Source organism: Chrysoperla carnea, chromosome 4 (assembly GCF_905475395.1).
Source record: "Chrysoperla carnea chromosome 4, inChrCarn1.1, whole genome shotgun sequence".
Lineage (NCBI taxonomy): Eukaryota > Metazoa > Arthropoda > Insecta > Neuroptera > Chrysopidae > Chrysoperla > Chrysoperla carnea.
This window is the reverse complement of record NC_058340.1, coordinates 26,661,987-26,731,863: the sequence shown is the minus strand read 5'-3', so window position 1 is coordinate 26,731,863 and position 69,877 is coordinate 26,661,987. Positions and strand designations below refer to the sequence as shown.

The following is a 69,877-nucleotide window of genomic DNA, read 5'->3' as shown; positions in this document are numbered from 1 at the left end:
ATTTCTTGGCAATTAAATTTCAGGGATGGTATTAAAATTACTAACATTACTTGATTATCTGTATCAAGACTGCTTCCATCAACACAATGCAATCCTCCACATGCTCCATAACCACATCGCGATATTGATCCACAGTTTGCTGTTCGGCATTGCCGGTATGTCTCATCGGACCCATCGTCACAATCTCTAATTCCATCACATAATTTTTGTTTTTTGATACATAAACCACTGTTACATTTGAAAGTGTTTTTACTAAAAAAAATGCAGATAAATATCGATGTAAATGTTACAATAGTGGTTAAAAAAGTTAAGAAACAGATACAAAGATACAGCTTTTAGTTGGTACATAATTTCAAACAATAAGGGTCAAAATTTGATGATATTTCGACTATTAGTTAGACCAAGAGCCAAGCTACAGCAAATAGACATCATAATTGTAACATTATTCGACCGTTGATGGTCAGACTACTGTTAAATTTTTATACGTGTTGTTCGAAATTTGGTGCTAAATAAAAACCTCATAAATCTGAATTTAGGGTAGGCATTTATGTATCATATCGGAATTTTACGAGCTGCCTAAGGTATTAATTATCAAGGTATTAACGAACCCACAAATCATTTCGTCTGTGACATTTATTTTTGTTTTACATTCTGGTAATAGCTCATCAGAGGAATCAACACAATCTGATACACCATTACATACAGCTTCTGCATTAATGCACGCTCCATAATTGCATTGAAAAGAAAAAGCAGGACATCTGTTTAAAAAAGTAATTAAAAAAGATTATTAATGAGGTGAAAATCATTTTAAAAAATTTGTTTACCTCGAATTTGAACATTTTGTGTAAGTTTCATCAGAGTTATCCACACAGTCTTTTAATCCATCGCATATTTGATCTTTCCTGATACATTCTCCAGATAAACAAAGAACTTGCCACTCATTTCTAGAATAAATTTATAAAATTGTAGAAAATATTTTATGAGAATTATGCCAACGAAAATGTAAATATTATGTAGAAGTGTCGAGTTTTCACAATTTCTTTCTTAAATTCACTTACGGGCACTTTTTTGTGTTTTTTATTTCACAATCTGCTTCGTCGGAGCCATCCAAACAATCTTTCCTTGAATTGCAATTCAAAAATATTGGTATGCAATCCCCATTAGCGCAGTGAAATTCGGTTGTATTACATCTGAACAAAAGAAAACACCAGTGAGCAATAGCTTAAATATTCTCCTCAGGCTTATTTCTTCAAACATACTTTCTTTCTTCGCATATTTCGGGTAATTCATCATATCCATTTTCACAATCTTTTATCCCGTCGCATTCGGCTGATTTAAGATAACAATCACGACTTAAAGGACCACAGGGAACTTCGTCATTCCTATACATACAAAATTTGGCTTAATTGAGCTTTCTGGATAAACGAAATTTTTTACCGTATATACTTACTTGCATATTTGACTTTGGCATTCTTTTGGGATGAGTAAAGTTATCAATAAAACTGAAATAAATTATCATTTATAAATATATGCAATTGGTTAATTATTGGAGGATCTTAAACTGATTACATATTCTTTGAAAATGTGTTCATATGACGTTATTCGACACGAAAATTAAGACTTTACTGCTTGATTTTAAGAAAATTTTGTTTCTGGGATAGATGGAGGTTTATTGGATGTAGGTACATTTTATAATGTACAGAATAATTTGAACAACCCCGTATGATACATAAATTATTTATTTAAGAAACTCCCGACATAAAATCAGCTCTGATTATGTTTTTTTTTTTTACTTGTTTACATGGTAATTTGATCGCGTGCGTTCTTTGCTATGTTTCAAGAAAATCTGCTGAGCCGTTTCAAAATTGGTTCATTCGTTCGGGAGCTATGAGCCACAGAATCAGATCTGAACAAGTCGTTTGAGGCATTGTAGATTCTAAACAGATAAACCGATTTTCCTTTTGTTTATTTGAATTTTAATTCGAATAATCGAAGGTGTGTTCTTATGTTTTATGAAAATCAGCTCAGTCGTTTGATGTCCATAACTTTAAACTCGAACTTGAAACATAGCTAAAAACACTCTGGATCAAATTACCTTTCGAATAAAATAAAATCAAAACCAGTTCATTCGTTTAGGAGCTACAAAGCCGCAGACAGACACGCAGATACGCAGATAAACATATAAGCACGCTAATTTTATAACACCCCTCTTTGTTAGTCGGGAGTAAAAACAAATGAATTATTTATCTTACAGAAATCAAACCGTTTTAGCTTTACCTAACTCAATATAGATTGCGACTCAGGTTCGATTTTTTTTTTAGCTGTTTTGGAAGAGAAATTGTAACAAGGTAAGCTAGATTATAATCTGACTGTAATAACTATGTGATTTTTTGTTTTTGTTTGAAACGATCAGTGGATTTACTAATATGACCGCGTAACATAATAAAAATGAAATTACCTACGGTACGAACACATTTCTTTTCCACCATGTATGTACACTTGTTGTTGAGTTATCACTTAATTCGTTAATGATCGTCACTTTTGATTGAAAATTAATGTTGTGGGTTTATAAATACTTAACAATTATGTTTAGATACTCCGAATGAACTTAAAATGTTTTAATTTTTTTATTACAATGAAACATTTAAATAGACAATCAAATTAAGATAGATTCCTATTTGTAATATAAAAATATGCGAAAACTTACCCCCTGTTGAAATAATATACACACTAAAAAAACAACTATTAACCATTATTAAACAGTCTAAGATACTTCATAACTAACTAGTGACAATTATTAATTTTAAATAAATTTTAATTTTACTATGATATTACTTCCGTGTACAAGCCGAAAAATTGAAGGGAGTTTTGTCTAACAGTGAAAAATTTTATATCGAAAATATCATACAAAACAATTTGTCTATTGACAAAACATCTATCAATATATCTCAATGTCACAAAAAATGCACGGATTACAATGTAATCCGTAGCATTTATCCGTAACTCGTGAAAAAGAACGTGTGGCTTTAGATTTTTTTTTTTAAAGACGCTTGTCACAAGAACCTGTTGAACACCTAATTCTCAAGGGTGAGGTAATCAGTAATTTTTTGGGCGTATTGTTTTAAAACATATTTTGTTCGGATATGTTTATAATAGGCTTTTGTCCATGACCCAAAATTTGCTATATGATTAATGAAAGAGAATACTGCTAGTAAGTTCCTTTTGTATCCTTGTCTAATATATATTTCATTGGCTAGATATTGTTTACATTACACAAAATCTCTATGCATCATATGATTATGACATATTCCTTGCGTTATCTATGTATAATATTCTATGCTAGATACTTGGTCACAACTGCATATACCTTGAATGATTGTATGACAAGTCGTGATGTCATTCAAGACGTTTGTTACTCCACACTGTTTTCGAAGTAAATTTGAATTGGTTTTTGAAACTGCAAAATACATAATGTTAATAGTATTTTCTTTAAAATAATATTTTTTGGTGTAAATCAGATACTAATGTTACGTACAAACCAATTTCTCAATTTTAGGACAAAAGCCTATTTAGAGACACAAGTATTTGTTTCACTTTTGCCCTCATACAAAACAATTTATTTGATCAACGTGATTCAATTGACTTCTTTGTAAAATAATTGTCTTAAACACCTTTTATTTAAAATAATAAAAACTCAGACGCACATAGAGATAGCAAAATACTGAAACTTTCCGCCTTTATAGTTTGTGCATGGACGGTTTGTGATCCTATGTCTACAAATTTTGAAAGGATAGTGTTTTATTAGCAATAATCTTCATGATCAAAAATCGAAGGCTAACCGGTTCATTTATAATTTCTTTCCTATTTTTTTTTTTCATTATGGTGTTTTTTATTACCCATTTACAGAGGCGGATTGAAAATTTTCGGGAATTATTTTTTAGAATTTTTTAAGCCTTTTTTGTTTCTTTAAGACTTGATCTCGGGCGATCTACTTTCTCTCACGCACGTCTCTAATTTCTCCAATTCTAAAAATTTAAAATATAAATTATCTTTTTTCTGATACCAATTTCGATTGGTTATCAGATCGGTGTGATTACATATATTGACGTACATCTTCATACCTGCTTGTCAGGTAGCCATGAACAGAAACAAGTAGGCAAGCCTACCTAAGCATATTCTCCATTTTCTTTGGATAAATAGCTTTTTCATTCAACAATTTTTTGGCTCAGCCTGAGGAATATGGATGGTTAATGGAATGAATAAAACAAAGTATTAAATTAAAATTATTTTTAATAATGTTCCTTTTTTTTGTTATTTTCATGTAATTTTAAAACATATAACAACTTAAAAATGAAAAATAAAAAGAATGATATAAATGTACTTAAATTTTATTATTGTTTCGTACATTAATAATTAACAGGACAACAAATGGTTATTCCTTAATTTTTATTTATTTTTTTTGTTTACTATTTTTTTTTTATACAAAAATTGTTTATTTTGTGGTTTGTTTTGTTGTGTGACATTAATTACTAATAATTACTTTTTAAATATGTACAATTATTTATTTATTTTGGTTTAATGAATCATGTTTTGTTTGCTTTGAAAATTACAATAATAATTGTATACAATAAATAATAAATAAAGAGTTAAGATTATGTGTAAATATGAGTATAAAATAATAATATTACAAGGTGCTACGTAAAAAACGAGTGTAACGTCGATTCACTGCTTCAATTCGATAGCTAATTATCACTCTATTTAAATTACTTTTAAAGAGAATTGTAAAAAATTATCATGTACCAGGAATCGAATCCGGGTCCATTCATGCTTTATACTTAATTGGTTTGTGTAACTCGTGCAAATTGTCTATTATTATGTTTGCGAAACAGGTGTCTCAGATACATTTTCCAAGAACATTCTAATCTTAATCCATCTTTTTTTTTTTATCATAAAGAAAGTTTTCATTCTTATTATAATTCCAATATTTTTAAAATTTATAAAACAGTGACATTTCGCGGAAACGTAGCTATGTGTTTTTTTTAATTGATCTGTAATCGCAAAACTTTCTACAAGTACGGGAGAAAGCCATTTTGTATTGTTTCGGATTTAACGTAACACTTTGTAGAGGCGAATGAAAAAAATTCAAATAGCATACAGTATAAAAGAATCTAGAATTTTTCGCTAACGTTAAGAGACATTGATTATTATTGAAGCAGTCTTTATTTTCTAATTTTCGTCTTCTAATTACAATCATCGATAATTCGTTTTCTAATTAAAATCTCTCTTCATTCGCCAATCGCTGTTTGTGTTCAGTACTTTTAAAACAATTAATATTTCTTAAATTTTTTATTTTTTATATCGCAAAAAGCTGGCTTGTATGGCAAAATCCTTTGTGAAAAAAACATTGTGTTTCAAAAGTATCGGACACCAAAAATGAACTAATTACTGTAATTCAAATTTTTGAGTGAATTTCAAGGTTGCCATTTCTTTTATTTGAAAATATATTTTGCTCTATTACGATTCTCGTTATTTTGGAAAGAATTCTTAAATAATGATCTCCGTTTTTTTCTTCCGGGCTAAAACTAATAATGGGAAGCTATTTTGGAAACCAAAAGTTTGTTAGCTTGAAGAGAAGAAAAGGTAAACCCTGGCCCAACTTCTATAATGTTTTATTTCTGAGTTCTACAAAAAGACGCATTTCCTTTTCTTCTAAATGAATTGTAGCTTAGCAGTTAACAAATAGCAGTCAAACCTTATTCCAGATGGAACTCAGTCACTTGTAACTCCGTACAAATTATCATCCTGATAGCATTATAAATTCAAAGCCTATTTTATCATCGATTGAGTCAAACAACGATATAAGATTTTAAAATCGCTGATTATCGAATAATAGAGCTGCACTAAGTTTCCAATTAGAAATATATGATTCAATCGATCGGAATGAATAGATATTTAAATTTACTATTTATTCTGATTGATTTCTATTAATTGAATCGAAAAAATATTTCTGAATCGACCATGTTTATTAGGGAGGATCAAATTGTGATCGATCTTGAAATACACTCAATATTTGGGAATATAATATTATTTATTTTAAACAAAGTTTATTAAATTAAACATAAATCAAATATAACAAAAATGTAAAATACTAGTATTATAAAAATTTATTTTTTTCGATATTTTTTTATTTTTTTAAACAAACCATTTGTGCACAAATTACAAAAAAAAAAATTTTTTCCTTTAAAGCAAAGTTATTTCAGCTTTGGACAGATTTATTCATCATTTTTAGTAATATTTTACTGTAAAATATAACTATACTGTAACTATTGAAAATAATAATTGACTAAACTGCTTTTTTTACACAATTAAGGTTAATTGATTGATTGGATTATTATCTCAGTCGATTTTGGAATCAATGATCCGGGAGATGCACGAGAAATTTGAATCCTTTAGCCCTAATAAGGAAACACAGATATTTAAAAAAAATTTGGAATATTTTTTTGACATGACCACATTGTGAAACATGGACGTATATATAGAGAAAAACCTCTCTACCATTTTGCATCAAGTTTCCTCCACCCACCTTCAGTCAGAGAGGCGATCTATACCCCCAAAGTTTTCCAAAAATTATGTTGGTAGGTGGAAAAAATTTCTGATTGGTTCATCGATTCCTATCTGTATATATTTCGTGATATTCACTCTCCATCTTGTACGGATTTTCAAGTGCCAGTCCCGAGTCATAACTAGAAACATAAAAAGTTTTACATTTATCCAAAATCAGTCCAAACAGCCTGATTTGTTAAGTTTGGTAGATATTCAGTATATTTAAAAAGGCGTATCCTGAGTTATAAAAATAATCAAAAATCTTTGTATGATGAAAAAAATCTTTGATTTATATAGCTAAAGATAAAAATGACATGGCAGTTCATTAAAATTCCAGTGTGAAAATGAATATAATAAGTAGTAAGATAATCAACAGATTCAATAAATTAAGAAATATGACTTTAATAAATTAAATTCGAATAGCCGTCACGAAAATTTCTTTTTATAAACCCGGAATCTACCAATTTCAAGATAATCAAGAAGTGGTACAATATTTTAGTTCCTTACGTACAAAATTGAGTTAATTCTTTGGCAACCATAGATCAATCTAGTCGCAATTAAATAGTTATTTACGATACTAGTGGGATAGAAGGAATCAGTATTGAATTCTAAAAAACAAAAAACAAGTTGAGTTAACGGGTAAGTTTTTATTAAGAAATACCATCACAGGAAGATGTTCTTCGATTAAATTAACCATGAATTTGAAACTGAAGCTATGACTCTGTGGGTGTCAATGAAAATGTTGTATGGAAAATAGGTATGTATATTCCGTAATCTATAAGACGAAATAACGGCAATTTTTAGTTAATTCATGATCACAAAAGCCCTGTTTTCTTAAAATATTTCACCTGATGAATAATGAAACATACATTTGAAGGAAAGAAAAGCACAATTATGATGGATTCGTTATTCAACATTTACTTATTAATTAATAACTCATAAATTATGAGTTGTACAAATTTTCCCATTTAGTACACTTATTTTGAAACAATATAAAATGTTTATTTTTTTTTTCTTGAAATGAAACTTCTACAGATAAATTCCCTACAGTTTATTTTAATTAAATATTTAAGTTTCTAAATCGAATTAATTCTAAATATTCGAAATTTTTAACCTCATTAATAGTATTTTTATTTGATTTTCCGATGTCGTGGATGATCTAAAGAAGTTTCCTTTCATTACAACAATTTTAACAAAGTGTGATTCTTACATTTGACAACTGGGTTTTGATATTTTCGAAAACTATTTCTTAAAACTTTTCTGTTTCGAATTATCAAAATTTCGTTACCAAGAAATGAAAAAATGATAATAAAAATAAAGTCAAATTAAAGAAATAAACGCTCGCATGGGTTATAGCTTACTGGAGGTATAAAAAATTATTTTAAAATGCAAACTATTTGCGTTTCTCTGATTCCTTGGAGAATCATTGATTGAAAATACATTGCATGTATATTATTAGTAGTTCAAGAAGAAGAGCAGGGAAGGATAGAGAAATTATTTTATTAAAAACATTAGTACACACTTAAGTAAAATAATTAATATATCTAATTATTAATTTTAATGATTATTAATTTTATTGTTTTTTTGTATTCACACAGTTTTTCAGAAGAATAACATTCTAAAAACAAAAAAAAACTAAGTAAAAACAAACCCATTTTGAGAAGAATTCATTATATTAATGAATTTAGAATTACATCTACGTTTTAGAATTTAGAAATTAAAAACTTTTTTAAGATATGTTGCGAAGTATAACCTTGCCATCTGTGAGTGAATTAAACAAGTTATCAGAATTCATAGTAAGTAAAAAGAAATGTTTATGGATGGATAGAAACATTTATATGAAAGTGTAGGTAAAACTATATGTATATAAAAATTTTTTAAGTGTTTTCTGAGTCTAAACGAGAGTTTTTTCTGAGTAGTATAAAAAATTCTTTAATTTCTTATTAAAAATATGATAGTTTTTTAAGAAAAGCCCCTACTCTTTTCTCTATGAAAAAAGCAAAACAATTTTGAGTGGCAAATTTATTTCAAATGGCAGGCATTGTATTTTCACATTCATTTACAGGAAATCAAAACACGGGATTTTTTCGGCCGAAACTGAGACAGATACCGAAGATTCAGTTTCGGTTTCGGTAGAAATTCCAGTTTCGGTCGGACACTATTTATAACGTTAAATAACGTTTAAATAGCCTGCGCACAATATGTGTAACACTTCACTATATCAAATTAAAAATTTATTCTCATTGATTTTTTTTCGAACAAGTTTGGTAGAAAATGTGTTAACCAATGATTTATTCAAATGATTTTTTACAAGAGAAGAACAATTATGATATTTACATGTGTAATTCTAAATTCATAAATTTTTAAGTGATTTCATTTATAAAATGATAAGAAACTTTCTGTACAATTTTAGAATATTATTCGTTCTTATTGTAAATAGATATTTTAAAGTCTCTATTTAATTTGTAAAATGAAAAAATATTTTCGAAATGTAATTGTTAATTTTTTTTTTTTTAATTTGCATCTTTTACATTTTGTTTAAAATATTTTTAATATTCCAGTTCATAATTTTTTTTAACGAAATATTTTAAAATGATTTTTCATTTAAATTTTATTTATTCGTTTGGTTTTTAATTTTTTTTTTCTCGACGATGCTTGTGAAAATCCCAAAAGTCCCGTATTTATTATCAAGTCAGTATTTTTATTTAATTTTTTAAATTTCATTTTTTTTGCACTCTATAATTTGCAATACAGCCACACATTTGTTTGTTTTTTTATTTTTTAAGAAAATACATCATTTTACTTCTACCAATTAAAATAGCCTTTAGAACATGCTCGTGCTGAGCCACACCATTTTGTTTCGAGTAATGGAGGACAATTTTGTCCACCTCGTCGTGCATGTTTTAAAACTTCTCGACGTCTTTGCATTTCACCAATACCACATGATTTACTGCATGCACTCCACGGTGACCATTCACTCACGCGGCAATCTCGTGGTGGGCCTATAAAGTAAATTGTCAATTAAATTATGTAAGAGGACCAGTAAACGTAAAGTAACTGGTTGGCAAGTCGGATAAATGCTTAAGACTTGGAGCTGGAACGGGCCAAAATGAATATAAAATCCAAAGCATTATCCATTTTTTCGAATTCATTTGACGCTTTGGTAAGCGAAAATAAAGATAAAGAAATTGTTATATCCTGAACTGAGTGAATTGTATGCTTGGACTAAATAATAAAATACTCTTATTTCGGGGTTTATGGAACTGTATAACTTGAAAATCGCTAAAAATAGGGAATAATAAACCACTACTTATCGATTTTTTTCGATACTAGGTATATATTATAGCTCAGTAGACGTTCAGGCTAAAAACTTTGAGCTTCAAATCTTTATTAATCTTTAGAAAGTTATTTATCGTTTATACTTACGAATCTTTCGTGTTCGTGATTTACCAGGGCGATACTTTTTACGATGATGTTCCTTAACAATACGATATTTATCAACGATGCTATTTAAAATTGCATCTTTATCACCTCTCGGGACAACTGATATACTTGATGTCACGTTATTTGATTCTATTGGTTGTGGAGAGCTAAAAACAGAAAAAACAAAACTAACTTATCCCTCTTTTAAATTTTTTTTGATATATTAACCGAGTTGACAAATCGCATGCTTTTTTTACTTATCATAGTGCTCTACCGTTTTTTTCTTAGTCTACCGTTTTTTAATAAGATTTCGAGCCATGCTATAGAAAATATTCGACTACTAGTCAAGTGAACCAGATTTTGCATTTTTTAAGTCAAAATATTTCAAACTTCGAAAGAAAATATAAATAAAAAAAAAAGAAAAAGAAAAAGACAATTACCTTCCGCCGTGAATTCTATTATAATAGTTCAAAACCGATGATGAAGTGACAACACGAGATCCAGGCATTGTTGGTGAAATTGGTGATGATGGAAGTCGATGTTTTGGATGATTTTCTTGTTCTTCACGCTCCTCTTCGATAGCTAATTCAATATCTGTGTTTCCATTGTTACCATTCAATACGTTTATATTATTCCCGGTAGCTAGTCGTTCCATTTTTAATACTTCATATCGCCTGTCATCTTCGCTATGATGAAACACTTCACTTAATTCGTATTCTTTCACCTGGAATAAACAAAAATTTCAGTAAACGTCAGTATGCTCAAAATTTCAAATTCCCCCATATTTGGAGTTGGTGAAACAGTTATAAAGTTGTGGCCCGCAACAAGGGCGTGGCAAGGGAGGTACCCGCCACCGGTGCATAAGAAATAGAGGCGCAAAACAAAACGTATTTTTTTAACGTAAAACAAAAAGTTAGTAAAGAAAATAAAGTCATAATTTCAAGTTATTCTTTTCAGCTGTGATGTCAATTTTTCGCTAGATATCACACATGTGCTTAATACTGGGATCAGGATTCCACATTCTTGATACCTATTAGAGTTAGGTTAATTTTGATCACAAATTTGAAAAGGATGACCCAAATTTAGTAGAATTACATACTTTTTTTCATCAAAATTGGATAAAATTTGAATGAGATAGAGTAAAATTAAATTTTTTGGATTCTGATATAAATACTAAGAAATATATTACTCTTATTTACATGAGCCACGCGTGGTCGGTTCAGCTAGTTTTCATATAAAAAAAGATATACTTATTTAAAACTATTTATCGCTTAACATACATAATTTGTAATACGTCTCTCTAAGTATATGGCCGACTTTATGCTTAGTTAATATATAAAATTTTTACAAAATGTGGTTTAGCATGTATAAAATGTATCTATGGGTTTATGTTATATACATTCTCAAGTGTAGGTGGATACAAAATTATGTATATACAGCTATTGGGAAGATCTCTAGGGTGTCGTTGTTCAAGGGTCAACATGACCTCTGGGCATGATCATGGCCCCAAAACAATGTACACTAATACAAATAGTACTATTTCTGTTACTAGTATATTACTGATTGTGTATGCATGTTATGTTATAAACCCAACAAAACTCTTTTCACAATAGTTACTCTCTCTTAACTACTATTCTCTTCATGTTTGAATAAATTATTATCGAATGCGGCTTATTAGTAGTAAACCAGAGATAAAAATTGAATAGTAGAGTAGAATATTCATTGACCTAGTAAAATTTAATTACAAAATCTAAATAGTTTAAAATTTGGTACAGAACTGTTTTTAGCGTCGATAACGGAAATTCTTAAAACTTCTATATCGTTCATCATATTATTGAATTGAGTTTTCACACAATGATTTCATCATACATGTAATAATATTGCCTTTATCTCATATTGTGTAAAATCTGTAATTAATAACATAAACGCATTGACATATAACTCAAACGTAAATGCATAAAAGATATAAATATTTCTGCTAGCGGCGCTGAATTTGGTTCTGTACACAACAAATTTTCAACAAAGTTTCAGTTTGGGTTTTTGTAACATCAAACTTTATGCAAAAAATATGTACCAATCTTTATAGTCCCATTGCCAAAAACCAAAAATTAATGTTCTTTCTACGATATCAATATTATCAGCATGGAAATAATGGATGAAGAAATATGCTGACATTGTTGGTGAAAGGTTTTCACAAGACGAGGTACAAATCCTTTCCAAGACAAGACGACGCGACGTACAATCCTTATCATTTATATTCATTTGTGTACAGGTTATGAAAAATCGTGACTATTTTTCTATCAAATTCAAACAATGACGATTGGGTGCGTCAACTACATATTCCTTTAAGAGATATTAGGCTTTTACAAAACTTGATGATGTTAAAACCCGAAAAACCAACTTTTACTTCGATTCCAATAAATGATTCGAAATACATGAATTATAGACCATGAAGATGTTTTATTTTCCACTGAAAATTGTGAATAAAAAACAATCAATCCATTAGTTCATTCGTCAATACATTTCACCAGTTTTATCCTTAAGTCTCTGTAACTAGAGAAAAAAAGGAAGTATTTTGATTACAACTACTATATTTTTTTTATGAGACTCAGAAACAGGATAACAGCGAAAATTGCTTTCCTAAAATCCTGTCAAAAGAATTTATTCTTAGTTTTTATCGGAACATTCTTGAAAAATGAATAAATTGCATTTAAAAAAGAAAAAAAAATTGTTGGCGTACTGTTTATGAAACTTTTGAAAAAACAATTTTCATCGATTAGGTCGTAAAATATAAGGTTAGTGTTTTGAACACGATTTTTCGAAATGGTCTGTTATATATTATGACTATACAATGTAGGTTTACAAAATACAGTAGAACCTCGATAAGTCAAAAACCAAACGAAATGTTAAAAAAATTTGAGTAATCGAGTTTTTAACTTACTAAGGGTTTAAGTGAAGGAGTTTTTTTTTGAAGGTTCGTTTTTTTTACTTTGTGAGGTTTATTTATGTGCTTTGTTTATTGATTATATATATTGTGTTATGTATATGTATTATTATTATACACACATGGACTAGGTTAAATTTGAAATACAACAAGTAAAAACTAACAATTGTCTGGGTTAATTGTTGAAATTCCATGTATAGACAGTCTTGATTACTCTGTCACATTACACATACATACATGTCACACATTTATAACTAATATTCCCATATAAAACATGCTATACAATTTGCGCATAATTTGCGCTCTCACGGGTAAAAAGTGATGTTTACGAAAAAATGTACGGATCCAAGACCTAATTGACCTATTTTGCTCATTAACGAACTCGATTTCGCTTTTTACGTCCTAAGCACGCTTTAAAGCTTGATATCTCTTTTCGTTTTTGAGTTATAGTGATGAAAGACGGACATACAGACAGACAACCGCAAATAGACTACTTAGGAGATTTTATGAACATCTATACCAAAATTTTGTTCATAGCATCAATATTTTTAAGCGTTAAAAACTTGGGACTAAACTTAGTATACCTTTATATATTTCATATACATGGTATAAATATAGATGCATTAAAAGTTATTGAGGTTGTCAAAACATTACTTGAAGTTACTGGGATACAATGTCGAAAATATTCGTTGTTAAAGGTTTGTACTTTAAGTAATTGAGGTTTAAGACTTTGAGGGGAAGGGAACAAAAAAAAACTTATTAATTTACAGAGGTTCTTACTTTATCGTGGTTCATGTTATCGAGATTCTACTGTATATATATCTTCAGTACGATATTGGTAGCCAATTATTGGATTGTTTATATTATTTGTTGAATATGTCGTTTATTCTTGTTTAGATTACTATAGTTTACCAACGACCATGTTGGAAGTGGAAACAATGAAAATTTTTTATTATTAAAAAAATATACAGGATGGTCTTGCTATCAAAAACATACAGGTTTCAGGCTTCGTCAAATGGCACTTGGACAAGCAAAGCCCTTTAGCACTTTCGGTTACTTGGCTTATGTTCGTAAAAACCTAAATATCTCAGCCCCAAGTTTAGTCAATAATTTTTACTCGTCATTCATCATATTCTAAATGTGTTTTAAGTTCGAGAAAAAAAAGTAATAACTAATAGGGTATTATCGTTAGTCAAAAATAAATCATGAAATTTGAAAAAAGTTAAAATTTATGTAAAAATATACTTAAATATTCTGATTCCGATTCATAAAAGCACATTTTTCTTTTAAAATATTAAAATTAAAGATCGTAATTTTTAAACTGTATATTACGTGACCTAAAACGCAGGTAGGCCCTGCTGTTGTGTCACAGCGGTATGAGTCATAGACCATCAGTTAGTTCAGTGTAGGCAGCTGGGTATAATATATGCATAGATAAAAAGTATTTATATTTATTATAATCAGATGTCTATGAATATATCTGTCAAACTTATTTGTGTTATTTCGTATAGTGTTACCCATATTACGTCATCAAATTGGATGCCCGCGTTTTTGACAGTTTAAAAAAGGTTTAAAATTTAATTTATGTTTTTGGCAAGAAAGCGTGTGTATTTTTCCGAAATAAATTTTGGTGGCTTTTTATTAGCAAAATCAACATTTTGAAGTACTTTTTCAAAAATAGTGGAATACCCTGTTAAGTTATTCTTGTAACTAAATAATATTTTCTTAAAAACAAATTCAACATCGATTTCCATCAACATTGAAAAAAAACACATAAATATAATACAAAGTCTGTATACATAGACATAAATAAAAAAAAACTATATTAACATTTTGTTTTTAACTTCAATAATAAATATAAACAACAATGTAACTAAAAAACAAGGAAAAACTATTAAAACTGTTTTTCATTTTTATTATTTTAAGGTTACGTAGTTGTTTTTATTTTGTTTATTGGAACAGACACAATAATAAAAGGTTGGGGAAAAAACTTTTATGTTTTTTTATATTTCACAAAAGTTGTTAATGTCAATAAATACTAATTCTTTCAAACAAAATGGATGGAATAAACATTAACTTTTATAATATAATTGTATTCAATATCTATTTTTATTACATAACAATCATTAGTAAGTTATAAATAAATAAATACTGAAATCAATTAGATAATGATTTTGTTTTTTTTTCTAGATTTTGTTTTTAGTCGAAGTTTTTCTAAAAACATTATTTTCTGCTATTTTACATAAAGTTTGTTTTCAAAATACCTTACTTACACAGAAAAAAAATACTTCAAACAAGATAATATAATATAAATCTAGTTTTAATTTATTTTGTCTTCTTCTAACATTCGTGTTTTATATTATTATTATAATGTTTATTCATCCTAATCCTATGTATGCGTTTCGATTCGTTTTTAACGCCACTGACGGAAATACCTCCTGATATCTTTTATAATTATAGTTTCAAAATACTATCAACTTGAATTGCCACACAATGTTCTTGTCATTAATGTAATAATATTGCTTAAATATCTGTATATAAATAATACCATTATTGATAAGTGAAAACAAAATTTAAAAACCCCCGACAAATGCGATTTAAGTCTTGTAAATCGATTTTTAAAAACTTAGCTATAAAATGTTCTCAATCAAGTCGGTTCGACCGTTTAGGGGCTACGATGCCACTGAGAATTACATAGACGCACAGATAAACACTTTAAACTTTGATAAACACTCCTTTTGAAATGAATATCAAAGTGATGGTCAAGGACATCAGATGAGATGAAAAGATAGATACTTAGAGAGCTATCATTTTTTGGGACCAATTTTTGGAAATAATGGATTTCATACCTTCCATCTTCTGTGTAGTCTATCTTAAGAACATTGAATAGAGAATTATATCCTTTCAAGTGAGGTATGACAAGGATGGAGGTGTCGTTTGAAATTTCAAAGTGGGAGTGGCGAAGGGATGAAACCAAAAATTCTCTATAGGTACCATTTGTAAACCTCCCCGTCGATATCTAAATCAACTTGTTTTCACTCAAAACAATATTCTTAGCAGGTCCTCAATATTCTTATTAAGGGTGGATACTTTTAAAATGAACGAATGACCTGGAATTTTCAATGCTTACTTTTGGGTGTCTGAATTATTTGAAATCATGCCGTCATATCAAGAAGCAATGAGAATACAACTACCGTGATAATACTTGTAATCATCACGAAATTCCAAAATAATATACGAATTCTTGTTGATAGTGATTCAGTGAAAAAATTCGTTTGGTTGGCGTTAGCGGGGGTAGTGGAAAACTGAGCCATGTAGTTTAAGTTGCTAACATCTTGCTTGAATTAATAAGATTATTTTATTCTTACTTAAACATAGTTTATAGAGAAAAACATGAAATAAAATTATCAAAAGTTATGTTTTTTCTACAATAGAAATATTTTATAACTTTCTTTTTATGTGGATTCAGATGTAATTTTCAAATTTGCATTTTGTTAGTTGTTGGCTTTTCGAAAATAATAATAATAATGTTTGGTGCTGTTTGCAGACGACGCGATATACAGTACGTATGTAAAAATGAATTTCAAATATGATAAAATATGGTACTCTGGAAAACTTCTGTAATATTTTCTCTATGTATTTGTAAAAACGAAAGAAAATATAACTTTTACAGAGACTTTATATTATATAACTCAGTATAATAAGCCGCGGTAGATATGATACATAGGGGTTAGACCAGTCGTTACTATATTAAATTGAAAATATTAATCTATAATTGTATTTTTATTAACCCCCGAACCAAAAAAAGGGGTGTTATCAAGTTTGATTTATGTGTGTGTCTGTGCGTTTGTCTGTCTGTGGCATCGTAGCGCCTAAACGGGTGAACCAATTATAATTTTTAGTTTCATTTGAAAGGTAATTTTACGGAGAGTGTTCTTAGCTATGTTTCATGTGCGAGCTTAGAGTTTCGTACCCGAAAAAACTAAAAAATTTGCGATGATCTTCAAAATAGATTCAGTTTGGGAAAAGGCATGACATAATTTTAACATATAAACAATAATTACTATGGAAATGAATGCTCAAATAAACATGGCTCAATTAATTTCGAAAAGTGAAATGGTAAAATAATTAGGTAAAACAAAACAATAATTCAAAAGAACAAAGTCAACTCAAATATTTCAATTTCAATTAAAATATTTCCAAAAATTTTTTTCGTAGGTAAACATCAGTGTTTATCGTGAGAGCGTAAATTAGGCGCAACGTATATAGTATGTATTATATGGGAATATCAGTTATGTATGTGTGACATGTATGTATGTGTAATGTGACAGTATAATCAACACAGTCTATACATGGTATTTTAACAATTAACTCAGTCAACTGTTTGTTGTCACTTGTTTTATTTGATTTTCAGGAGTGAACACAATAATTTTGTTATCAGAAAGCTAATATAAAATATATATAATTTAATATTCTACTCAAGTTTTGAATTATATATGTTATAAATAATTGCTCAAATCTTTTTTGATTATTATCAATTGTATAGATACTGTATGCTGTGTCCTACTAAAAAAAAACTTTTTTTACTACTCTCAGAAAATATTTTAATATTCATAAGAAAATTTTTATGGTAAGTTGTTATATTTTTCCAAATGACCTTGAAAGTTTTTAACTTTATTATATATTTAAAATAAAATAATTTTGGAAATATTTTGTTATAAAAATATATATCTAGAATTATTGAGAGCTTTCCGTTCTACTTTCCAATAATTATTATGAAAATTGAAAATATTCAGAAATTAATTTTTGCATCTGCAAGACTTCTTTAACTGTATTGAAGTCCAGTGTTACTTTTCATTAAAATTTTTTACTATAAAGTTATAATGGTAGTCTCAAAACCGAAACTAAAGTGCATTCAAGAATTCACTCTGAGCAATCACGAATCTATGCTACCTTTGGTAAATACGCCTCGATAATCTAAGCTGAAGAGTATGTCGTAAGTAAATGTGCAATAAATATTAAAAAAAAGTTATTTTTCCTAGAACCATTTCACAACTAACTTGGGCAAACATTGATGGCCAAGCTCTTGCAAAAAGCTCGTTTAAAAGACTTTTCATGGAAAAAGCCTTCAGAATATTTTCCATTGCTCAATAATTTGAGGATACTGATTGGCCTGCTTTCTCTCACAGGGAACGATCTCTGCAGATTTTTTCATTAATATCGTAAAGTTTATTAAAGCCGTAGGGCTTCTGGAACACCTTTGAAGCAATAGAAACTGTTTGCATTACAAAATATCTTCTAAATCTTACTCTTAGGTCAAGTCTCATTTAATTCTCAATGGCAGAAAAATAATCATTCTATCTATTCATTAAAAATAAAAAAGATATCAGTAAATCTGACACATAATAAAGTTTAATTTATTTTTCTCACTCGAATGATCAACAATTTCAACTAATTTCCAAGCAAACCTGTTTACAATGTTTTTGTCCATTTTTAAGAGGCATATTGCCCCTTTGAAACTGTTTTCCAACTTGGACAGGTAGTGAGGTATAAGAAACTGCATTGTTTTAAATAAAATAATACTAATGAAAATACAATATATGTATTTAGGAATACTTTGAAATATACTCGGTGCGTTTTTATGAACCACATTGAGAAGTTTCACGAGAATAGAAGAATAATCTAAATGTATTCACAAAAGCAGAAGAAAACGTGAATATGTGTTATCTGGACATTGTTTACGAGTTTTGTTTTAAATAAAAAAAAGTGACTTGTGTAAGAAATTATTACATGTAAAAATTTTTTTTGTTTTTTTCCTTTCGTATTTTCTGTAAAATAATTCAAAAAGGTTCACAAAGCATACACCTAAGTACCTATTTTTTGAATTCTGTTTTGTTAAATCTTCTTCTTTGATTGAATTTGTATACGAAATAGTAGAGAAACTTATTAGGTTTGTTTCCAAGAGTGTCAAATACAAGGGAGTTTTTTTGAGAAAATCCTTTTCTCATGCTACCTTTACCCTAAAATAAAATTACAATAACAGGCTACCTGGTCTCAGCAGGTGTTTAATAACTAGTTGGATATGAGAATACATTTACTTCATTAATGACTTTCTCAATAGTGATAAATTTAAATCGAACGTTTTTGAAGTTTAACTACAGAAGGATTAAATTTGATGAATATTCATTGATGAGCAAACGACTATCCAAAAAACGACTTTATTGATAAACTTACTAAGCACAATTCTAAAAATAACCTCTCAAATTTCCAGGTATTTAAGGACCATCGAATATTAATTTTGGCCCAATATCGAACTGTTTACCGGAACGTGATTGGTCAGGATTTTAGAAGTCTACAATCAAACCAAATTAGGTCAATAAATTAAGCACAGAACTCATTCCTTACCACTTCACAAATAATTCCATTAACGATATCAATAAGTACAATTTAAAACAAAAGCTCATTGCGTATAATTAATTATTTCTGATTAATTAAAAATAATTGTTCACCATTCATGATTTGTTTTTAATCAAACAATTATTTTACTCAAAAAATATAATGAATTTAAAATAATTACGTAAAGGAGATAATTATGAGGGAAATGTTTATTTATTTCGATGAACGTAAATAAACTTGGTAATACTGACACAAAATTTCGAATCATTAGGTACTTAAAGTATCGCGATCCGTTAGTGGGTCAGATTAAGTAATGATTAAAAGAGAAATGAAATTCTTCTCTTCGACTTTTTTCGTTCAGTCAGAAATTTCAATATGGCAAGGATAATAACCACCCCATAAAAGACAGGAAATTATGACATTCCATGAATCCATAAACCCATCAACGCTTACTTACCCAGGCGTCTCATTTTTCTTGAAATAACCTCATTTTATAAGGCTGTTAAATATTAAAAATTATGATATGTGACTGAAGTGTAATATTTCAAAAGTTAAGTGGAAAATGTGACTTAAATATTATGTTTAATTCTAGAATAATAATTCTTGAACGTATGATTTTCGGGGTATATATGTCACTTCAGTTCTTATAAAACCTTATGATGCTCTTACGGATATAAAAAGCCATTTAAAATAATTAAACTAAAAGTGTTACTATTTCGTTATTAATTTCTAATAATTAATGTCGAATAGTATTTTCTTTTAGGATAAATACAAATTTTAAATGAAAAATTTACCTTTATAAATTGAAAAGTGCCAATGGGTGGTAATCGTACCATATTCGGATAATAAAATGAACCAGCTGGATGCGCTGGATATCGTGATGTGATTTTATATGCAACACCCTGCGGCTCCGTTGGCCAATTTGGTGCAGTAAATGTAAATCCATTATCTGTACCAGCGTCCATTGGATCTACCTGTAAAAAAAATTGAATACAATTTAGTATAACTCGGAGAAAATTAAAATATTGTAAAACGTATATAGAATTAAAAAAATTTTTTTTTTCGAGATTCTACAGTTTGGAAAGGTAAATAGAGCCAAATGTAAATCTCTTGAAAGACAATTTAGAAAAAAAATACATTTTCGTAAAATTTTTCAAATTTTAATCTTATTTCTTTGGTTTATATTATGGCAAAGTGAAAAATTGTACAAAGTAGGAATTTTGCTAAAGCTCTGTATTAGCAAAATTGATAAAAAATTGAAATAACACATTTAAAAATAGAAAATTTTAAATTAAATTTTAAAGATATGACTGAAATTGGTATCAGAAAAGATTAAAAAAATTTAAGATTTTTATAGATTTTTCGACTAGAATGTACACTCAGAAAAAGATATGACTATAAACTAACATTTTCGTTATTTCTTTCTAAGATGTATGAACTTTTACACCATCTTTCTCATGCTCACAAATAAGCAATAAATCTATTCATTTTCGAAGTGTAAGCTTTGATAAAGTTGATTTTGGACCATAACCTCCATAACTTCATTAAGCTGTCATTCTACGGATGTTGATTAACTGAGATCAGACCTTACTGGCTTTTGTTAGAGAAAGAGAAATACAGTTTCCATCTAAGCCAATTTATTTCACGACTTCACATATTAATGGAACTTTTTTTTAAATGTAATTGGGACGCCATTTCCTGTATTAATCCTTTTAATAATTAAAAAGGTGTCAGTCAAATCAATAAAAGAGAAACGTTTTGTGAATAGAAATAAATATTACAATACGAACAATAGCAGTCATAAACAGAATTATTAATTTCTTGCTACGAGGTAATTGCTTTCATCCCGAAAAACAAAATCGAAAATTATATGATATCTTTACGTTATGCGTTTGTGCGAAAATGCATTTGACATGCTGATTAGTTTCAAACCCATAGATCCGTTCGACTGGAAATGCTTGCTGATATTGGGTTTTATTTTAGGGGTTATATTATAGTGACAGTCGAATCAAGAAAAAAGAGCACTTTGAGGGCATTTTTAAATTAATTTTTTTCTATATATAGTCGATCCTAGTGGCTCAGTTGGTCTAAGCGTAACCAACTCCGTACGCGAATTCCCGCCGTGGCAATAAAAATTAATTAAAATAATAGTTGTGATGGGCTGGTGTAGCGCATGGTATGTATATGTATAAGGGAGGGTACTAAGCCTCTGAAAATAATTGAGGAGCTGAAATTATTATTGGAAAAGGTGTAAAACACACAATGGTATCACAATGGGCTCTATGGTCAAAGTGTGTCTTTCGTGGACTATAATCTAGCCTAACCATCTACATATATCTAAAACGGTTGCCTGTCTATAACGGATCACGTAAAATAGACGAAATTAAATTGTATGACTTTTCAAGTGAATTTTACAAAATTTAAAAAACCCCCGACAAATTTTTCGGTTAGGTAACCCTAAATTCGAACTTGAAAGTTAAAAACACTCTCCATTAAATTACCGTTCAAACAAAACCAAACAAATTAAAATCGGTTCATCCGTTTAGGTGCTACGATACCACAGACAGACAGACACACACACATAGCGGTCAAAATTATAACACCGTTTTTTTATCTTGGGGGTTAAAAACTTGTATAAATTTTATCATAATCAGAGAAGAAACCATTTTCTCAAATACGTATTTCTAACCATCCTTCCATCTTTATATTTTTCAGTTCGAAATTCTACTCTATATTTCCAGCAAAGAATATTACATGGATTCATTTTGCTTTGCAAATTCTTTGCAATTAAATGTAAGCATCGTAAGATTTTAATATACGTCGCAGTCCTCATTCATTTTGCTTCGATTGGAATTCCAACTTATTCCCATCGAAGCAAAATAATTGAGGACTGCTACGTATATTAAAATCTAACGATGCTTACTTTTCATTACAAAGAATTTGATGAATACTAGTTTCAGAATTAATACAATAACATTTACCTGGGAGTCATTTATGGGTCTGATACCCAAAAGGATATGTGCTCTAATACTGCCTGTTTGTAATAATAAATAAGATAAACGAGTATGTATTTATAATGTTAACGTATTATCATTTATATATTATTTATTAAATTATTATTTGTAAAACAAATGGTATCCCATATCAATTTAATTTTTTCATATTAAGGAAATATAAGACAATGAAAAAAAAAATTAATATTTATTTTTAAATATCTATAACATATTTTTTTTATTTGCATTTTAAGCGAAAGTATGATTTATATCACATGTCTATGATGTATATGCATGGGTACAGATTGTGTAAAATTATGGTATCGCATTTCCTGGCTTCTGCCTATGAACCTCTAAAATTCGGGCCATTTTTTATCAGAAAATTATGTGTTTCAATCCAGCGTAGGTTCTTTTCTAGAGTTCAGCTATACAGAGCTAAAAGCTTGGCTGATTCGAAGAAAAAGGGAAAATGAATTTTTCTTTTGTTTCAGTCACAACCGCTATATTCTTCAGATCCACTCGAGACAGAAGGAATAAAAAATTGAAACGATTTGATGGTTTTCATTAAGAAGTTTCGAGAAAGAACCTAATATTGGTACAAGATCTGAATACAAAATGTCAGTTATTTACACACTTTCAGTTGTTTCTAAATAAAAAAAGAATAAAGCAGTACATAGTCGGTGTGGTACTGAAGTCGTGTGAATTCGATCCCTGTAGTCCATACGCCTAACTTCCCAGAGGCGGGAAAATTTAAAAAAGTCTTATTAGCTTCATAGATTATCCTTCGAAAATTGACAGCAGCTTATGCTGTAACGATCGTTATTGCCATAGATAAATGATGTGTTTTATCCACATTTCATATCCTGTTTATTCAGTTTTTTTTATACCATTAAAAAACTCAACTAACTCTACTGTAAACTCTTTCAGATCTTAAATACGCGATTACGCGTCGAATAAGCCCAGTCCCGTGTTAATTTCACAACTGGTTAGCGAGATAATCGAGGCGAAAGAACTCGAACGAACATATGCATATGCGTACACACACACAGACATCACATTGAAAAGTTTTGATTCGGATATTGCGGCCTTGAAACCGCAGAAATATATAAAACTGAAGATTTTCAAAATCGGCCCCATTACATCTTCTGGAGAGTTAAAAAGAAAAGAAATTTATAATGGTATTTGCTTTTTTTTCTATATTCGTGGCTGTGTCATAATCATGAAATGAATTCTAAGAGTCAATAAAGAACGATATTTGCCAAAAGTTTGCAAAAGAGGCACCTTTTTTAAAATATTAATTATTCATACTTAAATTTTCCTACCGTATAGAGTTTCATTGAAAATTATGGTTTTCTTTCGATTTAATGAAATCGAAAATTTAAATTGAGCAAAAGTCTTTGAACTGTTTTCCGGATTCTGCCTGATTGTATCTACAAAACGAGATGTCTTCCTGGAAGACCTTATTGATAAATTCATAAATTCATATCAATAACATAATTTAAAACAAAATTTTATAATTTTTACATTATTTACATTAAGATTTACAAGTTTTTGTTTCACTTCACTGACTGTAGAAACACTTGTAATATTAAATTAAATCAATGAATTTTAAATGCAAATTCAAATCAAAAGTGTATCTTTGTTATCAACACATGTCAATCTATAATATGTAAATAGTTTTAAACACAATTTGTATTTATCTCACATAAATACATATTTTTTTAACGTCTATGGACAAGTAATTATCCGATGATTTCGAGTTAAAAAAAAAAAAATTCGAAACCATAAACATAAACGCTTTTTCGTGTGTCAAATCGTTCTAAATAGAAAGGCTCCTGATGAATCAGTTTTATTAAAATTCGGACGTTCAGTTGGTAATAAATACAAGAATTGTAACGGCGTCGTGAGCCGTCCTCGTTTTAGAACTAAAGTAATCAATAATCAGATCATAATGACAGCCTTATTAACTTACGCCTGCGAAATTTGTACAACAAGTGCGTAGCACGAGTGAGAGAGTAAAATGTGAAATAACCGTTAATTATTATTTAAAATTTGCCATAGCTTATTGAGAATAAAAAAACTTTTAACAAAAAGAAAACCGACTTCTAAAAAAAAACTATTCCAAAAAAAAAAAAAAAAAAATATGTACTAAAAAGTAAAAAATAACGATAATATAATGTAGTTACAATTATTGTTATTTTTGGAGTCAATCGCTATGTCAGCCAAGGAAAAAACTGTGACAGAACAGTTTGCTACATTAACTTGATTGACACCGACCCCAAAAATAATTGTAACTACATTATATTACCGTTATTTTTTTAATTTTTAGTGCATATTAATTTGTTTTGGAATAGTTTTTCTTTTGAAGCTGGTTTTTTTTTTGTATCTGAAGTACACTAACTAATTTGTCACTAAAAAAAAATCGAAATCGGTTAGCGTGATATTGAATTATTCGTTGATTTGTCGCGCACACACATAATGTAAATTTAAGACTTATATGGTTTTCTCATGGATGGCATTGTCAGAACTGGACCATATTAAAATGGGACAAGAAAAGCACCAACTTTCAAATAGAAAAAGAATAATCAAAATCGGTTCACCCAGTCGAAAGTTCTGAGATAACAAACACAAATTAAAAAAAAAAATACAGTTGAATTGAGAACCTCCTCCTTTTTTGTTTGAATTTGGAATGTTGTAAGGAATTCCTTACGATACAAGTAGGGTAGTGAATTCATTACCACCCTAGGGCGATAATATGAACTATTTTGCTCACGCGTACTGCGTGAGAAAGTACATCTTTTCTCACGGGCGAAGGTAAAAGAAATTCTGTCACGCTTTAAGTTTTAAATAGTTATTAGTACCGTTTAAAAATCCGGAGTATTAAAGAAACTTTGAAAACGAGAAGATAAATATTGATGATTGAACAAAAGCTATACTTTTGGTTATTAATTTTCTATTTTTGACAGCAGTTCATGTAATACTATACTTTAGAGAAGAAACCGCATTACTTCTATATATTTTGCCTGTATATAGAAGTAATGCGGTTTCTTTTAACACATTTTTATGTATGTAATTGTGGTATGGTATTTATTCAATAAACAATACATAACGTCAATCATTGTCAGAATATATTAAATAATGTATTACTGCTATTATCAATAATATATTTAAGAGTTAAACGAAGACATGTTTAAAATAATTTTTTTTTTAAATAAATATAGCACGTTACAGATAAAAATAGAGAGTTGTTGTAAAATACTTAAAGTGGAAGCTTCCTTTTATTAAGAACAAATCGAAAAATGACTAACACTTAAAACAAATCGAAGTCATACCCAAACTATATAAAATTTTGACAACCGAAATATGTAATTGTACTAAATTTGGGTCATAATTTGACCTACCTATAGTAGTTTTCAAGATAAAGGAGCCCTAGCCCGGTTATTTCTCACAGAAGCGTATGTAGCGGAAAAAAAACGTGAATGAAAAGTATGCCCGAAAATAAGTAGGTTTCAAAAAGAGTTACTTTCAAGTAAGATAAAATTTGGGTGTATTAAGACAAGAATCGATTATTGAACTTACAGATCTCATCAAAAATTCAAAACATTGAATTTTGCTCCTTCACTCCTAAATTATTTGCAATTTTGTTAAATAAACCATGTAATCCTACTAAATTTGGGTCATACTTTTCAAATTTGTGGTCAAATTTAACCTTACTATAGTAGTTTTCAAGATAGTTGAGTACTTATTCCGTTATTTCGAGCAAAGGTGAATTGTGTTAAAAATTAATGTGTTTTCAAAAAAAATTCCATTCAAATGGGATAGAATTTGGATGTATTATCAAAACATTGATTTTTTTAACTTAATGACGTCATTAAAATCAAAAAAATTGAGTTTTGATCTATCATAATCAAACTTTATCCAATTTTGAAAAGTATGACCCAAAAATCTAGTTTGTTAACTAAATGACATCATCAAAATCTATATTTAATTTCGCTCCATCACATCTAAATTATATCCAATTTTAGTGTTCGGTAAACTACTAAATTTGGGTCAACTCGTGCAAAGTTTAATAAATTCATTGTATCACGAGCAAGAACACAGTCACCGATCGAAAAAAAACATTGCATGCGTTGTAGCACGATTATGTCCACAATCATGAAAGCCCCAGGATAACGACTGATAAAGCAATGTCATGAGATATTTTGGAACAGATGTGAGATATTTTGGAACAAACATCACCCTCCCTCCCCCATTGTAATGCTCGCGTACAGCCGATAAAAAAATGTTAACCCCTTTGCTCCGCTTTACATATGACTCAATTTTGAATGTCTGCCTTAAAGCCTCCCTTCAAACCTTAAATAACCCTCTGTAAAAGGAGTATTATCATCTGTATAGGTATAAAACAATATTGAATAGGATATGTTTATACAATACATAGGTAGATGTACCTTTTTTAAAACATAGAGAATAGCACATCTTGTTGTGACAGGTATTGTATAGATGGAAACTATCAGTTAATTAAATTTTCAACATACAATAAATATACAATATTTTGTATGTAAACGATCATGAATAGAAGAGATTTTCCTTTAATTACTCACAAACTGTAATAATTTATTGATTGCTTAATTTGTTTTTACAAAAATAATTTTTTTTGTTTTAATATTATTTATTCAATATATGGATTTAATTCAAAAAATTATACAATAATGTATGTGTTTATTGTTCAATTATTTTGAAATAATTTATAAAATTCAATTAAATATAGATGATAATTTATTCATATTTTTAATTGATTTCAAAGTTGAAAATATAATTTATTTTTAATTTTATACTATTTTTGATAGATTTTTAAAAAAGGGATAGGTTTACAATTGCAATTCTTTTGGACTGGTATCAAAAACTTTATATGTAAAAAGTCGTTTAATAATTAACAAAAATCAAAAATTTCCAAAACATATTTTTTATAGGTCTTTAGATTTGAAAGGTTTCAAAACGAAAATCACTAAAGACCGGGTCAACCACATATCTCCTTACAATCATTTTATAAAGAGATGTACGCTTTTGTATTATTGAATCAGGTCCATCTCAAGTAAGGATCAATAAACCATAAAAACAAAATAAGCACATCTACTAAGCTAATAGAAAAAATAGACTAAAATTTCATTTTGCAAAATAAAACAATTAGATTTAAAAAAATTATTTTTTCGAAATATCTGTTTTTTATTGGAGATAAAAACTGCAAACTTAGTCCACTCATTAAGCCCTATGAGACTATTATATGAGCAGAGCTTCTTACCTCGATTGTTATACTATCCAACCAATTTCCATTAACGCAGAGGTCGAAGCTGTCGATACCAATGAACCAATCTGGTGACGGAACAATTCTGGACATTAAAGATACCTAGAAACAAAAGAGAAAAAAAATTATAAAAAAGGATATTTTTAATAACTTATTAACGATAATTTTTAGTAGTTTTAATTAGAAATAGGTATATATAGGTTGCTTAAGCTACAGAAATAAACTATTGAAAAATTGGAAATTGGACATTCGTGAAGCAGACAAACATGGATCGCGGTCCCTAGGTGCCCCAAAGAATTTTTTTAGCATTCAAGATTCATGTTCAGCGACAAAAACCTCTGAGTAACCATTTTTAGTTCATTAACGGGATGACAATTTTGTTTTCAATTGCCTAAAATAGTGCATAAAAAAATGCATTTTTTAATGCACAAACAAGGAAAATTATCTCCCCATAGTTTGCAATGTTCACAAAGTTTATAAAAACCTTCGAAAAACAAATTCAAAAAAAATTTTTGTGTTCAATTTCTTCTTGTCTTACAGTGCATCACTATCCTAAAGTTGTTCGGTTTACTCCATATCATTTTAAACAAAAATTAATAGACAAAAATAGTTCATTTATCAATAAATAATATTAAAATAATTGAATGCAATGTAATAATAAAATAGTTTATAAAAATTCATTATAATAAATAAAAAATTATTTTATAAAATATTAAGAGAATGTTATAATGTTATTATCATGAACGTATCCAGCTTTCGTACCAACAAAGAGGGGGGGGGGGTTAAAACCGGAGAATTTTAGGTTCATAAACAATATCTTGGCATAAAAAAAAACTTCACCAAATAAATCGATGACCTTATCTATACCAAGTCCAGGTCCACAGGGACCTAAGTTCCGCTCCAGAATGGCAACAAATTTTGATACGCTCCTGGTTATTTTATTTACATTTTATGTCTAGTTATTTTTAATTTTTTTTTATTGTTTTTGCAACGAACCATATTATTATACAAAGTAAAACGAAACGTAAAGAATGTCGTTCGCAGTTTTATCATCTGTATAATAAATATAAATATAATATACCTTCAATGAAGAAAAAAAGGATAAAAAAACATTAAGATTGTTTTTAAAAAAATTCATTCATTTTCAGGGCTCAATATTTGAAGCGGTTTGAATGAAAATATATTATTCATTTGCTCTATACCGATTTTAAAAGCAAACTGTTGAATGTAAAATTTATTTTTTTATCAAAGAACTGAATTTTCAGTTATGATGCCAGTTATTCGCTAGTTTTCACTTATATGCTTTATTCCGGGATCAGCACTCCACATTCTTGAAACTTATTTGAGCTAGGTTAATTTTGATCATAAATTTGAAAAGTATAACCCAAATTTAGTAGGATTACATACGTTTTTATCAAAATTGGATAAAATTTGGATGTGATAAAGCAAAATTAAATTTTTTGGATTCTGTTGACGTCATTAAGTTAAGAAATTCGATTTTTTCATATCACAGGCAAATTTGATCCGATCTTTTTGGATTCTTTTCAGCTGTGACGTCAATTTTTCGTAAGTTATTACTTACGTGCTTAAGTCCAGGACCAGAATTCCACATTCTGGAAATATATTACAGCTAGGTTAATTTTGATCACAAATTTGAAAAGTGTGACCCAGATTTAGTAGGATCACATACTTGGTTTATCAATATTGGTTAAAATTTGGATGCGTTCGAGCAAAATTAATTTTTTTATATTCTGATGACGTCATAAAGTTAAAAAAGTTATTATGTTACCCTTACATAAAGGTTATTATTTTACTCTTACATCGAAAATAGTTTGTAAAAAAATATAACAGAGCCCTAAATGCAATTATATAATTCAGACTTTTACACATTTTTCAAAAAATATTATTCATCATGTTATATAACAACCATAGAGAGATGAAAAATACTAAATTTAGTTTCCATTAAAATGTCATTTGACTGTGATATGAAATTGAATGAAATTTATTTTTATTATGATATTGAAAAAAAAAAAAAAACATAACACACCTGCCTTCAAAAACAGACAGTTTTATAATTTGTTCTGTTATTTTTTGAAATGTTAATTGGAGCATGTAACATAATTCATGAAATTGTGTTTGAACGTTTTAATATTTAATTGGAAGGATAACGTTTTTGTGGAGGTGTCTTTTTGTTTCTTAAATTTTTCCTTATTAAGAGTGACAGCACTTTAATTGGAATGAAAAATTCAATAAAATTAAGTAACTCATGTATCAATGAAAGAATTTATGGAAAAAATAATACCATGAATTTAATTGAAAACGGTGACGTTGGGTATTCCAAAATGGCACCTCGCTCCTCTCCGTGGACGTTAGATACAATACATAAGTCGATATTTTCGTGAAAAATATAAATATCAGGCTGGATTTTAATATTTTTCGTTCAGTTTTAAAAAATTTATTAACATATTGTTTACAAATTTGCATAAATTAAAATTTGTTATTTATGCATTGTCATTTATGAATAATAATAGTGATAACATTTTTTTTTTCGCACCTCATTAACTTTTATTTTTGATTATTTTAAATTTATTTTTTTAACTAATAATCGTGACAAATCATTTTTATAATTAATATCTGGAGAGTTAATTGTTTGTAAATAAAGTTGAATATTTAAATTATTTTATCCCATTAAAAACTGTTATTGTAATATGATAGATGAAAACAATTGGGCCCAAAAATTAATAATATACTACAAGCCCATGCTAAAATTTTCCGTGTGAAATGAAAAACCAGGAATCATGTTGAAAAAGATGTTCCTAAATGTAAAAATAAGCACCCTCGCGTCAGTTTTACGCGGACAGATAAGTACAGGTTAAAACATGAATGGGTATACCCTTTGAGCCTCCCTCCTGCACCAGCACAATATATGTACGGCGTTGTCGGATACTAACTATGCACAAGTATTCGAAATGATTTGTAAATTTCTTTATTATATGTTTCGATATATTCGTCTTAAAAACCCAAGTGTCCCGAGATCGAAAACTAACCAAACCCCTCGAGTAGAGTATCAAAATATAGAGATTAAAAAGGACTTACAAAAACACATTTAAATAACATATCTAAATTTAATAAGGAACAATAAATTGGTTAAAAAAATTTTAATATAGTCGAATAAGAGAGTTTTTTTAGTGCCGGGACAAAGTTTACAATAAATTAAATAATTTAAAAACTCTAAAGCCCGACTGCGTTACATAAAATCTCAAAAGAAACAAACAAGTCCAGTAGTTTATATGACGACTTCATTAGTCGGGGCCCGACTGTTAAAATCGTAATGTGAACTACTGGACTTGTTGGTTTCCTTTCAGATTTTATTTAACGCAGTCGGGTTTTTGATTTTTTAATTATTTATTTTATTGATTTTTTTACTGCATAAAAGTTCATTTTTTATTTTATAAATGTTTGTTGACCCTTTATTCAATGTATTTACATTTTTGGATTAATTTAAGAATAAATAAATTAAGTTTTTTAAACGAAACTAATTTATTTTATCACATACGCCGCCGCTAATGCTATTTTTTTATAAACATTAAATTTTTTATATTATTGTTAAAAAAAAAGGATGAATGTTTGATGACCAGTCGTCATAAAATATATTTATTAATTATTAAATAATGTAAATAGAAATATTCATATAAAAAAAAAAATTAATAAAACATAACGAGCTCTAGGTACATATAAAATATGTTTAAAAATGAATAAAAAAAAAACGTACATATTTACTAGAGTAGAATAATAAATGAATTTATGTTTAATTACAGTTTAAAATGGTAGACAAATGTCAAATTAATTTTTATTATAAATGCTACTGTATTTTTTAAAATATATTTTTAGTTTTTTAGCGTATATTTCCTAATTAAAACCCGTTGAAAATTATTACCCATATTACTCATAAAAATGTAAAAAAAAACTTGAAACCATGACAAAATTTGAAAGTGAAATTAAAATTGACTAAGGTGCTTGTTTCCCTACAGTATCGTAAAAAAGTTTTGGTTTATTGCACGGTACATACATATAAACCACATACATGCTTGTAGTCAAATCATGTGTTATTTTTAGCTTTACAAAACCACGCAACTACAAAAATATATAATATATTGTGGCCAAGTGATGGAATACTCTTACAATAGCCGTCTCTGTTCATCAAATGATGGATTATGGTATTCTAATAAACTACCAGGTTGTCTTAATATTTTAGATATTTTTTTATCACGCTCTCTAGATCTTTTGATATAGAAATAATATCCAATTGAAAAGAATAATCTATATAATTTATCATTTTTCAGTCAATTTCAACCATAAAATAATAATAAAAAGCTCGATGACCTAGAAATTTTTTGTGATTTTTGGAAACAATAGAAAGGGCGCTACCATAGTGATGATTGAGACAGACATCGAACATGCAAGATAAGTGTATTTTTATATATTCGTATGTAATAAAGTAGGAATTATGTGTCTTAAAAGTCACTCGATAATTTTGACATGCATTTTCTGTTTTCTACATTTCTGATATTTCTAAATATGTCCCACAATGACCGCGTATGTAGGCAATAATAATTCTTTATACCGATATCTATGTTTTTATATGATTCGATCTCTGTCACATTTGTAAAATTCGAGAATGTGGGTCTGAAATTAGTATACCTTGATATATTTCATATACATGGCAAAATGAAGGTAAAATTGCAAATTATTAACATTACTTAATAAGATTTCCACTCAATAGAATCATGGGTTTCCCACTGTTCACCCTTTCATTAGAAATAGAAAAGTGGGAAAAATAAGAATATATTTTGATGAAAATATACCCAAAACTTGTTTCTAAACATATTCCATGCTTTATCAGTTGTACAAGTTTAAGTCAAGTCAAAAAACTAAATAAAAAAAAATGCCAAATCAAGTAGATATTTACAAAATGATTCAATAGCTTTTGGGACATTTTGTGCATATATTTAGAGATAGGTATGTATATTATACATATAGGGGATATATTTGATATAAAATACCCACAAAACTCTCTGTTATGTGTATGTGTATTATACTAGCAACCCGGTCCGGCTTCGCGCGAGTTCAATTTAGAATTAAAAATGGTAAACTACATAAAAGGGAAGTAATTTTTTTGGCGACTTGGTTCCTTTTTATTTACACATGCGAAATTTTAATTAGAATATACTTCACATATAAACCGATTAAACATTATCTACATGATCGTTTCAAAATTTGTTGCGTTTTTTAGAAAGAGTTAGAGGGATAAACTGACAGGCAGACATGGGAGGCGACTTTCCTTTATACCATGCATATTTAATACCTACACACTTATATAGTGTAATTTTTAGTACCTGGATGACCGAGCTTTGCTCGATATTTTTTGAATTAAAACGACACAAATTTTATCACTAATATAAGAACCATTTAAAACTTCACACAAATATCAATTTGAATGTCCCGGTAATGTACTTTATTCCGTTACTATAATATACACCGATATATGTCAGGCAGAGTCATATTTTGCAATGTATGTTTAAGTTTTTCATGAAAAGACAGATAAAACGACGTTTTTTTAAAATGCAACCTAGCTAGATCAACTTTTCGCCCCAAAAAACCCCTGCATACTGATTTTCATGAAAGTTGCAGGAATTTCCCAGATCGTTGACCTAAAAGATTGTATATTTTTATTCATAGCCCAAATTTTTCATTCCATACATCATTGCTATCTTTTTTTTAAAGATTACGCATGCTTCATACTGTCATATTGTTCTTAAATTACACGGCAGATTCATTTAACATCATTTTGGACAATGTATCTCTTCCATTTAAATGGTAATATCTTATTGGACATCTTGCCTACCATTTACGTGGTAAAATCTAATTGAACAACTCTGTATATGCATACTTGTATATGAATGCATGAATGTATTGTATATTTAAATACATACGTTGTCTATACATAACTATTAATTAGCTACATGCCACTATAATTGGATAATTGTGTAACATTGTGTCCATATCCAACATTCATTTTGTAGTTCATTTGTACCCCGTTTGGTTGACCTTTAGCTTAAACCACCGAAACATTATGATGAATAAACTTTAAAATTGCTATGAATATAAAGGGTGTTTTTTTTTTTTAAGTGAATTAACTTTAAATCGAAATTAAACGGATAATATCAATCACACTGTGACTGGTTTAAATAGAAACCTAATTGTATGCCATTTATGTTACAAGTGAAATTTAAAATACCCCCGAAAAATTTTTCGGCTACGAAGCCCTAAGCTCGCATTTGAAACATACCCAAGAACGCTCTCCATTAAATTGCCTTCTTCCTGAAAACCTTTTCCAAATTAAGCCGGTTTGGAAGATCATAGTAATTTTTTAGTATTTTCGGATACGAAACCCAAAATTCGGACTTGAAACATAGCTAAAAACACTGTCCATTAAATTACCATTCGTTCATTCGTTTAGGCACTACGATGCCACAGACAGACAGACACACACACATAGCAGACAAACTTATAACACCCTTTTTTGTAGTTCGGAGATTAAAAATATGACTTTCGTAGCACTGTGTCAGAAAAGCCTTTAGAAAAGCGCTTGAAAATATGAAAAATTGCAACATCAAATATGGACTTGCAAGATTGCTCATTACATCCCTCCCTAAAAGCTGAAGAAAATACTCAAAATACGTCTGTTGTTGTGTTAAAAAAATTCTTAGTAAACCTTTTATGAGATTTAACTTGTAGGCTTATCTCTTTAAGTTAGGTTTATAAAAACGTTTCAAATAAAAGTTATTGAATTAAAAGGAAGAAAGTTGGTAAAAATTAAAGCAAAAATTATTTCTTGATTCATTTACTTTATAAGGTATTGAAATTTCAAATGAATGTTGAAAGTTTCATTTTTCTTGAACGTGTTTCTTGGAAAAAGGAAAGTTCAAATCCATCATTAGTATTAAATTGAACGCTATGGTTATAGAAAAATCATGGCTGTTTAAAAGGTCGGTCGTTGACCATTCTTACTTCTAAAAGAGGTGTGACAATTGTAACGATTACATATTGCATTTTATCAATTTATATTATAGTTTGTGTCTCCACTTGTCTGCATAGTTACGGTAGAAAGAGTTTATGAAATATTGAAAAAAAAATTCTCTATTTATATGAATTGCAGTTTTGTTTTTATTCGCAATTATGTTTAAGAATTTGTGGTTGAAGTCAAAATTTCAGTTAAAATTGGGAACATTTTTAGGTCAGTAGGCTCCTTATGTGAACAAGATCCGAATACCCACTACAGTCTTTTCATTAAAATAAGTCCTGTTCTAAAATAAATGCATAAATCGAATTCTATAACAATACACAGTTCATGTAAAATAGTTGAGGTATTGATCGAAGCGTATTAGCAGAAATATGATCCGAGAAGAATTTCATAACATTCGATCGAGTCGTTTCGAGTAGGGAGGATTAATTTAAAATTATTTCCAGATCGATATCGCGCGAGCAATAGACGATATCGACTTCATTGAGGTGTTGAACTTAGTGTATTGACGACAATATGATCCGAAAAAAATTGCATATTATTTATTCGGTGGAGTTGTTTCGATTCGGGAGTTTTTTTTAAAACTATTTATAATGTTGGGAAGTTATTCGTATGGACTTCCAGGGCCGCAACAGACCCTACTCACAACTAGTTTTTAATAGTTTCCAGTTGATAATAATTTTTCATTTTTTAAGAAGCTCACCTACGGTCAGCTTACGAATTGAATAACAAACCGTAAACAAATAGTCAGAAATTTTGACCTCATGTTGAGATATATCAGATATATTAACAAGTCATTGAAGATCTAAATCAATGTTTTACGTAACCAGTTGTTTTACGATTTATATGATAAAACATATAAAATTCATTGATGTTTCACCTTCAATAAATTCTAGACTACCTGTATACAAATAATATAAGGTATGAACGCAATGTAACGGTATGCCTTTTATCTCTTATAGACAACAAGAAGAAGTATCATCTTATTATTATTATTATTATTATTTTATATCTTCTGATATGAGATGATGATGGTGCTTGGCCAAACAGGCAACAAACGAATAAACAAACAAGAGCAACAAATCTGACTTAATAAGAAATATTATAAGTGATATCACATTTTTATATTATTGTATCTTTACTACCGCATTGATTCCTTTTTTTTTTGCATTTTTTTTTTATTTATATTAAGTATTTTTATTTTATAAAATTACGGTTGGTAATACCGAGATTGAATATAAATGCAGTCAACTAGAGATGTGGATAAATACATAAATTGATTTTAATTATATAATAAATTTATATATAATAGTAATACGATATACAGGGTGAGTACGCATGTTGGTGATTACATTCGATGTCAGCCAGGGAAACAACTGTGGCAGGACAGTTTGCTACATTAACTTGGGTAACACGGACTCCAAAAATAACAATAATTGTAACTACATTATATTATCGTTATTTTTTTACTTTCTAGTGCATATTAATTTGTTTCGGAATAGTTTTTTTTTATGAAGTCGGTTTTCTTTTTGTTAAATTTTTTTCTATTTTTTGATTTTTAGTGAATCTAAAGTACACTAAGTAGTTTGTCACTAAAAAAAGAATCATCGAAATCGGTTGGCGTGATATTGATTTATTCGTCCATTTGTCGCGCACGTAATTAATGCAAATTTAAGACTTATATAGTTTTCTCATTTCACCATTGTCAGAACTGGACCAAATTGAATTGAGACCACACGGAAAGCACTAGCTTTCAAATGAAAAAAGAATCATCAAAATCGGTTTACGAAGCCGAAAGTCCTAATGTAACAAACATTAAAAAAAATACAGTCGAATTGGGGAACCTTCTTCTTTTTTTGAAGTCGGTAAAAAAACAGGCAAGAAGTTATAACACGCACGTAGAAATGAATTTCAAATACAGTATGATCATAGTATGTTCTCTAAAATAAAACCTAGTCAGCAGTGTTCAAAATTTTTTTTTTTTTTTTAAATGTTATTTAGAGTTCTTCAAAAAATAAAAATTCTCAAAACAACATTTTACATAGCAAAATTATTTATGCAAATTCGAGCTCATATGAAAGAAAATTTAAAAAAGGCATTATGATAATGATAAAAGATATTAATTGGTATGGAATAATTTTAATTAATTATTTTAAATGTCGTTATTTAATATAATATTACAAAATGTTCTTGTCAAAATTGAAAAAATCAGTACATTACACTTTATTGAATTTCAAATTGATTACCACTAATGGCCATTAATGTTAAAGACCTTGTATATGGTACAACATTCATGCATACATTTAGAAAGTTGCCTAAGTCAGTCCTGTGATGGCATTGTTGTTGAATGTATGCTGATCCACTGCAGATTTTTTGGTTTTACGATCATATTTATACAAAATTTGAATGTATAGATAATTATACTATCTATGTATATAAGTATCCATGTTTTTATGTGTCTGTACCCTCTCTAGCGGTCGCAATTTAAGTTCGATTTGAATAAAAATTGTTGTCAAGAACGGTTTTGGTATTTGAAAGGTCAAGGTCGTTAATAAGAAATATCAACAGATAAACAAGGGGGGGGGGTGGTTATTTTCAAAATAAAATAAAAAAAATTTTAATTTTTTATCAGTTTTAACTAATCACCATGTGAAGAGTTTTGAATGGGTTGGGTTCGTGATTGAAAATATTTCAAGAGGGTAATTCATTCTCACAACGTAATTTGTTGTAGTAAAAGAGGTTGGACCATTTTAAGAAGCAATGAGGGGCCATATATGATATCGTAAATAAAATAAGAAATTAGCATGAATTTTAATTAAAATAAGCCAAAGTGGAAAAATAATATAGCGTCTTTTTTAAATTTATTTTAACATACCTAAATATTAATGGGGTTTAACCTCCGTTTTTGAGATATCTTTTCATACAAAGACTACCAACAGCATTATTTTTTTAATCTTTATATATTTTGTGATGTGGGTGGAGTCAGTTATATCGTTTTTATCCAAGCGACGACAGTGTAATCAATTTTACCGCCCTATTAATTGAAATTGCTCACCCTACCGTTGCCTGGATTCGAGCCTACAATTTCCCAGTCAGTAGCCGAACGTTTTAAAGGCGATTTAACTTTATTTAAATTTAACATTTCGAAAATAAAGGACCGTGAAAACCTCGATTAACTCGTAAAGCATATTTTTTAAAGTTTTGGTAAATATTTCATTGAATTGTTATTCCGAATAATAAAGGAGAAAAAATTATCAATGTTATTCATCTTTGAAAATCATGTAAAGGAAAATGGGCAACCTTGATACTCTTCCCATACTATACAAATGTTAGTAATCAACGATCTGTAAATTAAAAAAAAATTAATTATAGGCAAGTTACAGTGTTAATTACAAGTTCAAGTGAATTTATTTACAATTCTTTTATGTATCCGTCAAACGTTTGATATACATACAATTACTTCGATAAAAAAAAATGTATTTTCAATACAGCCAAAAAAAAAAAAAAACTCGTATCCATTAGTGTAGTTATACAATACACTCCCCATTACCGATAATTCAATAATGAATTACCTATTCTGTATCAACAATATGGTGATCTCAATTTACAACACTATACAAATGATAAATACGTCAACAGGTCAAGAGCCAGTACGAAACATGTGAAAACAAACAATTGACTGAGTTAATTGTTGAAATACCATGTATAGGCAGTGTTGATAACTCTGTCACATTTCACATACATACATATCTGACATATTTAACTGATATTCTCATATAATGCGCAAGTGTTGATGCGCAATCGTTTGTTTTTTTTTGACGTCATGTAAATAACAAAAGATATTCACTTTGATATTCCTATATTAATACATACTATAAAATTTGTACCTAATTAACGCCCTCGTGGGTAAACAGTGATGTTTACAAAAAAATGTTTCAAACAAAAGTTGTTTATTTTTTTGTAAGGAACATTTTTTACATTTAAACTTTTATTCTATTTCTAACGGTTTACAAGATGGGTACTACGGACCCATGACCCAATTGACCCATGTTGCTCATTTACGAACTTGAGCTCACTTTTTACGTCCTAAGCACGCTGTAAAAATTTCAGCTTGATATCTCTTTTCGTTTTTGAGTAATCGTGACCACAGACGGACGGCCGGACGGCCGGACGGACGGACGGACGGACAACCGGAAATGGATTAATTAGGTGATTTTATGAACACCTATACCAATTTTTTTTTTGTAGCAACAATATTTTTAGGCGTTACAAACTTGGGACTAAACTTATAATACTATGTATATTTCATATATACATGGTATAAAAAGGGCATTTTTTGCTTACAACACTTTAAGGAAGACCTAATTATTCAGTTTAATTTGATATATGTTAAACCAATGCCCATGCTGAACGCCTGGGCCTGGCAGTGTATCACGACTACTGCAGGAGCTGTCTTAGTGGTGAAGATGAGGAGACTATGTCTCATCCTGCCATGAGGAGATGGACTCTCTTACTTGAGCCAGCCTCTCTTGACGATTTCTCCGACCTAAAGTGTGTCGACGTCAAAGCACTCCTTAAAAACAGATACAAAAAAGTTTTTGTTTGTTTTTAATTTGAATGTTTTTATAGTTCTTCGAAAGATAATTTTTAATTTTTTTTAAATTAAATATCATCGACATATCCTATGGTAAGAAAATATCTTATCGAACCATTTTTTGAGAAAAATTAGAAACACTTGCTACAGCAAATTCTGCAAGGTATTGAAAAGGCCAATTGAGGAAGCTACAGAGCTGCAAAAAAAGTTCGTATACTGTTTTCCAACATACTAGAGTTTTTTATGGAATTTCCAAATTAAAACTCTCAAATTAAACCTTCGTTCAAAGCCAAAGATGTTAACAGCTTGAGGAAGATTAGCATGAATTCTGAACCTTTTCTCAGCTGGCTCTTCGCCCATAAACTGTTTTTAAAATAGTATCTCTGTGTGAGTATGAATAGGTATTTAATATGTTAAATTACACCATGTTAAATACACTTGCAGAATCACTTTTGATATGTAACCAGAATAATATAACGTTGGTAAAACTGTTGGGAGTGGCATTCAATGACAAAATGAGTTGTTCTCGATGTTGCGATTTCGCTGAAAATCTATAAAATATGAAGGCTCAAATGAGATTTTGGTCGATATAAGTGGAAATATTCAGCAAATTATAAATTGAAACGAATTCTTATGGATAACTCTATATTTCGAGTTATAGAAAAGTACGCAATGAAAATTTCGTTGTGATTTTTTCGATTTTTTCATAGGGGTCCTTCTAGAAAATTCCAAAAATTACAAATACAAGTTACAAACAAAAACTTTGTGACCTCGAAAATGAAAAGCCTTCGACTACAAATTTATATGACTATTATTTTGTTGTTTTATAAGGAAAAAATAATTTAAGTACTATTATCAAATCTTGTGGTGAATCATTCGTCCTGAATCTTCAAAAGGAAATACATATCATAATGTTCAAATGAACTTTTTGTTTCTATTTAAAAGTTTTGCAATAAATATTTCACCCACTTCAACTGTTGCCTACGAGCTGAAATTTGGTACACAGTTCTCTTCACAATGCACGTTTATGGTAACGTATAAGTCCTGAGTCTCCCATCGCTTCCACCATATTTGATATACATATGTACATACGTTTTTTAGTTTTAAATTAAAAATTTAAAGAAAAAATACTTTTTAGGTACAGGCTTTTTAGTATGAGTGACTTATAAGAAAAAGTACTTACTACTTTTTAGTTCAATAAAAGCTTGTCCCAATATTCATTTTTTTTAAATTTTTTAATGGAACGAATTCATGCCCGAAGTGTTTATGTCAGTACGTATTATTGACACATGCAGTACAAGTTTATATACTCGTCATCATATCGATATCCATACACAAATTGTTATTTAAAACCATTCAACTTATCAACGGCAATTAATCTAATTAATTATTTAAATAAAATTTTAAATTGCCCACATATTAAATACATTATAATACCAATTATGTAACATATACCAATTATGCTTATTAAATAATTTATTAATTTGCATTTTAAAGCTTTTTAGGTTTAAAATACCTAATTTTGGTGTATAATTTAAACGTTATATTTAAATATAATAGTGTATTATAAAATAGTTGGTATTCATTATGCTTTTTAGTTAACAAACAAAAGTTTTTTTTAATGAATTAATTTTTGATTTTCATCATTTTTTATGTTTACTCATGTATGATAAACGAGCTACACTATTTCAAAAATTTTGATAAAAAAAAAATTTGAATAGTGTATAATAATAATGGGGTTTAACCTCCGTTTTTCTGACATACGCCTTATCACAGAGGCCACCCACATCATATTTGTTAATCTTTCTTTATTGAATTACATTAATTTCTACAATAACATTTATGATGTGGGTGGAATCGGTTACTTCGTTCTTATCCAAGCGGCGACAATATGATCAATTCCACAGATCCCATTTATTATAATTGTTCACACTGCCGCTGCCTGTATTCGAACCCGCAACCTAAGTCTAAGTATTCAAACGGTCAAAGATTAACGCCTAAGACCGCTCGGCCATTTAGGCCCTAAATTTGAATAGTGTATTTATTTATAATAAATAAATATTTGCATTCGTGTGTTTTTTGCATTTGTAAAATATAAAGAACAAGATCTGTTACCAGATTTGTATGTTTTAGATTCTTAGAAAATTCCTGTAGCTAGATTGTTAATTGTAACAGATACTTGCACTAATTTTGGAGCGAGCTTTTGATTGAAACATCTTGATTTTGATATATCTCTTTATATGCACATAGTACATCAAAAAAGCCTAAAGTTCCCAGAGAAAGCTGCCGGTTATCGAGACATTGCACCCCAAAAATATGAAATTGCATAGCTAGTGAAATTTAGTAATAGTTCTATTTTTATATCGATCGAAAGCAAAATGCTGTTAAAAATCCACTAAAAAGTGATACGAAAGCTATAACAATTTTCAAGTCTGATTTCATTACTCATACTAAGCATTAAAGCTACGTCGGAATCACCTTTAATTGATGTTTATATATTCCTGAAGACAATCGAGAGAGTTGGAAAATACGATTTGTAATTTGACGTAGAATAAGTATATTCCGTTCGCTTTGACATATATTGACACCAGAAGTTCACCGCTTGGTAACATGCAACAACATTCTACTTTTTCAAATATACTTAGTATTGAAACCGTACATTGTCACGAATGAGAAAACCAACACAAGGCATACTCGAAAATAATGAGATCAAACTACTGTTCGGTAACTGTATGTTAAAATGTATTCAGAAATTGAGAACGTAAAAAACAAAAGTTTCTTTTGAAATCATTCAAACGTAAAAATATAAAGATTTGAAACTGTAATATTAAACTCAAAAATAGTATTCTCATATTTCACACTTTTAGTTTTTTATACTATAAAAGTGTATATGTATATCTTTTAAAGAGCTATTTATTTCAGTCAGGTTTTTGAAGTCTAATAAATTTTTTTTTACAGAAAAATATTTGTAAAAGTTTTCATATACAAATGTGAAGCTTTTTATATTTTGACAAAAAAATGTAGTAGAGAAAACCTTTAAACAATTTTTATATAACCGAAAAATTTATAAAGTAAAATACATCATTTATATACTACATGTTTTTGATATGACAATGAATGAGAATATGTCTCAACTAGCTTGATCCGTGAGGAATTTCGAAGTACGGTACCCTTGACTAAAAACAGGCTAGGGAAATAATATATAAGGGAAAATTTACTTTGTTTTTATTTATAGACAATTTTATTACAGACTAGCAGTTGCCCGACCGCTTTGCTGGGCAATTTTTCCTTTAAAAAAAAAGACTTTCACGTTATAGCCCTCACTTATCCTCCCTTTTGTTTTTTTTTTGAAAATGAAGTTTTGCATGATACACACTGACATGGCAACTTTCTATAGGTCCGATCATTCAAATAACCTGATTTTTATACTTTTTGGATTAAAATTATCCCATCTACCGAGTTTCATCAAATTCCAAAACAAAATTTTTTTTGCGATTTTCCCGATTTTTTCAAAAGGGTTGTACCCCTTAAAAAATTGCAAAAAATCCAATTTTGAAACTCACCCATATAAGGTAATTTTGACCCGAAACGTACAAAAATCGGGTGCATTTGCTGACTGGTTGAATAGTTTTTAAAATTCGGACTAAAATCGATCCAAATTTTGTGATCCAAATATGTTTTACCTGTGTAAAACCATCTCTACCTTTATTTCCAGTGTTATGGAGGGGGGATAGGTGAGAGCAAGGAAGGTGAAGGCTATAACATGGTGGCCTTACTTTTAAGCTCAGCGAAGCGGGTATATGATGATAGTAGCTTTAAAACCTTAAATCGTTTTCTCACACTCGGTATGTAATATTATCTGGGTAGTTACTACAAACTACCGATGGTCGTATACCTCTAACCTATAAAAGTAAAAACCTATTTTATTGTTGATCATTTATATATTTTATATGTATTAAAAGAGGACAGATACTGATGAGGGACAGTTTCAGGAGAATATAATATTGTTAGGTATACATATAGCAAGTGTAGTTGTGTAGTTTATACACACAAGTAGCAGCTTGTTGGACGAGATTGTTACCATTGCGTGACACGCATAAAACATAACCACGTAGCACGTGATGATTTCTTAAAAATCCTATTTAAAATCTACCTACAACATATTCTAGCAATTCATCCTTTTACATTGTCATACAAGAGTGTATACAGTATGTTTTGTATAAATTCGAAAAACAATTCAAGAAAAAGCAAGAAAATAAAAGCAATTAACTAACAAACATAAATAGGTAAAACAGCTTTTGCCAAGGTAACACACGTGACTTCCTAGAACAACATAAATTGCAATTTTATTAGAATAAATAAATTCATCTAAGAACCTCAATCCTGACCACAAACTGGGCATGTATATATTATATAAAAATTATAAGTGAAATTTGCAAAATTAAAAAAAAAACCCGGGTACGGAGCCCTAAACTCGCACTTGAAACATATCTAAGAGCACTCTCAATTAAATTGTCTTTCTCCTAACGCCTTCTCAAAACTGAACCAATTTTGAGGATCATTACCTCTTTTTAGTTGTCCTGAGTACGGAACCCTAAACTCGACACTTAACTAAGAATACTCCTTTAGTAGTATAGAAAAATACATTATAAAGTGAAAAATCTGGAATATGGTATGATTTAAAAAGCTATACAATATAACCAAGTCTCCCCTAGTATTTTTCCTTTTACTAGAAAAATTATGAATAGTATAATATGTTATTATTTTTAACAAATTACTGCAATATGATGCTATTTTTCATGGAAATGTAATGAGACATTTCCTATTATTTTAATTTTTTCAGTAAACATTTTCCACAACGTTTACAAAACACATTATTAAATGTCGACGTTTTCGATTATAATTATTTCTATTTGGCGACTTGTCAAACACATAAGTAAATAAAAATAACATTTTTTGTTATATGTGGTAATTATTTTGATTGTCTGCTATGAATAATATTATAGGCTAATATTAAAAAATATAATACGGAAGAGAATGATAATAGCTTCATATAAACATCTTTATTTCTCTTTTAGAAAAATAGAAATTTAAACGTATATAAATAAGTCAAAGGAATTATTCTTAGCGTCGCCTTTATTTAAATATAAATATTTTGCAAGCATGAAGTATTCAAGGTGCTTCCTTCTGGGGATTCTCATAGACATTTAAGAGTTTTAAAACAAAAATAATAAAACAATTAGTAAATTATGGTCAATACATGCTCAAAGACTATCTATTTTTGAAATATTTCATCATCAAGTTTATGGAACATAATTTTTAACTTCCCAGTCTATAAGGAACTAATGCTAATGGGTCCGATGGGTGTGTGTAAGGAATCTAAAAAATTAACTAACCTACCAATATCAATTTTTTAAGAAAGAATTTAGAGCCCTGTATCTTGAATATGAACGTTTTTAGAGTACATATGCTCGTATGTGTTTTTGAATCTTTTGACACCAAAGAGCTCAAACCCGTATAATGTCAATGTATTAATAAATCACCCTATATATTAATAAATTTATATCACATAGGTGTATATCCAGTGAAAGTTTAAAGGTATGAACACATTAGTTGTTAGTTGACATTTAAAAGGAAGAATTGTTCTTAAAACTACCGTTGTTGTTGTTTATTGGTTGTTATTTGCTGTTGTATTTGTTGTATGTTATTGTTGTTGTATTAATATATATATATAGACCTAAAACCTAAACATATTGTTGTTTTTGACTATTGTTTTACATATACAACCACAGAAATGTTATTTTTAGTTCAAACAGAATGTTATGAGAATATTTAAAGAGGATTTGTATACCTGTTCGATTTAGTGAAGTCTACTAATAAACACTTCCCTATGAAAGTTGGAGTTTTTAAATAAGGACCTTTCTTAGATAAATCACCTTATCTTTAAGATAGTTTAACAACTTTTACCTGTACACCCAAATAAATCGACAGAAATGGAAAGACGCTGATCGGAATTGAGGAGTACAAGATCTTTAATTGAGTGCGCTTCAACAGTTAATAGGTTGGCCAATAGGTCCACCCATTAGCGGTGTCGAAATTTCTTAAAACCACTCCTTCAAACCATGTTTAATTAATTTCGTCAGAATTTCATATTTAAAATCTATTCTATCTCCATTGGCGTAAACATTTTGTAGTTTTAGTATTAAATCCCCCACATTATATGTAAAAAAATCGATTTATTTTTTTTTAATGCTTAATATCAAGTATAAATCGAAAAATAACTAACCATGTGAAGAAGATGAGGCGTTCCGATTCATTTTTGATATTTTAAATTGAGCGCCTCAAGCTTTTACTAATAGTCAGTTATGAGTGACTCATAGGTAAAATTATTTTCTACTTTTTAGTACAATAAAAGCTAAAAAAATATTTAAGGCAAAGGTTTACCCAATAAAAGAAACCAATTCTACCTTTTCGTATGTTGTTTAATATTAATTTCCATCTCTAATTCTGGTCAACTTTCAAAATTTTATGAACGCTTTTTACATACAATTTTATGTACATCTATAATACATACAATATACCTATGAATCTACCTTTTACTTGTTTGATAAATAAATTTAATCAAACTCATTGTTTAAATCCTTATTACCATTGTTATTATTAAATGCAATAATAAACTCCCGAAAATCCCAATCTCTATTGTTTTATGTAAATTTAATAATTTATTATTAGTATTCTGAGTTACCTGAACAATACAGACCAGTGATTTTAATCCAAAAAATGGAGGTGTAGTTTGATAAAAGATTATTGGTTGAAAAAACAATATTATCTAACTACGAACTAAAACAATGTCTTTATCATAGTATTTAATTTTTGTTAATTTCATTATTAAGCTCCTTACAGAAATCATGTATTTATCCCGAAAATTGAATAGAAAATAAACTTTACGTGTGTATTTATGAAGTTTTCGATGATCTTTTTATTACAAATTTTTGAAATTAATAGGGTGTTTGTAAGGCCCGTAAAAAAAGATCAAGGAGAACGTAATTTCTAAATTTGTAAGATAAAAAAATCAGTTGCAAGCAAAATGGTCAAAAATTAATTTTGTCATAAGATATATGGTCACTCTTATAAATCTTGTAATTGTGATTTGAATTAACGGCTTTCCAAAATTCATAACCTCACAATCTCATATATTATTTCTCTATAGGCTGCTTTTGCCTGTCGCAATTCCTGTATCAAATTCCATCATTTACCCATCATTTTCAAGACTATCATCATGGTGGCATACAGACAAAAAATAAACTAACGTTTTAAAAATGTAAGATTTAGGAAAAACCATACTAGAAAAATAATATTAAGATTTAATTTTGTTCATTATATGTAATATTATGTAATTCGTATATCATGTGTGTAATAAAATTGCCTATAAATAAAAAAAATAAATTACTCACATATACATACATGATTTTTTTTAGTCTGTTTTCAGGCACAACATTGCTTTTGCTCGGTAAGAACTCTACGATTTCGAATTTATTTCAATGAAGAAACCATTTTAAGCTTAAAAAACCAGCGTTTGGCGGTTTTTATATAAAAAAAATTTTTTTTTTATTGTGTTCATCTGGAATACTGAATTATGAGGTATCTCTTAGTCATCATAGTCAGGACAAAAAAACGATATTTTTATAAATAATTTACATCCTTAATGAAAACCACAAATAAAGTCTAGTTTTCCTTTACAACTCCATTCAAAAAATTTGACTATAAATCCATTCTATACGGTATACGCGAAGAAATACAAATCCAAATACTAATGAAATTTGGCACAGATGTAAATTATGGACAATTCACTCTTTCAACAAAACTTAGAAAATAAATGGCAAAAGAAATTCGTATAGTAGGTATATGTCGAAGAAGATTTATTCGACTCAAGTATAACAGCTCGTATATACACATATGCGTGTGAAAAATATATTGTTCGATCGGGTAGTAAATCAAGTCAATATGTGGTGGAATGGCGGTAGCTTATGTATAAAAAAAATTCATTGGTAGAAGCTGCGTAGGCTAAGTACATTTCTGTTAAGAATGATTCATGATTAAAACCCCCTTCCTATGATACGATGGTGAGAGTGGGAGATATAAGAATGAAATCATATTTTCTTACAATTGGTAGTTCTTTTTTGAGATAAGATTATCTTGTGAAGCGGACGGAAGATCTAATTTTCGAATTAAATTCTGATATTCCTACAAGAAAGAAGTTATATCATCAATTCGAAAAAATATAATCAATTCGATTTTCGAGTACAGCGTGTTTTATTCATCATAAAATTTTTCTTATAACAGTTTCGAATGCTTTTAGAAAAATAATTTCAGAATTTTAAATAAACTTAAAATAGTCCTAAATACCAGCAAATTTTTTCAAGACATTTATAACTAACTAGCTGGGAACTACCCGCTTTGCTGGGCAACATCCCCACTTGCACCCCTCCCTCCACATTTCCTTGCGTTGGATAACAGTTTTGTAATGTACACGTCATGCTCTTTTATTTGACACCCCACTTTGGTATATTTGTAAATATTCGATATTTCTTTCCCACTTTCTCGCTACACCTTTCTACCCTCCGAAGGTTAAAAAAATTTCTAAATGTAATTTAAAACATTCTGACCAAGTTTTGAACTATTAAAAGCCATAATTGAAAAATATGAATTTTTTATTCATGAACACCCCCGCAACCCCCCTTGTGGGTGAAATTTCGTAAAATCCGTTCTTAGCTGACCTCTAATTGGCAAAAGGAATATTCCTGCCAAATTTCAAGTCTCTAGGTCTTATAGTTCCAGAGATATCGTGATGAGTGACTATCTATATCTATAGAAAGTCTCCTATATATATATAGATTTCCAGTTAATTGTTTTCATTTGCTTGCTCAAGCTTCATTTTGACAGATATCCGTTTTAATTTGAACGGGGTGAACTTAAAAATTGTAATTTTTAATGCATATTTTCCCCACTATCCGTCAACAAACATGGTTTCTAATGTGGAAATACGCTTGGATTTCTATAATTTCATTTCAATTATACATATCAATATTGGACATTTAAAATTATTTTTGCAGCACCGACAAAAAACCAATTGCTTTTTCCCTGGTAAAAAAATTCGCTTAAAATTATGTATCTAACTGTCTTTCAATAAATTTTATAATAAAAGCGAACAACCGAAGAATGGTTTACTGGTGTTAAGATGAATTTTGATAAATTACACTTTTGATGTTTATATATAAAAAAATAGGAAAAAAAAAATTGCTAATAATATTTAATAACAAATTATTTATTATGGAAGGATAAGCAACAAATAGTAATTGTAAGCATACAATAAAGAATTGCTTTCGGTTTTCTTTTTTGTTCTTAACAATAACAATATCGAATAATAACAAATGAATACCGGACGTATAAATGAAAAGAAATAAATAAAATAAATATAATAAAAAATAAAAGTATAAAAACAAAACATTATATGCTATACAACAATATTCTAACCTCTTAGTATTGTGTAATAAATAAATAAAATACAAAAGACAAAAAAAATTCTTTTGAATCAAAATATTATAAGGAATCATTTTTATAATAAATAAATACATCGTGTTTACTTGATAGAAAATATCATGAATTTACAAAATATTGCAAAAAATTTAGGAGTGAAGTCGAACTACACTACCACACCTAAGAAATTTTTTGATTATCTCATGGTAAAGGCTTTAAAAATGTTTCTCTCCTGTCTTATTAGGTAACTTCTTATATAATAAAATTCTCGATAGCTCGGCGTTTGTCGATCACGAGGGATAATAATATTAATGATAATAATAAAAGGCTCATTCTTTGCTCATTGGTTGGCCAAAGGTTTCTCCTAATAGCTTCCAATTTTCCATATTATTTGCCTTTTGCATCCACAGCCTTCCTTTAAATTTAATAATTTCGTCTTTCCAACGTTTTATCTAACGTCCACTTTACCTTCTGCAATTACAGGGTGCCCATGTAGTTGTAGTTACAGCGCGTATACTCAAGTCTCGACCAATGCCCCGCCTATTACCATTTGGGTCGTATAATGTGTACGCTACATCTTATATTTTTCTCTTGTTTCTTATATTTATAGAAGGGATTTTTGGAAATCTCTTAATACTCAGCACGGATCGCACTTGCGCACTCTGGCAAGTTTTTTATAATCTTTTGTAGTAAGTGCCGAAACTTGTGAATCACAGGCCAGCACCGATAGTACACAACATAGAAGCGGTATGCATCTCGAAATATGGGTCATATTTCCAGCTTACTTTGATATTTCTCGCAGTTACCTCCACAACTGACGATTTAACGAACTTATTTTAAATTCATAAGTAGGACCTGGTTTCCGATTATATCAAAGAAACAGCTCGGAATACAGTTTTGAAAATAAAATTCTTACACAAGTCTGTGTAAATAAGATTGGCGATCTTTTTCGATTTAAATAAAAAGTAAAGTGACTAACTTATACGAAAATTAGTAATCACTATCAGCTTAGTATTGATATAAACGCCGATCAAAGCAGACATGAAACTTGTTAATCGTTATTTTTCGATATAAGCATAGCAAGTTACCGGAGTAGGATCTAAATAATTTTGAAAAATTTTTTACGATTGCTGTGACGTGCATTAGATTAAGTGTCTCGATTCATTTTTCGGACTAAGGTCCAGTATTCAAATTTGTAAATCTATGGGAATGAATATATTTTAAAATTTTTATAAAATATGTATAACAATTTATAAAATAAATACAAAACATAATGTATAATAATATTATACAATATATTGTATATCATGGCAAAGAGTGTTGATTGTAGTATTTGTATGTAATATTCATCAGTGAGTGACTGACTGAGTATATAGTAGTAGTGTAATACTTGCTGGTCACGCTTACTTGTTCTTCACGCGAGTCACGCACGCGGTCGTCTGCACGATGCCACTTCTGCTTGTACATACATCATATCAATATACTATATAATCGTTTTAGATATCCTATGTCTGATGTTGATATAGTATTGGCTCTTATTTTCTCCATGTACCGAAAAAAAGGTTTCTGCACCCTTGACCACTACTCCATGAATCATTTTGAGCTGTTTAAGAACAGCGGGATTGCTTTGACGTCCTCGGACTTAAGGTCAGAGAAGTCGTCAAAGAGAGGCTATCTCAAATAAGTTCACCTCATTATGGCAAGAGCTGGACAGTGGCAGAAAAGAGGAGACATCGTCTCCTCCTCCTTTACACTGTTACAGCTCCTGCAATAGTCGTGACGAACGAATCTATCGTTTCTATAGTTTCAGAAATTTGGGTTTTGTAAGAAAAATAAACATCATTTTCCAACAGGTTTGCTACATCGTATACATATTATAGTAACTATTACGTGGTTTGATAGGCAGGCATCTCTATCTCCTCCGTTCAAACATATATAGTATAGTATACCACTATTTACTACAACGATATGGTTCAGTTCACTTGCTGACAAGTGAATGCCTCCGACTAGTATATAGTTGCAGGTAGTTAGACCGTACGTAGTAGGGGTATCTACTACACACGTAGTCGATGACGGTCGCTCCACACGCTTTATAATATGTGTATAGTAAGGTGTTCTTCTGCTAGACTGGACATAGATTGATGATTCATAATAACAAGTATTCTTCATAAATATAATACCCGTCTCCATGTATTCACTCCACAACTCATAATTCGTTTGTATTATAAGTAGTACTTTTTAAAATTTTATAAAAGGTTATGGTCAGTCATAAGACATCATCAGATATTTAAAGGTGGTATTATTATTGTTGGTTATAATTTTTATGTTGTTATTTTAAAGATTGACGTATTCAACATTTTTATTTTCATGATTTTAACCTCTATGTATGCGGAGCTTAGTCTTTTTATTGCGTTACCCACTTCTGTAGTCGAGTATCATCAAAAAATGGAGGTCGAAAGAAGAGTTATTACCTTTCAGCACAACGGTGCTTTGCTCACTATGCGCCTACTCACGTATCAATTTATTAATAACGTCAGTTTGGTAATGCTCGCTCTCTTGGAGTAAATTATTATAAATTAAAATATTTTTTTTACTTAAAGATTATATTTCCCTGTAAATTGTAAATAAGTCAACACTAGACGAGATTAACGTGCTCGTTTATTGAATTGTATTTTAAAACAGAAGTATAAATCAAACTACTGATAGAATTATCATCTTGCGACACCACTATTTGGAATTCCATGATATTTTACTTCGGAGAACTCTAGAATGAAAAATAGCTTAGACATAAAACAAATAGAAATAACATCCCCTTTTTCTTAAAATTTAATAAAGAGCGAGATATTAGGTACTTCTACAACTTTCGCATAAATATTATTCTTCTTCCAAAATCATTGATGTTCTAATTTCAAAAATCTTTCAATAGTAGGCTTTGATAGGAAATTTCTCAAGAGATGTTTAAACAAGTAATTTATTGATTACTAAAAAATTAAAATTTTTGGTATTGTTTTCTACTTAATATATATGGTCTTGAAAACATATTTTAATTTCTTGCGAAATGATCAGAGCTATTGAAGACCGTAAGCTTATTTCAAACTGAGAAAGAACGTTTATTGTATTCCTTTTAATGATAGGGATTCGTTAAAAATGTATAGCTTTTTACAAGCTTTTATTTAGTTTCACCTGTCCCGTTGTCTGTCTGTAATCGAATATATATATATATATATATATATATATATATATATATATATATATATATATATATATACATATATATACATTTTTTTAGTCTTAAATTAAAAATTTTAATAAAAAATTTTTTTTTTATGGGTCAAGCTTTTATTGTACTTGAGGCACATAATATCAAGAATGAATCGAAAAATAATTAGGCATGCGGAGTAGATGAGGCGTTCCGATTCATTTTTGATATTTTAAATTGAGTGCTTTAAGCTTTTACAAGTAGACTCGTATGAGTGACTTATAGATGAAATTATTTTCTTATTTTTAGTACAATGAGTCCTTTTCCCTTGACAAGTATATTTATTCAAATTTTTTTTAAAATCCTAAATATAGATGTCACATGATTATTTCATAAATATTTTTTTAATATATGTTTTATTTTTATACTTAAAAAACACAACATACTTTTTTTTATTGTAATAAAAATACTATCAACATACCTAATCTATTACATGTGTTTTACATATTAGAATTGATGTAATATAATATAGGTACGTAAACAATAATTGTTTTCCTTGTTATGAATTGTTTATTACATTTGTACATGAATTATTAGGGTTTTTGGTTAAAAAATTGGTAGCAATTTTTATTTACAGCCTACTTACAACCGAAAGATATGTTATAGATAGTACAATAGTTCTAAGAATAAATAATAAATTTTAATGCAAAAAAAAAAAATTATTTTTTAAATAAATATAAAAAGAACCAAGTCTTCAAAGATTTGTTTGTATCTCTTTTTAGCAAATCAGAATTTAGCATGAATTCTTATGGCAAACTAAGTATATGACGTCAAATGTTGTGTCCGATCTCTCTATCTAATTATTAGTTTAAAATGTTTTATTCAACCGTTTTTCTTGCCCAATTTTAATTTCACTTTTTTTCTCCCCTCATGAAAGAATAATTTTGGATTCCTATTCAGACCAAGGAAGTAGATTCAAAATAGATAATATTCGTAAGAATTTTTGACATGCAAAACATATTTGAAAATCGCAAATTTGAGAAATTTTGAGTGATAATAGGGGGAATGTTAGCTGAAGTTGACCAAATCTCAGCATACTAACTATACCTGATTATTCTCTAATAAAAGAGAGGATCAGAATATGAAAAACGAAAACGTGCTCGGAGGAACAATAAGAACGAGAAGAAATTGTTTCAAAGTAAAAAAAAATACAATTCATTGGTTGGTATGCCTAGGAACTAAACAAAAATTTGTTTTAGCAGACCTATAATCAGTGAAAGCTATATCGCCTGTCAAAATATACTCACTGTTCATGAGTAACAGAAAAAAATAAGTTTTTAGAGTCTGTGATATTTCTATCATGCGATAGTAATTTTGAAAATGAGGCAGCATAAGCAATATGTTTCGAAAATTGAAAAATTTTTGAACAACCTACATGAATAATCATAAGTTACTAGCCGATACCCACCCGCTTTGCTGGGCAATTTATCGATTAAAAACAAAGACTATCACGTTATAGCCCTCACTTTGTTCACAATTTTATGGCTTTTAATTTTTTGCTAACTTTTTTGAAAATTAAGTTTTGCCCATTATACTCGGGTACAATCATTAAATTAACCTGATTTTTAGAATTTTTGCATCAAAATTACCCCACCTACCGAGTTTCATCAAATTCCAAAACAAATTCTTTTTTGCATTTTCCTCGATTTTTCCCTTAAAAAAATTGCAAAAAATCGAAAAAGTTTATTAACCTCCAATTTCGATAAAACTTAGTGTATAAGGTAATTTTGACCCAAAAAGTACAAAAATCGGGTGCATTTGATGACTAGTCGAATACTTTTTGATATACGGGCTAAAATCGATCCAAATATTGTGATATCGCAGAAACTCTGCACCCAATCATTAAATTAACCTGATTTTTATACATTGTGGATCAGTTACCCCATCCATCCATTTTTTTTTTTTTTTTTTATTTTTTTAAAGGGCTTTTTTTATATCCAATATCTTCATATCTATATATAGAAGTGACAGAATTGAAAAAACTTTGACAAAGATTTACAGACTTTTTTACTTGACGTGTTTAAAACTTCTATTCAAAAATTTCACTAAAGCGATGTATTATAACTTTTATATCAGTAGGAAAACTATATGAATGTATTTTGATACCGATACAAATAGCTTGAAATTTTAAATTATTTTGTCATTAATATTCAACCATGAGAAAAAAATTTAGCTCTGAGGTTTAATCCATTAGAGGGATGTTGAAAACGTTTAACAGATACTGACCAACGTAAACGATTTACACTGAAAATTACTATACATATGGTAAATAAGCTACCCTATTTAAGGAAAATATATTACTAAATTTCCTGTCCTTCAAAACGATTTTAAATGTTGAAAACTGTTAATATACTATTTAATATCACATCTACATGAATATTATTTAGGGGTTGGTTAGTCTTGTTGCTTTAATATAAATAAATATATATGATATATTAAGGGATGTAAAATATAGTGTATATACTAACCCTTGAATGATTTCCGTCAACAAAAAATTCAGCTTCTGTACGTCCAGCACCCGTACTTATTGGTGGTGCATTGAACTCATCATATATACCATATTCGCCTTGTGTTTGCTGCTCGAGGATATCGGATCGTCCGGTTTCTGCAAACGCTTTTACACCCGGTGATGATCGTAATCCCAAACGAAATAATGTGAATGATTTATCATGTGATCGACCTGAAAGCAAAAATGTTTTTAGTTTAGTTTGTTGATATCAAATATCATTTAATTTTATTTATTGAGTATCAGGTAAAGATTTTTGTTACATGAAAAATATTGTTATATATCGTTTAGTATTTCAATAGATATCATTTAGTGTTTACCTTCATAACAGACAACTAGTTGAAAAAATAGTGGGTGGCCTATGTTAATAAATTTATGGAAAATCTTTGTGTAAGCATTATTCAATCAGTTAAAAAAACGGCTTGCCAGGTGTCAACGATTAAAAAAGGTTTAGAACAACAGGTAAAATTCAATGATTTTTTATTAGTTTTCTACTCCTTAAAAAAATATATAGAAATTTTTTCAAAAAGTATTATGGACGTTTCGATTTACTTTCTTTTTTTTTTTTTTTTTTAAATATGCATAAAATTTTTCCAAAAACAAATTTTTTTTATCCCAAGTAAAATAAATATACAAAAAATGCAAAAAATTTCCCTTTAATAAAAAAATAGTATACATTTTCAATATTTGAAGCTTGTTTTTTTTGTGTAAAAATATTTTCTGTTTTCTTCTTTTATCAGTGTATTTCTTTTGTTTACGACTGTATTGTTTCAACAAGAATATTCGTGAGTGAAAAATGAACTTTGAAAAGTTGATCAATTTATTATTTTGTAAACAAAGAAGCTATTGATAAATCAAATTCTATAAACGAAAAAAAGTAAATAAATATTATTTTATCATGTTCTATGTTTTTTTGTGAAACATAACAAAACTCTATTGTTAAATTTTTGTATACATCCTATAGACCGTAAGCTCATAACAAAGCGAAATTTCTATGATTTGTTTCTAAGTATAAGTTGGATTATAAAGAAAAAACAAGCTTTAATCGTGGCTTGAATTTCGAATTAATTATTAATTATTGTTTAGTGCATCAATTATTTATTTTTCGTACAAGAATTTTTTGACTGTCGTTCATGCTAAAAGAAAGTAATTGATAGCTTAATACGTAGAAACACAATGCAGGATGTTTGCATGAGTAAAAAGGGCCTTTCGATTTTTGTTTCTACGTAGTATATTGTCAAATATATTATTTGAATATCCACCACAGGGCTATAACATCGTTGAAAGTCAAGAATTGAAGTATATAATTCGAAAAAACTGATTTCCATAAATTTAACACTCGAGCTACGATTATAACTTCATTTTTCTTTATTACGGAACTTGTCTTTATCAGTACTCCAAATGGCAGATAAAAATAATCATCCTTCTATTTTAGGCTAACGGTCTAATATTTGTTGCTATTATTTACTTATTGATGTTATTCGAGTATTTATCTATTGATTTATTGATTTCTTTAGTAAATGTTTCTGTTAAATTTACTATAGATATGTGCAAATTTTATTACAAGTGTTAATGTGAAACAATCAAATTTTTTATTTTACTCTGTTACAAAAAGATAAGCTATGAAAGACATGCTTTTCATGTGTAATTACAGTTTACAAACATGATTAGAATCCTCTAAAAAATTTCTTTTGGTTGTGTAAAATAAAAAATGAATGCTCAAACTGAGCTTGTTTATTACTTACTCAGCGCGATATCAACATACAAACAATACTACAAGGATAGGCATCAATATTTAATAAACACTCTTTTTTTGAACTGAGATAAAAAGAATAAAACAATAAATTAAACAATTTTATGATTGATATATGATTGACAGTGTCGATTTCAGTCAAAATATTTTTATTATGATTTCCAAACAAACATTTCAAAAAAACAAAAACAAAATAATAAAAAAAATTATATTATTTATATAATAAAATATAAAAAAATGATAAATTTCTATATTTTTATTTATTATCTTATATCGTAAAATATCTATTAAAATCATATAAATATGTCGTGAAATATGTCAAAAGAATTTTCATAAACTCCTCGAGATATATACAAATACAATTCATCTACTATCCCTTGTAGTCCCGGAGCTTATCAACATACATTGTCATTGATTCATACACTGCCAGAAATAATTGTTTGAATTAGTTAAGCCAAGCTTAACAATTTTTCTCTCACTACGAAAATTCTAATTTTTGTAACAGACGTATTTTCTAAATGACTCTAAATCAAAACTTTGATCGTATAGGTTAGCTTTAATTTATGTAATTAAAGTATTTACACATTTTGTTAAGAATTTCGAGAAAATATTTCCTATTTCTAGAGCTTTATTTCTTTCAATGAGGATAATGTTTGCCGGCGGGCGCCCAAGCTAACATATTTTATTATGATCTAGCAAGTAGAATGTGCTATGGATTCATGCTTTGTGAGATATTAAATAGCTGTATTAATAAAATACTAGTATGATATTCTATAAATTGCGTTTATGGAATGTTTTAATAAAATGTTGTTGAAATGATAACAACATGACGTAAAACACTAGTACTCCCACTACTACTTACATTACAGAAAACATATTTAAATATTATTAGTGAGATTGTCAAAGTGATGATTTTTCAATATGACGACAGTATATTTATATACCGACTGTTTCAAAAGTAACGTAGCAGTTTTTGCGTTGCCTCATTCTTAAATATGAAAATAATTGACAAAATGTTCGATAAACTTTCTCCGATTTCGGCTTAGTTAAGGTGTTTTTAAGAAAAGTGTAATATTTTAAAGTGGCTGTCCTGAGGAGGGACACAATTAGACCATAGGGTCTGTTACCTTTTCAGGTATTCTGATCGAAACAGATTTCATAGAATTCGGATTAGAGAGATTCCGAACGTTTTTTTGTAATACCTTCTGGAGCATTCGTGATATAACGAGAGATATTTTACATTTTTCACAGTACATTGACGTGTGTGTCTTGGATACGCTTGCTTGGCGTTTTAGAAATCAAAGAAGCCAGGCGTTTTAGAAATTAAAGTCAAATGAGTCAGATAAATCATACAGACTCAGATAAAAGCATAAAGCATCAAAATTTCCAAGGTTTAGAATAGTGATGAGTTGTCGAGAAGCGCTATCCAAAATACATGATGGATAAATGAGAGGTGCGAAAATATTTTTGCTATTTATTATATGAACATAAGATAATTTAAATATTACAATAATAGGAAAGATAATTGATTAATTTATTAACCACAAGAATTGAAAATTTCCCACCCTTTAAAATAGTTAATAAATAAATAAGAAAATTATTTCATAATATACTGATGTTTATGAGAATTTTTTGAATTTTTCTTGTTAATTATGTATCGAAGTATAAACAAAAGAGCCTTGAGGGACTTTTCACGTAAATGAAATAAAGAGACACGTGGGATGCTTCATTGTAATCGAAAGTAACATTTATTCAACAAGAATTACAAATTGGTAGTTTTAAATGTAAGGTATAATATTTTTGTCTTTCAAGCTTGTCATTTTTTCAGATCCTCAATAAAACTTCGTCTATTAGAGTCTAATATCATTGTACGTTGGCTTCCAGGCTTTGTATTATTTACATGGCGTTTTTTCCGGCTTTTTACCAAAGAACATCAACAGATCGTGCCTCTTTTAATATTTACTTTCGAAAAAAGAAATTGGATAATAATTCGGAAAATCTATAAGAAAATCAAAACTTTTTTGTCATAAGAAAATCTTACTACATTGAAAAAATTTGGCATAAGACACAAAAAAAAAAATTATTTTTTGCTTTCTAAATCGTAGAAAATGTTTTTTTGTACTAAACCTTTTAATCCAGTCATTACATTGGAAAAAACGCAGCATATGAACCTAACAAGCAAAATTTTTGATATTACTTGGAGGAGGCCAAGAAAAGCTTAATTTCGAATTGTCGACCAAAATTTTCTTGTGGATTTTTCGCCATCTTGAAAAAAGGATTAAAATCACTCGGTTCTCCCTTAAGAAACGAAAATTCTTATTCAATACTTTTTTGTTGTTATTCTCACGATCTACAATTTAGGTCTCTTACATTTTTGACCTATCGTCCATCGTTATTGAGATATCGATCGAAAAAACTTCAAACTCCTGTTTTTATTTTTTCAGTCTTCTCGAGCCTCTTCAAGCGAGCGTGAGTCCTTGAAAGTTTGTTGATGCCCTCGCAGATTTCTCGAGACAATTGAGACATTGAGATATTGGACATGTTATCATGAAAAATTGAATTTAATCCCTATTTCATGATGGCGGAATCCAAAAGGAAATTATGGTCGACAATTCGAAGCTAAGTTTTTCTAGGCCTCCTCCACGTAATATCAAAAATTTATAGCTTGTTTGGTTCATATGCATATTCAAATGTATATAATGACTGGGCTATTTTCAAACCATATAAAAATATATTGTGAATGATTTCATTTTATTATATTTCTTTTTAGATTTTCATTTAATGCACTCCACACATTATGTGCTGGATAAAATTTTCATTGAAAAGAAACAAAGTTTCAGTTATAGTGGTGTACATATAGTGTATGTACCAACCCAAGCATTTCATAAAAATAGAATTACCACAATTCGAATGTCGTCTCGTATTCATTTTCTACATTCCTTTTATGTAACTTGTAATTTTTATTTTTTTTCAGTCATGCTTTTCTATGTTCCTGTTTAAGGTTCAACTCTGCATGTGGAAAGTATTCCGCAGGGTAAAAGTTATACATAGATAAAAATAAAACTTTTCACTTATTTCAAATCCGTTTGTCTTATCTTTATGTTTTAGTATTATTTGTATGAATGTGTAGAAGATCTCATTTTGCATAATAATAAAATGAAAACGCGACTACATCTATATAATTCTAAGGTCAATGGTATATGGAAATACACTTTTATTCAGTTTTATTTCAAGATAGTTCATTGCCTAAGCGTTGACGAAAATTGATACACTTTATGACACATGAATTTTAAGAAAGGTTTTAAAAAATGAGTAACGCGCGTCTTCTTGTATGTATGCATATTTGTAAATTTCTTTATTACCTCTCGTATCTTCCAAACAGCTCAATGGACATCAACATTTAAGGTCTCATTATATTTGTTTCAAAAACCCAAGTATTCTTAGATAGGTGTTTGAAAAAGAAAACAAAATGGCGGATTTTTGGATCGAATAAACTATAAGAAGAAGAAAAGTATAGAATCAACTCGCAATACAGCAAAAAATTAATGAATAATCAGATTTCAGCGCAGGATGACTATTGTATGAATGTATGATTCAAAGTCCATTCCATAAAAAGATCTAGAAACGACAAAAAAAAGAAACCTGTTACAATACCTTTATCTAAATTTCTACAAGTTTATTCAAAATTGTTGCAATTTTACAAAGTTCGAATAAAGAGCATTTACTCAAATAAACATAAAAATTAAATTTTATTTGAATTTCTTGTTTATAATTGAGAAATAATTATGTCAAGAAAACTTTCTTCCCATTCTACAGAGTGTAATACATTTCCACTTTATATTTACAACAAAATATACACAGAAATTTTCAATCAACGAAATATTGAAATTAGCACACTTGAATGTTCTTTGAAACTAGTTTCGTACCCTTTAACTTTTATTCACAGCTTATTTGTAGCACCATAATAACTTTTTTCCAGGCTAGTTTGCGATTTTAATGAGGAAGAAACTAATAAAAAACTTTTGAAACCAATATTTATAGTAGCTGAAAATTTCACTAAAATGGCCAAATTCATAGTTTTCGTTCATTGGTGCTTATTAGTCTACCATCTTCATTTGCACGTATCATACCCAGCAATTTTTGGTATTTTTTTGATATCCTTCGTTTCTATCGTTTTGGCAAATAGTTGGATAGTATTTGTTAAGGATTGTTTCTCTGTTATAGAAACATAGTCCATTCGGGGTGTACAATTTTTGCGAAATTATTTTAAATTACAAATATTTTGTAAATTTAGTTGCTACTGAGTAGAACAAAAGTCACAAGGACCCAAAAGTTTAAAAATTGTTAATGGTCCAAGACCTTTGTTTAACTTAAGCAAAATTATGAAAACTGAGATCTCCTTCGTTTTGTGACAAATTCAGAATTGTTTTTTACCGATCCCACTATTCCCAAATTTACAAAAAATTAGAAAGATTTTCTGTAAGGATTTAGTAGGGAATCATAATTTTCGGAATTATTCCTGATGAAAGAACAATGAATCAATAATTCTTGTTACGTCCTTTACATTTAAAGTAAACATCAAAATAGTCTACATGATAAAGATTTTAGATTAACAAAGTTAATACATTATTTTTATTTTAGTTTTAACTAGTTTTATACAAAGACTATTAAAAAACTAATTAGAAGTTTTGTTTTTTCTTGCTGTTATTTTTCATACAATTTATCACCTTTGTTTTTATTAGAAAATTAGGTTATATATGATTAAATGGATGCCCTAATAAAATAGATAAAAAATGATATAATGCTAAAAAATAGATAAAATGAATATGAATAATGTTTTATTAGGATACAAAAGATTATGCGCTAGGTTTCACAATGGCCTTACATGAATATTGAGAACATCTATATCTCAAATATATTTATAATGCACTCAACTTAGTCAAAACAAACATTCATTTTGATACTGAAAATGTTGTCTCAAAAATCACAAATGGTCACGTATCAGCGTCTTTAGCTATTCAAGATCAAAGGTCGCAAAAATAAGCTTTTCGTAATATCTAGTTTCCTTCGCCTTCTATTTTATTTGAATTAATCATAAAAGTTGTAGATGATATCTGTAAGTTGTAAATCTCTATAAAACTCATCTGAAAATTTTTCTACGTTGAACGGTTTTAGAAATAGAACTCCTCACGAGTAAAAAGTGATTTTTACAGAAGAAGGAAACTCTATTTTTGGAGTTCTTAACCTATGTGCATGGCTTTCTTCTGAAGAAAACAATCAGACTGTTTGCTCCAGCAGTTTTTTAAAGCCAATACTATCGCTAATTAACCCTGCACTGAGGTACTTATAGCAGAGGGCTTCATTTTTTTCGCCCTCTATTTGAAAGAGGTTCTACGTATTAGAAAACGTTTCAGGCAAATTTGTAAATAGTTCCCACTTTACGAGTGAAGAAAAGGGAAACGAAATATTCTCAAAAAGCTGATTTTTACTAGCTTTAGCCTTGAATATCTAAGGATGCAGATACGTCACATTTGAGATATTTGTAATATCAAAATAAAGGTTTATAAAAGTATTAAGGTTATTCTATTAGATTCCGAAGTGAAATCCTAAGATGGTTGGACTAAAATTATATTTATATGATTTACTTTTATAATTTAAGAAAGTAATTGTAATTTGGCACAAAAAAATATCCTTAAAATACACTCTCAAGAAATCAGTCTTGTATGTGTTATACTACTAGTGTGATTGTTTTGAGATAAATCCGTATAAAAATATCTAAAAAAAACCTAAAATATGAATCGGCTAGCCATAAGTCGAGATCGCAAATTTTGCGGGTACAGTTAATTTTTGTATGAATACTTTTGATTAACCAGTAACCATTTTGAATTGAATTTTATGTAAAAATAAAAAATATGATTATTATTGCTTTAAAAAAATTTCAATTTGAGGAATAAAAATGTTTATTGTTTTACATAATTTTCCTCTAAAAGACATAAAATTATCGTCGGATATGAATGAAATAAAACAAAATTAAAGTAACCTACATCTCTTATGACACTTGTGTATATTTGTATTTAAAAAAAAAAAGTATAATTTTTACGTCATATCATTATCTTTTCATGCATGGTGCTGGATGCGCTATGTGTTTTTATTATATATTTTTAATAGCTTTTTTAAAACAACATTTAACTTTTAACTAAAAATATTGTAATCTTTTTAAATATATGTATCTGTTTTTATTCGTGTTTAAAAGTTGAAAGTAAAATAATATAATTCTAATATTGTTTTGTAAGAAGTTTTAATAAAGACCGCTGTTGAAACATTTACTATTTTACACTCAAATGTTCAGAATTATATCTTCTATATAGGGTGGTTATGGAGAGTCTTAGTCATGTTTCAAGAAAATCTGCTAAGCCGTTCGAAGATCATGAAGTCTTTTCTAGTTGTTATTGGGAGTGGAACCCTAAAATGGAGCAGCTAAAAACATTCTTGATCAAATTACCGTTCAAAAAAAAAAAATCCAATTCGCTTAGGAGTTAGTGCACCACAGATAAACACGCAGATGCACAGAAAATCAAAATCATAAATGTACCGGATATAGATGCTAAAATCGAATTAGACTAAGTTTTTCATATGTCATAAATGAAAAATATAATTGATTTTAAATTCAAATTTACTAAATAATAATTAAGAAATTATGTGGGAAGCAAAATATACCTCATAATTTTATGATTTTATTTGATGTAAATCATGACGTAATACTTAATACCTTTGACCTTTTCTAAAAAATATTGTTCTTTTCTTATATAATACGGTAATGTGTAGTACCCCTGGCTCAGTTGTACCTTTTCTTGGAAATGTTAGATTAATCTAAACCACTATATTATCATATTGATACCCTATTCTTTATGCCTTATTTCAATTTAAAATACAAAGAAGTCAAGAAGTCAAATTTTACAATTATTTTCTCCTTTATTTTACTATCTTTTATATCACTTCTTATTCACACCGACTCAATAATAAAAACCAAGTTGATCTACAACAGCACACTTATAGCCAAAATGGGTGCACGCTTTCTGTTCTATGACCCAGAACCATTTCCGGAGTAGCGATAAACACAATAAAATTAAAAATAACGGAATGAATGGGCAAACAGTGCGATTATAAGGATTGGAGAAAAATCTTTTAAGGATACTCATTGGCCTGTGTACTGGCCATTGTCAACTCAAAAAGCATATGCGCAAAATTAATCATAGAGAGTTTTCATTTTCCTGAAACTGAAAAGGAAGAAACTTAGATACACATTTAGTGCGAAAACTTCTCTCGCAAATGACAACATCACCTGGGGTGGATTTATCTTCATTCAAGTGAAATAAATGAAGTATCGCTTAAGAATGTTCTGATGATTATTAAAGCAGTAGAGCTTATGGAGCACCTTTAAACCAAAGCAAGTTTAATATGATCGCAGTACAAAAGACCTTTTAATATTTACTCGTTACTCTAATCTAATGATACTTTATGATCTTGTACCCTCTGATTTACATTTTTTTACATGTTGAATATTTCACTCTTTCAAAGAATAATTCTAAACAAGTAATATTTACAAAATTTAAAACACCCCCGAAAAAAAATTCGGGTACGGAACCCTAAACTCGCAATTGAAACATATCTAAGAATATTCTTCATAAAATTACACACCCACAGCGGTCAAACTTATAACACCTCTTTTTTTTAGTTCGGGGGTTAAAAAGAGTGTGTAATAATAATAGTGCTATTAATAGATACAGTTTCCATTATTATTTTTAAAATATTTTTCCCAGGTACTACACTCTCCCTTATAAAATAATAATACCCAACCAGTTAATATCAAATAAATTTAATGAAACGTGAATATAATGTTTAGTTTTATAAAAGTTAACATTATTAAAATATTTAAATTTTAAAATCCTTTCAAGATTACTAAAATGAAAGTAAATTAATTAATTAGTTAAAAGCTTTTTGTAGGCATTAAAATACTAAGTTTATGTATGGAGGTATATTATGGTAGAAAAAGGATTGTTAGATAAGATACAGAGTGTAAAACCTTAAAGTATAAGTTATGTTTTAATAAAATGACGTTTACCGTTGAACTTTTTATACTTGTTTACACCGGTAACCAAACAAGATATTTATACTTGAAATTATTGACACTTTCCGTGTAGATCTTTTATGACCAGAAAACGTAATTTTCATTGATATATATTTTTATATATTGTATATAATGCTGTGTTTGTAATTGTTTTTACATAGTTTTTTGGGGAAAAATCAACCACTTCTTCTTAATTTAATTGGGTGCAGAGTTTCTGAGATATCGCAATATTTGGATCGGTTTTCGTCTGTATCTCAAAAACTATATGACCAATCATCAAATGTACCCGTTTTTTGTACTTTTTGGGTCAGAATTATCTTATATACTCAGTTTTATCGAAATTGGAGACTCGATTTCTCGATCTTTTGCAATTTTTTAAGATAGAATACCCCTTTAAAAGCGAGAAAAACGCAAAAAAAAAAAATTGTTTTGGAATTTGATGAAACTCGGTGGATGGGGTAATTTTGATCCAAAAAGTATAAAAATCAGTTTAATTTAATGATTCGGCCTATTGAAAGTTATACTTCAGCGAGTATCATGGGCAAAACTTCATTTAAAATAAAAAAATAAAATCCATAAAATTATGAAAAAAGGGAGGATATGTGAGGGCTATAACGTGATAGTCTTTGTTTTTAAAGGAGAAATTGTTCAGCTAAGCGGGCGGGCATTACAAAATAGGCGCTAAACTAATATACCTTGATAAATATCACATGGGCAGGAAAAACAGGCAAGAAAAATAATATATAAAATTCATTTAACAAATACATTCGAAAAGGAATTTTATGCACAAACAGGCGTATTTATAAATTTAATTCCTTTAAAATCGATTAGCATATAATTAGTAATATATAATTTTCAATCTCGGATAATAGTACAATATTTCATTAAATTGAAAGAGAAATTTTTTATTGAAAGAAAAATTTATGTATATATTACTTTCACCGATAAAAACGTAGTGTATTATTGTCAACATTGGATATCCTATCTTTCACTGTAGAATGAAAAATATTGGTTCTTTCTTTATATATTTATCGTAAAAGAAATTAATAATAAAGGCTCAGGTGTTGAATGAATATTATAACTTAAGGAAATGTAAATTCTATTACTTTCCTTATACCATATTCAATTATATTAATCAAAGAACGTAGACATATAAATACGCCATATTATATTTTATTATATTGTATTGATATACGGATAACTTGTAAAATTTTGACTACGTAATCTTACGATGAATCTTTGTTGACGTAAAATTTCCAATTATGGACTGTTTTATCGATTTAAAACAGAAAATTTACTTTTTTTTTTTTAAGGTGGTTGTCTTTGTACAATATTGTAAAAATAGTGTACTACATCATACAGCAGTGGTATATACGTATAGATATCCTTAGCACACTCAAATAAGTATTAATTTTAACATGCTTTTAACTCAACTGTCCATTTATCACGTATTTTGTATGATAATAAACATCTGTAATTCTGTATATAATAGACATCTCTCTTACACTACTTATACTCTAAATATTGTTTCTGTTATACAAACAATTTAAATAACTTTGAGTGACTATATCTCAAGAATGAAACAGTCAATAGTTTTGGTTTTTTGTTTTAAACTCACGTGCACAAATTCATGAATGTTCAGTTAGTTTTTTGACAAATATCTTAAATCTAGTTTTTTTCTAGAGTTAAAAACTTGTTAAAAACACAACAAAACGCAACCTTTCCTATGCTTTCCATGTTAATTATCCGAACTTGTATTTAACGCGAGCTAGAGACGGTCAATCGACAAATTTTTTTGGTTTAAGTATTATTATATTCCTTATAAGTATACACAAATTTAGAATTTTCTGTCGATATGCCCATAGCAAGACAACAACCATAATTAATATTTTCGTTTTTGATTTTAAGAAAACTACATCTTTATTTAAACGCAGATTCGAAGACTAGTTTACAGCTTAACTCTCTTTTTTCTTGTTTTATTCAATGAATCATTATTTAGCAATATCCTGTACACAGGGGAGATTTTATTGAATTAAATGAATGAAATAATCTGCTTTGAAAGACATTGATTTTTTTGTGATAATATTTCATCTTGTTAAGATGTTATTTGTCAAAAATACGTAAAAAATTTGAAGGTATTAAATACTAAAAGATAAATAATATGTGACAAGATCACAGTCTAATTTGTAAGAATATGATGACTGTACATAATATTTAATACTGAATGTTTTCAATATGTGAGTTTGTTGATTCAGATGTTCCTAGTATTAATAAATGAAATAATATTTCATGTTTATTCTTTTAGTATATATGAAAACGATACGATACGCATGACTCAAATGAGTTATTATTGCTATAAAATCATTGGTGATCTAGTAGTATGAAATAGTGCTTTTGAAAAAAAAAAGAAACACTTTATTAAAGCTTTCATATAACTACACTTGAATGTATGTCCTGGAATTTTGCAATCAATACTTCACCCTTTTTCACTGAAGCTATTGGGTTGAAATTTGGTACACACACGTTTTGTTCTTGTGAAATGCACGTTTATGGTAAGTATAATCTGATTCATTAATTAGCATAGAAAAAGTGGGGGGACCAATACTTGGTTCATTTGGTGGAGGTTTGGTTCCGGTGCTCAATTCTGGTCCAATCTTGAATCCATCACCAAGCTTGGCATTTTTTCTTGATTATAGAGTAATGAAGTTTAGAGAATATTGGTCTAGATTAAAACACAGTCTAATTATTACTTCAATGAATTTTTTTCTTTAAAGGTAGTTCTCTCGTTATAGTTAAATCCAAAAAAATATGCTCTATATTAGTATACTATTTGTGTTATAAATTCGGAACCAACAGTTTTCTAGACACCAAAATATTTGTCACGAATTAACGCTATGGTAGGAAAACTGCTTTCGAGATATAAATAAAAATATTTATTTTTTGTTGTTGTCGGTATACCTCCAACATGTTAGTATCTCATTCCCCAGATGCTGAAAACTTTTCTTTCTAAAATCTTAATGAAGTATGAGCAAAGCCAAGTTTAGACTTGTGATAGAAATTATTTGTACCTTATTTTCAACTTTGATGATGAATTTAGTTATAACTTTATGAATGTAGATGAAAAATAAGAAAACAACTTTTCGATATCTGCCTTGGTTTTCGAAATATCAAAAGATAAATAATTAAACCAAATTTTCAATTTTCGATATCTTGAAAATTACTTCAGATATCGAAAAATTTTATTCCTACTTTTCGTCTTATATTGTCAAAATATAAATAACATAATTGACCATCAAAAGATATTTTTTTTAAATTTGTGTCCCCACTACCGTGCTTATACATCATTAATTATTCGGGCATAACGGTTGTTTTTTTTATTTTCAATAATTTATTAAGGTTTTAACTTAATAAATCTATGAAAAAATATCACCCATCTACCGTTTTCCCATAAGACCAATTTTTAATATGACCACTTTTGAAGTAACTTATTATTTAAAGCCTTTTATCCATAATTACCCTGGCGTTCGTACATCCATCTTTAAGAATAAACATAACTTTATATGTTTTCATAAATATGTTAAACAACGTTAATTAATTGAAAATTTTTTTTAATAGAATTATCCGCTGCTATTTTTTTATATTGTGGTGTTCACGCTTATTATTATTATTAAAAAAAAAAAACTCAGATAGTATTTCCTTTTTATTTTATTTAATTATTTATTTCTATGGTTTGTTACAAACAATTTTGTTTTACTAATTATAATAATATGGTTTATATCATGGTTTAGTATTGTACGTAATGTATACATCGGTATATACATAGGTAGGTAGGGTACCTACTATAACGAAATGCTTCGAAAAATAATGTGTTCCGCATGCCTAAACATAAAGACATGAGTTTTATATATTTCATACTATTATTATACAGGGTCTTTTTTAAATTTTTCACTTATATTTCCTACACAAGTTGAAAAATAAACGAAACACTGGAAAGAACGTATCGCTCCATCTTTTTTTATTGGAACTACCTATTTTTTTTGAAACTTTCACTCTCTCTTTGTGATTGTCCATTTCATTTTGCTTTCAATGCAGTCAACAGGGAGCAGTTTTCTTTCTAATTTTTCTCTAGTAATTCAATCACATAATGGACTTTTTATGCCAATTGATTTTCAGTGCCAATTTTATACCAATTGACCAAAAACTGATCATCATTTGCAGACAAGATTCATAAAAAGAAAACAAGTGAAAACAAACAATTGACTGAGTTAATTGTTGAAATACCATGCATAGACAATGTTGATTACTCTCACATAACATATATACAATTCACGCCTATTTGACGCCCTCACGGGTAAACAGTGATGTTTACGAAAAAATATTTCAAACAAAAGTTGGTTATTTTTTATAAGGAATATTTTTTTATTTAAACTTTTGTTCTATCTCTAACGGTTTACAAGATGGATCATAGGGTACCAAGACCCAATTGACCTATGTTGCTAATTTACGAACCCGACCTCACTTTTTACGTCCTCAGTACGCTGTAAAAATTTCAGTTTGATATCTTTTTTCGTTTTTGAGTTATCGTGTTGACAAACAGACAGAAAAATGGACTTATTAGGTGATTTTATAAACACCTATACCAAAATTTTGATAAATATTATTACAAACTTGGGATAAATATTATCACACAAAAAAGCGGTTGTCAAATCTAAGTATTAGAAATACGACATCGATCTATTTTATGTTAGTAAATTGTAATTCTAAATAATACAATTTGTCTTCAAAATATTCCGTTATATTCATTAAAGCCTATTTTTTTAAACGTTTCTTACTGTTTTATTTTGATCGATTTATTTGCGATCTTTAACAGAATCTTTTTCACCAATCCTTCCTTACCAACAAATATCTAACGATTACTCGACTATTCGTAAAAGTATATCAGCGAAAAAAAAGATCTGCAATATATATAAATTGCCATCCAAAGTAAGCGTGCAAAATTTCAGCTCAATCGGTTGACGATAGATGCTTCAAAATTGAGCTGCAAGATTCCATTCGGACAGACAAATATACATATACCCATACATTTATACAATGCAAGTTAAATAAAAGCTTGTAAAAAACAGGAAATAGTACCTTAAAATAACTGCTTCAACCCTATTTTTGGAACATCATATATTTGTATATTCCAAAACATACAGTACCTAACTACGGTATAGTATGGGCTATTTTATGAACGTAATTGCCTCTTTCATTATCCAGAAAATGAAAATAAAAATTATATTACATATAGGATACACCATCTATCTACCGTTATAACTGCCTCTAAAGCTATAAAGCTTTAACTATCCGAACTAA

The 69,877-nt window shown here is 28.7% G+C and overlaps 2 protein-coding genes across 2 annotated transcripts in view; both read right to left on the bottom strand.

Moving 5' to 3' along the window:
* The window catches only part of LOC123298642, a 13,617-nt gene extending 10,838 nt beyond the window's left edge, over positions 1 to 2,779 (bottom strand). The window contains exons 1-7 of the mRNA XM_044880734.1: positions 2,708 to 2,779; positions 1,451 to 1,502; positions 1,260 to 1,382; positions 1,059 to 1,190; positions 825 to 944; positions 609 to 758; positions 46 to 252 (exon numbers count right to left, since the gene is read on the bottom strand). Coding sequence (XP_044736669.1) covers positions 46 to 252; positions 609 to 758; positions 825 to 944; positions 1,059 to 1,190; positions 1,260 to 1,382; positions 1,451 to 1,502; positions 2,708 to 2,753 — 830 coding nt within the window. The 5' untranslated portion in view covers positions 2,754 to 2,779. The remainder of the gene's footprint in view (positions 1 to 45; positions 253 to 608; positions 759 to 824; positions 945 to 1,058; positions 1,191 to 1,259; positions 1,383 to 1,450; positions 1,503 to 2,707) is intronic.
* A 6,629-nt stretch (positions 2,780 to 9,408) lies between these two features.
* Positions 9,409 to 59,322, bottom strand: LOC123298641. Its single transcript, XM_044880733.1, has 7 exons — positions 59,295 to 59,322; positions 54,604 to 54,815; positions 27,659 to 27,763; positions 20,161 to 20,340; positions 10,467 to 10,750; positions 10,030 to 10,193; positions 9,409 to 9,605 (listed from the first exon to the last, which is right to left on the bottom strand). The coding sequence occupies exons 1-7, from the start codon at positions 59,320 to 59,322 to the stop codon at positions 9,409 to 9,411; spliced, it is 1,170 nt and encodes a 389-aa protein (XP_044736668.1).
* Positions 59,323 to 69,877: the final 10,555 nt, after the last annotated feature.

Coding starts and splice junctions, on each gene's coding strand:
- LOC123298641 (XM_044880733.1), bottom strand. CDS start 59,322: ATGAATACGAGACGACATTCGAATTGTG. Junction 10,751..20,160: donor GCACTTTTCAATTTATAAAG/GTAAATTTTTCA, acceptor TGTTTATTCCAG/GTGAAAGAATACGAATTAAG. Junction 10,194..10,466: donor AATAGAATTCACGGCGGAAG/GTAATTGTCTTT, acceptor TTCTGTTTTTAG/CTCTCCACAACCAATAGAAT.